At 37.9% G+C, this 62685-nt stretch overlaps 6 protein-coding genes across 10 annotated transcripts in view; 1 reads left to right on the top strand and 5 right to left on the bottom strand.

Moving 5' to 3' along the window:
* The first annotated feature begins 4498 nt into the window (after nucleotides 1–4498).
* Nucleotides 4499–8033, top strand: LOC111997195 (pentatricopeptide repeat-containing protein At4g18975, chloroplastic). Of its 4 annotated transcripts, XM_024029258.2 has the most exons (8): nucleotides 4503–4960; nucleotides 5039–5119; nucleotides 5232–5308; nucleotides 5675–5771; nucleotides 5964–6107; nucleotides 7128–7337; nucleotides 7427–7667; nucleotides 7735–8033. In XM_024029258.2, the coding sequence occupies exons 1-7, from the start codon at nucleotides 4901–4903 to the stop codon at nucleotides 7625–7627; spliced, it is 870 nt and encodes a 289-aa protein (XP_023885026.2). In that variant the 5' UTR covers nucleotides 4503–4900; the 3' UTR covers nucleotides 7628–7667; nucleotides 7735–8033. The 4 variants fall into 4 exon arrangements, with proteins under 4 accessions (XP_023885028.2, XP_023885026.2, XP_023885027.2 ...); XM_024029260.2 differs by lacking the exon at nucleotides 7735–8033 and having other exon boundaries at nucleotides 4499–4960; nucleotides 7437–7565; XM_024029259.2 differs by having other exon boundaries at nucleotides 5048–5119; nucleotides 7427–8033.
* A 933-nt stretch (nucleotides 8034–8966) lies between these two features.
* LOC111997197 (subtilisin-like protease SBT5.6) lies at nucleotides 8967–28083 on the bottom strand. Its single transcript, XM_024029261.2, has 9 exons — nucleotides 27739–28083; nucleotides 27449–27641; nucleotides 27174–27350; nucleotides 26859–26970; nucleotides 19427–19988; nucleotides 18966–19063; nucleotides 10365–10722; nucleotides 10028–10244; nucleotides 8967–9678 (listed from the first exon to the last, which is right to left on the bottom strand). The coding sequence occupies exons 1-9, from the start codon at nucleotides 27868–27870 to the stop codon at nucleotides 9143–9145; spliced, it is 2385 nt and encodes a 794-aa protein (XP_023885029.1). The 5' UTR covers nucleotides 27871–28083; the 3' UTR covers nucleotides 8967–9142.
* LOC136064730 (uncharacterized) lies at nucleotides 14750–16952 on the bottom strand. 2 transcript variants are annotated; one of them, XM_065766835.1, is made up of 3 exons: nucleotides 16823–16952; nucleotides 16320–16723; nucleotides 14750–16235 (listed from the first exon to the last, which is right to left on the bottom strand). In XM_065766835.1, exons 2-3 carry the CDS (start codon nucleotides 16647–16649, stop codon nucleotides 15834–15836), a joined length of 732 nt encoding a protein of 243 aa, XP_065622907.1. In that variant the 5' UTR covers nucleotides 16650–16723; nucleotides 16823–16952; the 3' UTR covers nucleotides 14750–15833. The 2 variants fall into 2 exon arrangements, with proteins under 2 accessions (XP_065622907.1, XP_065622909.1); XM_065766837.1 differs by lacking the exon at nucleotides 16823–16952 and having other exon boundaries at nucleotides 16320–16813.
* Nucleotides 28084–28502: 419 nt separating the features above from the next.
* LOC112037292 (uncharacterized) lies at nucleotides 28503–29089 on the bottom strand. Its single transcript, XM_024070102.1, has 2 exons — nucleotides 28911–29089; nucleotides 28503–28869 (listed from the first exon to the last, which is right to left on the bottom strand). Exons 1-2 carry the CDS (start codon nucleotides 29087–29089, stop codon nucleotides 28503–28505), a joined length of 546 nt encoding a protein of 181 aa, XP_023925870.1.
* A 10133-nt stretch (nucleotides 29090–39222) lies between these two features.
* On the bottom strand, nucleotides 39223–39906 carry LOC112037293 (uncharacterized). Its single transcript, XM_024070103.1, has one exon. It carries the CDS (start codon nucleotides 39904–39906, stop codon nucleotides 39223–39225), a length of 684 nt encoding a protein of 227 aa, XP_023925871.1.
* A 9059-nt stretch (nucleotides 39907–48965) lies between these two features.
* Nucleotides 48966–62685, bottom strand: part of LOC112037299 (alpha,alpha-trehalose-phosphate synthase [UDP-forming] 1) — a 16555-nt gene continuing 2835 nt past the window's right edge. Inside the window, 14 exon segments of the mRNA XM_024070110.2 lie at nucleotides 48966–49685; nucleotides 50667–50765; nucleotides 50888–51018; nucleotides 51147–51234; nucleotides 51341–51463; nucleotides 51543–51716; nucleotides 51845–51962; nucleotides 53248–53435; nucleotides 57419–57519; nucleotides 58276–58324; nucleotides 59014–59102; nucleotides 59774–59924; nucleotides 60492–60593; nucleotides 60764–60878. Of these exon segments, the coding sequence (XP_023925878.2) occupies nucleotides 49305–49685; nucleotides 50667–50765; nucleotides 50888–51018; nucleotides 51147–51234; nucleotides 51341–51463; nucleotides 51543–51716; nucleotides 51845–51962; nucleotides 53248–53435; nucleotides 57419–57519; nucleotides 58276–58324; nucleotides 59014–59102; nucleotides 59774–59924; nucleotides 60492–60593; nucleotides 60764–60878 (1909 nt within the window). The 3' untranslated portion in view covers nucleotides 48966–49304.

Genomic DNA, 62685 nt, shown 5'->3' with positions numbered 1-62685 from the left:
GCCACCAACAACGAAACCCAGAGAAACCCAGAGCTTGGATCAACAATGAAACCCACGAAATCTAGATAAACCCAGGCTTGTTGATGTTGGGTGAGCAGTAAGATGGAGGACTAGGCGGAGGCGTGGGTTAGAGGCATGGATCAGCGGCGTGGGTCGGAGACATGGATCGGCAGCTTGGGGATTAGGTCAGCTTGGGACTTCAACGGAATGGGTCAGCAATGGGCCAGTGACATTGAGGCCGGCAGTAGTGAGATAGAGAGGTGACTTTGAAGTTGACAGCAGTGAGACAAAGAGGTGAGAGTTCAGAGGGAGTTGAGACACGGGTTGGAGAGTTCAGAGGGAGTTGAGAGCGAGTCACGATTGGATAAAAACAAAAAAAAAAATAGTATTTTAATTGGATGGAGAATAAAAAAAAAAAAATTTAAGCTCTCAGCTACAATGCACGGCCATATATAATTGTGCACTGTAACAAGGTAGGTAAAAAAATACATATACCTTCACTGTTGCAACACTCTTTTTAATATGTAGTAGTGCTAAAAATAGTTTTTTTAACTTTTTAACACAATTATTGTGGATGCTTTAATATAAGGTGTGCCAAATGCCAAAACACCAAAAAAAATTTCTCGCATGAGATGTTCTAAGGATCCGTTTGGGAACAACTTATTTAGCTGAAATTGAAATCTTTTTTGCTGAAAATATACTAAAGTATGCTTTTACCTTAAAAAATTTTAAAATGTAAAAAAATGCAAAAAAAGTAAAATTTTAAAAAACTATACATAAAATTTTTAAAAAAAAATTAAAAAAAATAAGTTAAAAACTAAAAATTGAGCTTATAAGCATATGCCTAAATGCCAAAATATTTGGCATCAATCAACAGTACACTCAAATTTGAGACCACACTATTTGCTAATGTCAAGACTTATATTATTTTTTTATTCATGGTGGGCCTCTTTATTTATTTATTTATTTTTGGCGAAAAGCACATTTTAGTCCCTATATTTTCAGGCGATTCCATTTTAGTCCCTAAATTTTATTTTTACCGCTTTTAGTCCCTATTTTGAAAAACGCCATCTATTTTAGTCCTTTCCGTCAGTGCCCTAACGGCAAAATCCTAGGTGGCAGACGGAGCGCATCGCTGGCACACTAAATACTGACGTCAGCATTAAAATAATAATATAATATATTATTTAGCATTTTAAAAATGCCACGTCATTTTTTAAAAACAAAAAATAATTTATGAATTTTAACTAAATGAAAAAAAAATCAGTAGCTTATCATGTAGCCTAGAAACTTTCCCGAGCTAACTCCAAAAGAACACTTAGATGCATTCAAGCGTAGCTTATGTTCTCTTAACACTGAGAATACTTCTCCCAAATCTGCCAAATGCTCTTCTATCTACTTGCTCTTTATCACCATGTCATCAATGTAAGCCTCTATATTCCTCCCAATTTGTGACTCAAACATTCGTGTCACCATTCTCTGATACGTGGATCCTGCATTCTTAAGGCCAAAAGGCATCACCCGATAGTGGTAGTTCCCATTAGGAGCATGAAAAGCTGTCTTCTCCTGATCAAACAGTGATAAAGGTATCTGACGGACCCCTGGAAGGCATCCAAAAAACTCATCTGAGGATGCCCACTGTCGCATCCACCAACTGATCAATCCTAGGAAAGGGAAAGAGGTCTTTTGGGCAGACCTTATTTAGATTAGTGAAGTCTACACATACATGTCACTTCCCATTCTTCTTCTTTACTATCATAGTATTAGCTAACCACTCGGAGTAGAAGATCTTTTTAATTGCTCTAGCTTGTTTCAACTTGTTTACTTCCACCCTTACTGCTTCAGTATGCTCCTTAGATGAGCGCTGAGGAGGTTGCTTACGTGGTGTGGCCTCAAGATTCACATTTAATTGATGACATATAAACTCGGGATCAATCCCTGGTATATCGTAAGTGCTCCAAGCGAACACATCGATGTTGACTTCTAAAAACTTCACCAACTCTGCCTTTTCCAATGATGGTAATTGGGATCCCACTTGAAAATATTGCTCCTCATCCTACGCTATTAGCATCTGGTAATTAGAAAGTATCTCATTTTCATAAGGATTTAAAAAAAAAAATTTTTTTTAATGAGGAAAGAGGGCAAAAAGGTAGAGGAAAGAGAGAAGAGAGAGAAATTGAATATTTTATATTATTTATTGGTGTAGTTTATATTATTTTAATGAGTTTTATATAAAAATAGAAACTAAGATGTTGGATAAGTTGTGAAATGAGATGATAAAATAAATAAAGTAAGTTTTGAGAATGCAAAATAGACATTTTTATTTTCTATTCTCAAATGCTAGTGCTCTATGAGCACTTGAGCATTAGCATTTGGTATTTAGAAAGTATCTCATTTTCATAAGGATGTAAAACAAAAAAAAAAAAGTTATTTTAATGAGGAAAGTGGGACAAAAAGGTAGAGGAAAGAGAGAAGAGTGAGAAATTGAATATTTTATATTAGGGATAATTACATTTTATCCACTTGTAGTTTGCCTTTAATTCTATGTGCCACCCGTGGTTTAAATTTTGACACTTTACCCACCTATGATTCTGACCGTGAGTACTCACAACCCACCTCAATGTTTTCTATTACTCTAACACCAAATAAGTAAAAAACACATCCCAAACGAATCAAACAACCAAAAAAATAACAAGAACATGCCAAGACATAAAATCAACAAACATAAACCCAGGACAAACAATCTCAACAAGCACAAATAAATCAGATATCTCAAGTCTCAACTACTCTTAGCTTCAGCTAAGGACAATGACTTTTCAAGTTTTTCCCCGTGTGACTACCCCTCTTCTCTCTCTGATCTGTACAGTAAAATTGTATACATAGATGCATTTCATTTTGTGCAAAGTTCAAAGAACTTTTTTGACTTCACACAGAACTTCTAAGATATTGCCACGTGAAAAGCAGCAATCTATGGCGCTTGGAAAGCTCAAAGAATTATTTTTTGGTTGTTAAAGCTTCTAAGAAATTGCATTGTATATTCAAGTCAAAATGGTAGTGCTTAGAAAGTTGAGAGTAGTAGTTTATTTATGTATTTTTTTTTTTTAGAAAATAAAGCTTAGTGGTTGAAACTTGAACACACGAAAGCAAGTCTAGCTATTTCAAAAGACTCCTAGTATGTGTCTATCCTCTTCACTTTCCTCAACCAAACTGGGACCCTATTATCATCTATTTATTTCCCATTTCAATCACTTTTTTTTTTCTCCTAGTCCGTTTATATCTTCTATTTTTGTGTGCTCATAAATCTCGATGGCATGCACGATCAAAACCCAGGTTTAATACCCACAATCAAAACCCATGATCAAAACCCAGGAGCATGCACGAATCAATCCCATTATAAGATTTCCCATAGTTGAACAGAGGAGCAACTGTGTCTTTCTTCCTCGGCTCGAATCTGCCACAGTTGTCTCAAGTGAGTGGGAGTGAGTGAGTTTTGGGAGTGAGAGTGAGTTTTGATTCGTTTGGGATGTGTTTTTTACTTATTTGGTGTTAGAGTAATGGAAAATATTGAGGTGGGTTACAAAGCACTCACAGTCAGAATCATCAGGCGGGTAAAGTGTCAAAATTTAAATCAGGGTGGGCACATAGAATTAGAGACAAACCATAGGTAGGCAAAATGTAATTATTCCTTTATATTATTTGTTGGTGTAATTTATATTATTTTAATGAGTTTTTGTAAAAATAAAAACTGAGATGTTGGATAAGTTGTAAAATGATATGGTAAAATAAATAAAGTAAGTTTTGAAAATGCAAAATATACATTTTTTTTTCTATTCTTAAATGCTAGTGCCCTAAGAGCACTTGAGCATTAGCATTTGGTATTTAGAAAATGTCTCATTTTACCATCTTAAAAGTCATTTAATTTATTATACTATACTATTTTACAATAGAATAAGACTTAGGTACAATACTTAAGTTCTATTTTTTAGGTTCTCTTTTAAAATTCTCCATGTGAATTTTTTCTCATGAGATGGAAGTATATTTTTTAGTTAAGTAGCCACATGACTAAATCATAAGAGAGAATCTAGGAACTGCACTTAAGGTACTGTACTTAAGTTTTGTCCTTTACTTTACAATATACTCAACATTCCAACTTTTATTTTACCATATAATACATCAAAATTAAGTACAGTACCTTAGGTGCTATTCCTTAAGTTTTTCTCTTAGGATTCAGTCATGTGGCTATTTAATTAAAAAATATACTTTCATCTAATGAAAAAAATTCACATAATAGAATTTTAAGCGGAAACTAAAAATAGCACTTAAATACTATACATAAATCTTATACTTAAAATAATATATCTACACAATAAAATAATATAACCTAATAACAAATAAAACCTAAATATTCAAATAAAATCCAAACCCAATAAAATATTATTAAAAAAAAAAAAAAAAAAAACCATGGTGGCCCTCTTTCTTTTCTTCTTATTTTTTCTTTCTGCCTCACTCAGTTGCTTGCTCTTCCTCTCCTCTGCTCGACGTCTCTGCTTCACTCTCCGACGAAACCCAGGCTGGAGCATCAAGCCAGGCCGATCTCTCTCACCGTGAATCTTTTTTTTTTTTTTTGTTGCGGTGATTTGATGGTGGATTCGGCAGTGGTGGGTTCAGATGGTGATGGGCGGATTGGTGGCGGTGGCTTCCGATGGTCGGCCTGTGGGTAGCTTCCGATTGGTGGGTCGGCTCTTATCATCCTATTCATGCTTATCAATAAGTGCAAGCCTACAACAATCTAATGCCATAGGCCCAACCATAACAAGCCCACACCCCAAAGCCACTGGCAACACCCTCTGGGTCTGCCTCTCAAAAATACCGTCTGGGTTGAACTTGCTTGCTGTTGTTGATGATGATTTGCAGAAACTCATTTTGTTGCCAATTCTCCTTATCATTAGGAATGAGTCAGGTGATTTGTTGGGTCACTATAAATTCTTTCTTTTTCTTCTTCTTCTTCTTTGTGTTGCCTTTAATACTTATTGTACAGTCTCATCAGGTTAGGAAAACTGAGGTGGAGTTGTTGTTGTTGAGTTCCGAGCTCTCAAATTTCACTATCCTCACTACAAAGGCAAGCACCAAAATTTTTTTATATTTAAAAAACGAATATTTCAATTAGAGTTAGTTAGTTTGTTAAAATATTGATGTTTTATATCTTCGAATTTGTCCCCTGTAACATGTAGGCAACAATGAATTCCCAAGTCAAATGCTCCGTTAATCAAAGTGGACAACTGATAACTAATTCTAAAGCTGTTGAGAGGTACACCCCATTTCTATTCCTTCATGTTTATGAACAGTTTCTGTTTTTAAGCCAGTTTTACTTCCATCATCTTGATTCATTGTGTAAAAATGTTTGGTTGTGCTGTGCTTGTGCTTGACTTTAACTCTGAATGAAATGTTGGCATGATTATTTTCTTTGTCTAATGAGTTTTAGTTCTAATAGACTTCCTTCTCCCATAAGAAAGTGTGGAGGGTGATTTTGTCGGTTCAAAACTCACTGGGTGCCTGTGTAACTTACAAATGAAGAAAAATGTTAGCATTGTTGTTTGGAAAATATTTGTCGCAGGTATGATTAATTTTTAGATTTTCACAGTTGCTTCACCTAGATTTCTTCACTTGAATATAGGAAAATGATAAAGAAGGTCGGTAAGAGAGAACACCACTTGTGGAAGAGAAGAGACTCAGCTGGGTCTGGGCAAAAGGCACTTCATCTTGTCAGAATTGTATGTTGATTGATCGTTTCTTATATTTCCATTCTGTTTTTTCCTTTTGTCATGTTTTTATGTGATAATTAAGAGCACTTGCTATTGGGTGTTGATGGAAAATTACTAGTTTTAGAAATTGAACTAGATAGGTAAGTGTTAAATTTTTTCTATAACTTCTTTAATTGGTTGGATGTACATTTTGAAATACAGGTTTCTGGGCTTCCTAATGAGAAGGAAGCTGTTTATGGAGCATTAGATAAATGGACTGCTTGGGAGACAGAATTCCCATTGATCGCAGCAGCTAAGGCTTTAAGAATCTTAAGGAAGAGGAATCAATGGAAGCGAGTAATTCAAGTATGAAACACCTATTCCTTTACTGTCTGCTGTAGTTAATCTATAATGGCATGCTACAACCTCTATGAACTCGGTTACTATATAAGTATATTGCAATTGCAGATTATGATGTTCCATTTGAGGGATGCTCCAGTCACTGTAATTCATTTTGCAATATCTATATAGTTACATTTAGTAAGGTGTAAGGTTCAGACTGCTTAGAACGGAGACCTCAACCAGCCTGACTCCCTTGAGTCATTATTGTTTGCTTGTAAACATAATAACAGATATAATTGATGGCATGAACTAAGTTTGCTCGCTGTAGTAGCAAGTGCAGGATGGCCTGACCGCTATGTTAGGCAAAGCCATTAAAAGGTTCATTCCATTGGCTATGATAACTAAAGGTGCCCACTGCCCAAATTATTTGCTTGGCCCTTTCTTTTATAGTCTTTATCTTGGGATAAAGAATTTAGATAAATTTTGTAGACTATAATGGCCTTAATGGGATTATACCTAAATCAAGTGTCTATTATTTCTTTAGGTATTGAATTTAATTCACTAACTGAGACCTGATGAAGTAATGTCTTCTCAATCTGAGTTGGTTTGTGTTGCTTTAGCAATAGCTACGTAGTTCACAAGATTTTGACTTAGGCTAGGTTGGTTCTAGGTTGATGATGAACAGAACTGAGTTGTATCACTGATGATTTTGCCATTCAAATATTGTAACTGCACTATCAAGCTGCCAATCTCAAACATGGTGGAAGACAAGAGGACAGTAATAAAGAAAGGAAAAGGAAACACTGACAGTTATGCCGAGAGTCTTGTGGCTCTGTGGCATTACCCGGTTCTTCCTACTGGAGGAACCAAAGTTCGAATCCCCCTTCACCTATAGATGTAGTAATTTATACACCTGCATCAGAAGATAAATCAAATGATTGTATGCTCTTAAGGCTACTTTCTTGATAATCATCATATTAAATGAATATATATCAATTATGTGACTTTTTACAGCTCCTATAATACTTACTAATCTTCTGTAAGGTGGCCAAGTGGATGTTGAGCAAAGGTCAAGGGGCAACAATGGGAACGTATGACACCCTTCTACTGGCATTTGATATGGATCAGAGAGTAGATGAGGCTGAATCTTTGTGGAACATGATTTTGCACGTACATACTCGCTCTATCTCGAAGCGGTTGCTTTCTAGGATGATTTCTTTGTATGATCATCATAACATACATAAGATAATGGAGGTAAAAGGAATACCACGACACTTGCAATATCACACCTTGCACAGATTCTGTTCATGATGCTAAACTTCAATTCTTTTTTAAAAATTCAGGTTTTTGCAGACATGGAGGAGTTGGGTGTAAAACCAGATCAAGATACTGTCAGGAGAGTCGCACATGCCTTTCAGAAATTGGGACAAGAAGAGAAGCAGATGCTGGTTCTTAAAAGGTACCAGTCTAAATGGAAGTATGTCCACTTCAAAGGTGAGCGGGTGAGAGTGAGAGCAGATGTGTACAAAGAAGATAATGCCTGATCCAATTGAAGTTGGAGCTTTTGGCATCGAGACATGCCAGGTCTGTCTTCCCTCTTGGACCTTGCTAATTAGAGAAGACTACTATTGAAATTTTACAGTTTTTGCAGCTTGAGATCATTATTTCAAGGTAATGTTTTGGTTGAGACTGAGGCAAGCATGCCCGCCACTGATCATTAATCAATCAATACTTGTTCCTTTGGAACTTATGGTTCTACTACATATTACTTACCAACACAATCTGGACGGACCTGTTGATAGAGATATGTACAGAGGATTCTTATTCATCATTCAGGTCATGTTTTCTAACCCCCAATCAATTCTAAATGGTTTTGTTGTAATATAAATGTACAGATTAGGGGCAAGATTTCCCTTGACTACAAGCTAAAAGAGAGTTTTGTTTAAGATAGAGGATTTCTATTCATCATTTAGATCATGTTTTCTAACCTCTAATCATTTTTGAAGTACATAAGGCTCCGCTGTATTATTCTGAGGGAATCAAATGCTTTTCAATGGATGCATTGAAAATAATAAAATTGTGATGCTGAATATATAAAACTAGTTCCAGGGTGTGCTAACCACAAACGTGTTAATGTGAAAGTGGAGAGGGGAAAATAGCTTTAGAGCTTTAGATCATTTCTGCAAATAATGTAGCACAGTTTCTTTTGTAGAATCTTCTCCATTTCAGAGGGATGAAATTCATATGTGGCGTATGAGTTCTCTCCGGGTGATAGCCACATTCTTGGCCCAAAACATTGTAATCGTTTCTGTAACAGTATTACCTTTGCAGGAAGTGGACTTATCATGACATATTGGAAAATTATTAATACCATTTTGGAACTAATATTTTCTCCTCATTGTATGGCAGTTCCAGGAATGAATTTTACCTGTAGAATTCATCATTATGTGTGAAGAGAGTATTGCTTTCATAGTACTGGAATAATCACTTAATGCAATGAGACATAACGTGCAATTACCTCTCTCTCTCTCTCCCCCCTTAAGGGTTGACACCCATATTTCATGACAAACATCAACGTGCTAACGGAAAGAAAATCATCTACTCCTGCTAAAATGTTGCCAGAAAAGAATTTCCTGTTATGCTTCATTTATCCCTTTCAACAATAAGATTATGGTGTTAATTTGTGCTATTATCAGAAAATTTAGCTCAGAATATCTTGTGCTTGAAAGAATTCAAACTGAGCTTAAGAATTTCCCGAGCAGGATTAGAATATGTTTGAGAATCCTTGTACATTTGTTCATGTAAACGTATCACAAATTTCTGTTTGCTCAAAATAAGCTTTCGGGAAGCAAAGAGTAATTGCATATCTTAAAAAAAAGAAGCATACAGTAGTTATTGTTTACAATCCTGGAAAATGTAAAACGAGACCCTGTGACATTTCTTACCCTCTTTGCTTATAAATAATATCTTTTTTCTAATATATGCACCTATAAATTGGACAAGAACTATAAAACTATATAGAACACATTGGATGAGTCTTACTCACCAAGAAATTATAATTAAGCTAAAGACACTGCCATTGGGCTTCTTACAAAATGGACTCCATCAGTCCAAGTATACCCCCCAAAAGCATACTCATCCTTGTGAGGCTTGCTGAGCATGTCAGTTTGCACAGTGATTGTGAAGCTCTTCTTCTGTCCAACATGATTGAAGAACAAAATACTTGGGGAGGCCTTGATGGAGAATCCCAAGGGTGGTCTGACACTAAAGAAGTACACACTCTTGCTAGGACCAACGTTTGTGACTGTCCTATTAACGGTTACGGTGCCATTGAGTTTGTGGATTGCTAGGGATGGATAGTTGAGGTCGATTGCTGTTGGTAGTGCTTTTGGACACTTGAATGTTGGGTCAACTTTCTGGAGTGAACTATTTGTGCTGCAGAAGTAGAGAAGGTAGTCTGTATATGAAGCATCATACACTAGACCAGGGTCTGCTGCTTTTGTGGGGCGCAAGTGGCCAGACCCATATGCAAATGGTGTAGCTTCATTGCCAGATTCATCAGTCAATGGCAAACCCAAGTTGTTTCTTAACGTTGCTGCGAGACAGGAATGTGAAAGATTAGAAAATGTAGGCCATAGCAATCAAACTAAAGTACTAACAAGTAGAGCTTAAGACACAGAATATAGGGACGACAAACTATAACTGGGTGAAATTGAGTCCATTTCACAGTTAAGATTTTATTTTATTTTCTGAATAATTTATAGAGTGTCACACTATTTAAAATTTTAAATGTTACACCAATCTATTATCTTTAGATTGTAATATTTAGTCTGAATTATGAAATGGATCTATTTTAAATGGAGAATTTTTATCCTGAATAAATAAGACTACCATTTCCAATTACTCAATTCAGGAAATGTAGTCACATATTCACACATTTATACCTGTGGTCATGAGGGCAGATCTTATTGCTGCACCACTCCAAGTAGGGTGAATTGCTTTGAGAAGTGCAGCTACAGCAGACACATGAGGGCAAGACATTGAAGTTCCAGAGATTATATTGTACTGAACAATTCGGTTGTCTTGATATTGCAACTTTGTAGGAGGATCGGCCTCGCTCCATGCCGCCAGTATATTCAGTCCTGGAGCTGTGATGTCAGGCTGCAAACCACATCTATAATTAAAAATACTGTGGATATATTTATGTTAAATCTGTATGCTAGTAAAAAAACCAAGAGGAGCTTTGAGATCAAATAAAATAAAGGGTACAAATTTATTTACCTTGAGAATACTAGGGTCAATAACATTAGGACCTCTACTAGTGAATGCTGTCAAAATAGGTGCTGGCTTGATATGTACCAAGGTTTTCCCAGGTATGATAGTAGCCATTGGATTCTTGGTGGAGTTGATGTATTGATAAATTTTACTTGCATCGTCATAAGTCACAGCTGAGGCAGGAAGCAAATGAGCATCACATGCTATCTCTGCTCCATTTGCAACACTGTTTCCAAGTATAAAACCAGCACCACCAGCCCTTTTCACTTCTATACCTTTTCCAACATTTGTCCCCTTACCTGTCATGCACAACACTATCTTTCCCTTGGCTTTCTCGGGTGAAAGAGAGCCAGGAAGGCATTGTCTGCAACAATTAATTAGTCCAATTTCAAACAAAGTCATGATTAACTCAAAATGAAAAATCTATCTTTGTAATCAAATAAAATGGAAGGGAGAAAATACGCGCTAGGATGCCTATTATGATTGTACGGGCTGACTATAGCCCGCGGACATAAGAATAGACGAGCCCATTATTTACACGAGGCCTTAAGTGGACGGACCTTAAGTGGACAGACCTGATACGGACGGAGTGAAGAAAGATGGGCTAGTTGGCCATGGGCCTGTTGGACCCCTTAGTGGGAATACTTTAGCCCATTTTCGTAAGGCCCTAAACAGAGTCCTTGGGCTACTTAGACTCTAGAAATCTTATGTATTTGGTAAAGATCTTTCCTATAAGGAGAAAATCTGTCCACCACGTTTCGGACTCTAAAAAGGAGGACTCCTACAAGGAAAAAACTTGGATGCCAAGTCTAAGAGGAAAAACTTTCGACTACTATAAAAGCCCTAATACTCTCATCAATAAAGGTACGCATTTTTTACCCTCTCTAGCACTCTAGAATTGTGAGAATACTTTCTAACTTGACCTTCGGAGGGTATTTGGCCGGCACCACACCGGTGCCCTTTGATAGGTTTTCTCCTTTGTCTTGTGTAGGTTAGCATACCAGCGTGAAGGCATTGTGTGACTCACTGGTGAATTTCTCAGCTTCATCAGTTGGCGTCGTCTATGGGAACGTGAGAAGAAAGCAGTCAGACGTTGCTTCATCCTTGAGACAGAAGGGTTGCCTTGTGCTTACTCGCTCGATGGCAACAACCAACGACATCCAAGGAGAGGAACTACCCACGACCACACTCAAAAGACAGGTTCGGACCCTCACTGCGGCCATAGAGCACCTCACCAAGCAAAATCATGACCTAGAAGAACAGCTGCGTCAAAGAAACACTGCACCCAACAACCGGAGGGAGGACCAGGAAGGTACCAGCGCCATGCAAAGAGACCGAGAAGGGCCTGAAGGGAGCAACGCCCTAAGCAGGCCAGAACGACAGAACACGAGCCTCCCATCCCTCATGGATGCGACTCCTCCGCCTATGTTCGCGGAGATGCAGGCGATGAAAGAACATATGGAGGTCATGATAAACGCCCTAAAGGGACGAGTGTCTAGTGACCTGGACGACCTAGTGAACTGGATTGACTCTCCATTCACCGGCCCCGTCAATTCCTTTCCCCTACCACACAAGTTCCGAATGCCACAAATAAAGAGTTATGATAGGGTCAAGGATCCCCTAGACCACCTGGAGACATTCAAGACCTTGATGCATCTATAAGGGGTACCGGACGAAATCATGTGTAGGGCCTTCCCAACCACACTGAAGGGTCCCGCGAGAATTTGGTTCAGTCGGCTGACGCCAAACTCCATTAGCACTTTCAAAGAATTAAGCGCTCAGTTCACCTCGCACTTTATAGGGGGACACAGGTACAAGAAATCCACGACATGCTTAATGAGCATCAGGCAAAGAGAGGACGAGACACTAAGATCCTACATAACCCGCTTCAATAAGGAAACGCTCTCGATCGATGAAGCCGACGACAAAATACTGGTGGCGGCTTTCACGAATGGGTTGCGGAAGGGCAAGTTTTTGTTTTCACTATACAAAAACGACCCCAAAACCATGTCAGAGGTACTCTATAGGGCCACCAAGTACATGAACGCGGAAGACGCGCTACTTGCACAGGAGGAAAAGCCCAGGAAAAGGGAACGCCAGGTGGACGTGCGTCAGGATCAAGGGCAGAAAAGACCAAGGACAAGAGACAGAAGGGACGAAAGGCGCCTTAAGCCCCCGGGCGGAAGGTTCACAAGTTTCACCCCTCTGAACGCCCCGATTGACCAAGTTTTGATGCAAATCAAAGACGAGGAAACACTGACATTCCCGGGAAAACTAAAGAGTGACCCAAGCAAACGGCCGTGAGACAAATATTGTCGTTTCCACCGAGATCACGGCCACCACACAGCCGAATACGCGCAAACGGAGCAGCAGGAGCCACAAGCCCTCAGACAATGGAATATCCACACGGATGAATCATCAAACAAGCAAGCTGGAGGCACCGGGGTAGTAATTCAAACCCCTGACGGAGAGAAAATCGAGTGTATGATTCAGCTGGACTTCCCAACAACCAATAATGAGGCCGAATATGAGGCATTGGTGGCAGGATTAGACCTGGTGAAAGCAGCAGGCGCCGAGGCCATGGTTGTACATTGCGATTCGCAGGTAACAGTCAGTCAGATTAGCGGCACCTATGAGTGTAGAGGGGAAAAGATAAAGAAATACTTGGAAGAGGTCAGGAGACGGATCGACACCCTCCAAGTCACATTCGTCCAAATCCCAAGGGAGGAGAATGAATGTGCTGACCGGCTCGCAAAAGCCGCCTCCGCAGAGGTCATGATGGCCCCCAATCAGGTATTGTCGTTCATCCAGAATTCCTCAATCATTAACAGTAGGGTAGAAGTGCAGGAAGTAAACCCATAATACAAATGGACTACGCTGCTAACGGCCTACCTGAAGGAAGGCACGCTCCCAGACAACAAAGACGCAGCAAGAAAACTGAAAGTTCGAGCTTCGCAATTCATAATAATCAATGACGTCTTATACAAGAGGGGATTCTCACAACCATACCTAAGGTGTTTGGGCCACGAGGAAGGAGACTACGTAAGAGAGAGGTCCATGAGGGTACCTGCGGAAACCATTTGGGGGCGCGGTCTTTAGTACACAAACTGATCCGAGTAGGATACTATTGGCCTACAATGCAGAAGGACGCACAAGCCTACGTCAAGACTTGCGACAAATGTCAAAGGTTCGGTAACCTAATTAGGCAACCAACCGAAGAACTGACACCCATGACGGCCCCTTGGCCGTTCGCCCAATGAGGGCTAGACATCATGGGCCCTCTCCCAACGGCTGCACGACAGCTGAAATTTCTAGTGGTAGGGATCGACTACTTCACTAAGTGGGTGGAGGCAGAAGCTCTGGCTACTATCACGGAGAGAAACATCAGGAGTTTCGTATGGAGAAATATCATATGCAGATTCGGGATACCAAGGGTACTCATCTCTGATAACGGAAAACAGTTTGACAACAAGGCATTCCAAGATTTCTGCTCGGAATTAGGCATCAGAAATCACTACTCATCACCCGCACATCCGCAGGCTAATGGGCAAGTTGAAGTCACGAACCGGTCCCTGCTCAAAATCATCAAAACCCAGCTCAAAGGGGCAAAAGGCATCTGGCCCGATAAGTTACCAAGTATCTTGTGGGCATATCGCACAACGGCAAGAACACCCACGAGAGAAACACCATTCAAGCTAGCATACAGGAGCGAGGCTGTCATTCCAGCAGAGATAAGGCTTACAAGTTATCGAGTGGAGAGCTACAATGACGACAAGAACGAAGGGGCTTTGCGGTTACAGCTAGACCTAGTCGACGAAGTCCGGGCTACAGCAGAACAAAGGTTGGCCCGATACCAAAACCTCATGGCAAAATACTACAACTCCAAAGTCAGATACAGAGACTTTCAGATCGGGGACCTTGTGCTATGGAAGGTAATGGGAGCGGCTAAAGATCCTTCACAAGGAAAACTTGGCCCAAACTGGGAAGGACCTTACAAGATCTCGTCTTGGCAGAGGAAGGGGACCTACCACCTTGAAACCATGGACGGACGAAAATTGCAACACCCGTGGAACACAGAGCACCTACGGAGATACTACCAATAAAGACGACATAAAAGGGCATCAACCCCTCCCCCCCAACTTTCCAGTTTATTTCTAAAGTTTTCAGTAGTTTTGCTTCGAATAGCTATTTCCATTATTTTTCTTTATCTTTACTTTGAACAAATCTCTCTACCAGTGCTTTTTTAAAGCCCAAGGGGGCAGGCACCTTTTTTCCCTATAAAGATTTCTTTCAGACTCTATTAAATTTTTCCTGCTTAATCTAGTTAATTCAATATCAGACGGTTAAAAATATGGTCCACATGATGGACGGATCATCCCAAGATGATGGAAATCTTAAGTCCTAGGACGGACCAGTAATATTGTCCACATGATGGATGGATCATCCCAAGAGGATGAAAACCTTAAGTCCAGATAGTGAACGGACCAGTAATATTGTCCACATGATGGACGTATCATCCCAAGAGGATGAAAACCTTAAGTCCAGATAATGGACGAACTAGTAAGATTGTCCACATGATGGACAGATCATCCCAAGAGGATGAAAATCTTAAGTCCAAATAGTGGACGGACCAGTAATATTGTCCACATGATAGACGGATCATCCCAAAAGGATGGTAACTACTAAGTCCAGATAATGGACGGACAAGTAATAGCGTCCACAGGCTGGGCGGATCATCCTACGATGATGGTAAATACTAAGTCCAGATAATGGACGGACCTGAAATATCTTCCGCAAGCTGGACGGATCATCCTAAAAGGATGGTAACTACTAAGTCCACATGATGGACGGACCCAAAATAACGTCCGCAAGTTGGAGGGATCATCCTAAAAGGATGGTATGTGCTAAGTCTACATAATGGACGTGCTCAAAAATAACAACCACAAGATGAACGGGTCATCCCAAAGGGTGATAGCACTTAGAATTTAGGCTAAGCCCACGTACTAAACGGACCATTCTAAAACGAATGGTATTTCTAAAAATCCCACGAACGGACAAATCATCTTAAGGGATGACGACCCTTGGTTAAACGGTTAATGGACGGAAGAATCGCATAAGCAGAACGGAGCTCATTTTAACAAGAAATGTACTTTAAAATAAAACACATGCATTTCACACGGATAAAACAAAGGTCAACGGACCTTGCAGAATGTAAACATACTGAACGGTCAATGATCACATAAACCCCATAAATATGACGGGTATTAAAAATTGTTCTACACTTGATACCAAAAAAAAAAAAAAAAAAGATTAATTAGTAAAACTAAATTATTACAAATCTGCTATCTCTCTCTCTTCAGCTGGACAGTCCCCAATGTCCTTAGCCTGGCTGTCCGCAACGGTTTGATCTATAGGAGCTTCGCGGACAGGGACGTTCTCGTCGAAAAGAACATCAGTGTCTTCAGACTGAACGGGCTAGACGGTTGAAGGCTCGAGGGCAGCGACAGCGACGGTGGATAAGTCTATATCTGGGTATAACGCCCTCACCTGACGGAGTGCATCGTCGAACCCGTCGTTATAAACAAGACTCAGTTCCGAAATGAGGGTGTCAGAGTCGCGGTACTCGCGTATCACATCCTCCTTAGCCTGACGGACCTCATCGTCTTTCTCCACCAGGGCTTTCTTCAGACGATCCGTCAGCTGGATACACTCGTCCCGAGTCGTCTCGGCCATCTTCAGCTTCTTCTCCTGGACGACCTTCCAGGCCTTGAGATCGAGCAGCTCCTCCTCCATCACCTTGGCTTTCTCACGAATTCGGCCAATAGTCGTCTCATGATTGAGACACCGTCCCATCATGCCTTTCATCATGATCATAGCCTGAGGGACAACAAAAATGCATAAGTAAAATATTTAAGGGCAGAAAATGGTGAACGGGTGGACCAAAGACGACGGAGTAATTACCTGAGCAATGTTCAAGAGGCCCGTCTCCCCCATCGTCTCCGTTGAGTGATTCCCCAAATCCTCGTAGTCGTCGGTAGTAATAATCGACGACAGCTTCTCGAGGGCATACTTGGAGTCCTCACGAAGCAAGACGGGTGGCTTCTTCTGGCTGCCAATCGGACCCGTCATCAGACCCTTGCCCGCACCATGTTTAGCCGGAGTGACCGACTTATTCCCCCTAACCATCAAGCCGACGACCGGCTCCAAGGGGACCTTGGGCTGTTTTAGTGGACAATCACCCTTCACGGGCAATTTCCTCTTCAGACTCTGCTTGCTGGAGCCCGTCCCCATGGGGTCTGTTCCAGCTTCTTTGTTCTTCGCAGCCTAGAGTCTTATAGCTGCTCGCCTCTTTGCATCCTCCATCTCTAAAAAAGGTAGACGGATTAAGAAATAATAATGATAATGACGGTAAAAACAGGTAATAAGGGTCGACGGACTCATGTAGACAGGTCTGCTTCTCGTACTTTAGTGCCGCCGAGGTTGGTTCGGGCCCGTCACAATACCAATGGATGGTGTTGAGGTTGACGAGCTTGGCCTACGTCCGCTCCTCGGGATTTGTCTTTGCAAAAATTCTTTCAAGGAAACTGAATTCCTCAAGGGTAATCTGGGGACGCCGTCGAACTGCATCAAAGAGGACAGACGTTAGAAACATTATAAAAATTATTAAACTGCACAGAGTCATTTACAACGGGCCATACCGGATGGGTTTAAAATGCCCCAAACTGTGTCAACGGGCATGAAGTCCGTCTCCCCTGGATGACACATCCAATTATCTCCTTCGATGAAAAAGTAGCGGCTCTTCCAGTCTCTATTTGAGTCTGGGGTTTCAAAAATCACTTTCAGGACGGGGCTCCTAGGGACGAATCTATACATGCCCCTCGACTTGTCTATCTCATCCGGATGGTAGCAGTGGAGGAACTCTTTTATCATAAGCCTTCTCCCACCGTCCGACATGGCTTCGTATAGAACCTCCATCGCGATGAAAACTCTCCAGGCATTAGGTGACACCTAGCTAACGGATATACCTAGGTATTTTAAGAGTTCGCGGTGTAACGAACTTAACGGAAATCTCAGGCCGGCCTTAAGCACTTGTTCATACACACCTACTCCATCAACTCCTTCGTAATAACATTTTTCTGACATGTAGGGTAGACAGAGTGGGATGTGGTCTGGGATTTGGTAACGGGCCCTAAGGGTATTAAAATGGCCTTCCTTGATAGTGGATGTGAAGGCGTGTACCGTCCACTCTGGAAGTATGATGAACTCCCTAAGTCCATCAGCTCCCACGACGGATCTAACTATTGGCTCTTCGTCGCCAGCTAAACCCTCTTGTATTTCGATCATCTCCAAGCCCTCATTTGTTAAGGACGAGGAGGATGATGACGGACTACTCTCCTCGCTCGGGGCGTCGTGGTCTTTGGGACCTGACGGGTATACCTCTTCGTAGTCCGCCCCATCACGGACGACCGATTGATTACTCGACGCATTAGACATGGCCTACAGGTAATGACAAAACCTAAGACTCTGACGGGTTTGGAAAGAACGACGGGCACATAAAAGTGTAAAAAAGAGATAAATAAGAGCTAAAATTAAAAGAGGACGGATAGGAAACTACTCACCAGAAGATTGGAGTAAGCAAAATGTTGCAGGCGACGGGTATGTGAGTGAACGGACTGTGCTCTGATAAGTGTGATGGATTCGCTCTGACAATTTTTTCCAGCAACAAGTGGAAAAATGAGGGGCGGAGGGGTCGATATTTACAAAGGGTGTGCACGGAAGACAAAGCGACACCTCATTCCAAAATAATGGCCATTGACAGGATGACACTTGGCACGGCTCATTAATGTGTTAACTCCTGATCTAACAATGCACGGAGGTAAGTTCACGGATCTAGGTATCATGAAAACATGATCGAGATTTAAAACCATCACCCCATGGGTCCATTCTCTTATCCATGACGGACCCATCGTGTGAGGGGGCAACTGAAAGGGAGAAAATACGCGCTAGGATGCCTATTATGATTGTACAGGCTTACTATAGCCCGCGGACATAAGAATAGACGAGCCCATTATTTACACGAGGCCTTAAGTGGACGGACCTGATACGGACGGAGCGAAGAAAGATGGGCTGGTCGGCCATGGGCCTGTTGGACCCCTTAGTGGGAATACTTTAGCCCATTTTCGTAAGGCCCTAAACAGAGTCCTTGCGCTACTTGGACTCTAGAAATCTTATGTATTTGGTAAAGATCTTCCCTATAAGGAGAAGATCTATCCACCACGTTTCGGACTCTAAAAAGGAGGACTCCTATAAGGAAAAGACTTGGATGCCAAGTCTAAGAGGAAAAACTTTCGACTACTATAAAAGCCCCAATACTCTCATCAATAAAGATACGCATTTTTTACCCTCTCTAGCACTCTAGAGTTGTGAGAATACTTTCTGACTTGACCTTCGGAGGGTATTTGGCTGGCACCATACCGGTGCCCTTTGATAGGTTTTCTCCTTTGTCTTGTGTAGGTTAGCATACGAGCGTGAAGGCATTGTGTAACTCACTGGTGAATTTCTCAGTTTCATCATAAAATAAGAGCCAAAGCTAGAGAGAAAAATTACCCCAAGTCGACTTTGGTCACGTTTGGGTTAACTATGTCTCCTCCGTATGCTAATGGGTACAACTTTGTTTCCAGCTTGTATGGAGTCACAGTTTGGCCCTAGTAATAATAGTTAAAAACAAAAGTGTGAATTGTGAAACCAACCCAAGGTATATAAAAAAGTAATTTAAGAGACTGAAAAACAAAAAAAGAACGAATTTGTATATAGTACATGTTTGATTAATTGATTACTGAGCATTTTAGTACATAATAGATACTACATACCCTTCATTTTTATTACTCTTTTTCTATAGAAAAGCCTTCCATAAATGATATAATAAATTACTAATGAAAACATAAAATTGGTGTCTATAATTTTGGTCAAATTATATTTCATTAATTCCTGAAATTTAGGGACTAAAATAGTATGTCAATAATATATATTTGCTTAAATTGTTCATAATTTGTCCAAGTACTCCTTACCTCAAATTTCATACCATTTCCAAGCAGAACAGGAGAGACAAACTCACGGTCAATACTACTAGCACCAACAGTGATAATCCATGGAGCCGGGTTGGATAAAGTTGAAGGTGCAGGGCCAGAGTTACCTGCACTACATGACACTACGATGTTTTTCTTGGCAGCATGGAGTGATCCAATTGCAATACCATCCTTAGCATAAGGATTAGGTTGATTAGTTCCAATGGAAATGCTTAACACATCAACACCATCAGCAATGGCATTATCAATGGCTTCCAACATGTCTTCGTCAAAGCAGGTGTTCCCCTCTGCTTTTGAACGGCCCGGTATTGGCCAGCAAACTTTGTATATGGCAAGGCGGACAAGTGGTGCCCCACCTGAGGCAGTGCCATGAGCAAAGCCACCAATGGCTGAGGTGCTATGAACCCTTCGACCTCCAACTGTTGAGGTAGTGTGTGTACCATGCCCATCTTTGTCACGGGGTGATCGATAATCCTCACTAGTGTTTAAAGAGCCATAGTATTTCTCGTAACCCTTAAGGTAGTATCGAGCTCCAATGAGCTTCCTGAAAAAATGTCAAATGTGAAATGAATTATGATTAGTTTTATAGATAGATTATATGAAATTAGTATTAATCTCAAATATATTCGGACGTTGAAAATGAATACATAGAATTTGGCTTACCTTCAATACTTTTTTAATCGGACATGTCTTTTTGTTTTAAATATACAATAGTAAATGGTAGTGGGTTTTAATTCCCACCTTTTATTTAGTTAGTGAATAATATGATAATCTCTCATTAAAACAAAATGATATTTCTTTTTAAAAAATATTAGAAGTAAGCCAAACTTAGATACAAAATAGTGATGATTTGGTAAGTTACAAATTATAAAATAGACTAATTCAAAGTTTTGGACTCCCTCAAAGTAACACATCTTATCAAATTTGGAAGTTCCAGTTTCCTTAAAGCAATAAAATGTTCCACAAATGTAGAGTGTGTAACGCGTTTTTGAATTTTGTCTTTAAATTTATTGTACTTAATATGAAACATGAAATCAATCCATTTCAATGACAAAAAATTATTTTTCAAGTTCAAAGTAAGTATAGAAGGAAGTTAACTAGTGAAATAAAAGGCAAACTTCACTCAAAATTATACGAGAGATACTTTACTATATATAATTGTGTAATAAAGCGGAAAGAAAACCAAGGTTTGATAACTTTTTCTAAAATTATCAAATGTGCCTCAAAGCAATACCCTACTCTATGGGGTTTAGCTAGGTAATGGATGCATAGTGCAACCTAGTATATAGCTAAGAAAAGTATGATTCAACCAATAACTTTGTTGTACTTTTTCTTGTGAAGATGGAGGAGTTCTAAATTCTAATTTCTTTTTATTGTGCTTCTTATCATTCATTGACACTTTTTTTTTCCTAGTGAAATTCTGAAATTATACACAATAGCAATTCATTCCTTTTTTTTCTTTTTCAGAGATCCTTCTTTCTATTCCAAATAGTGGATTCCTTAATTTATCAGAATCCCTACAAGCTCACTATATGAATATAATTAATAAACCTAAGTACTGGTAACATACTTTCATACATCAATGACAATTACTTCTATAATTTTCCCATTCCCCCTGAGACATGACATCTCACTGGCAAGCATATTAACCCCGCTAATGTCAGGTTCAAAAGGACGGGTCAGTTCAATCACAATCAATCACTAGCTCATTCTATGAAATGACCAAGAAATGTCTATCCATTGATTGAGGGCATCAATGTTGTTTTTTCCCTCTATAATTGGAAGTGGTCCACAATTGTGGCCCATTTCCCAAACCCTATATGACCTTAGGCATTGAAAAATGAGAAGAAGCCAAATAAATCTTCTTTAAACCCATTGGCCCATGGAGCACTGATAAAAGCTCACAAGATGGGAGGGAATGAGAAGAAGCTGAAACCAATTAAATCACATATTTGTTTGATTCAAAGGGAAATGGTGTAGGGATCTTCTTCTTCTTTTTTGGTGTAGGGATCTTCAACACAAAGCAATAAATACTTTTTATACAATTTAACCACAGAAAAATCTAACATAACAATCTATAAACGACACCAGTAGGACAAAATGCAAGCCCATTGGATAGTGCCACTCAGAATTGACTTTTGTGATGTCTTTGAAAATGTCCAAAGAGGCACAGGCTAATAAGTCTAATGTCCTTGAGTGTAAATCTAAATACAATGAAACAAGGTGTCTGTTATAAACTTATAATTAAATATCCTATGCATAGTATTGGATCTTTAGTACAATAGATTATAGTAATTTTCAGCAAAAGAAGGAGAAAAGAAAGAAAGGTGTCTGAAGAGGAAAAATTATGCATGACGGAGCTATCTGGACGGAGGTGGCACAGACAGATGTGGCATGTATGGACCGAACGGCCACATGGCATCCAGCCTATTGTTATGTGATCTCCAAGGAACCTTAAATAGAAAATACTTGCCGATTAGCCCTAGTTTATAGAGTCCCAACATGAGTAAAATTCTAGAAAATACACGCATTAATGAGTATCTTCCCCCTAAGAAAAAGACTTGTTGCGCAAGCAAAGGAGTCTGGCCCTACGCAACTATAAAAACCTAAAGACCCTCAAGAAAAAGGTACGCACAATTTCTATAAGACTCATACTCTCTAACATTGTTGGGACTCTCTTCTAACTTAACCTTCGGAGGGTCTTTGGCCAGTATCACACCGGTACTCTCGACAAGGTTTTCTTCTTTTTCTATGTTGGGCAGATCTGGTATCGAGTGTGTTGGAACCATGCAGCTCATTGGTGATTTTTTTCGGCATCATCAGTTGGCACCGTCTGTGGGAAATATGAGTAATCAATCATTGCTTTATCCCTGAGACAAAAGGTCGTACGGTCCAAACTCAATCGATGGCATCAGCCAACCAAGAAACTGGAAATCCCCCCACTGTTGTAAAATGGCAATTGCAGACACTCTCGGCTACAATCGAGCGACTTACTCAACAAAATAAAGCTCTTATGCAACAAAATAAAGCTCTTATGCTACAAAACCAAGCATTAGAAGTGCAAATTATGCAGCCACAAGAACATCAAGTCTTATCGCATGATCAACGTAGAAGTGGTCATAATCACTATCCACCCCTTCGAAATATTAAAGAAGGGAAGAGCAAATAGAAGAAGAAGGACGGATGCATGTCCATGAACAAAAGTGCACGGCCACTAAAAAAAAAGAAGATGGATGCATGTCCATGAACAAAAGTGGACGAACACAAACAAAAAAAGACGGATGCATGTCCATGAACAAAGGTGGGTGGACAAAAAAAAAAAAAAAAAAAAAAATGCATGTCCATGAACAAAAGTGGGCGGACACAAACAAAAAAAGACAGATGCATGTCCATGAACAAAGGTGGATAGACACACACACACACACACACACACACACACAAAAATTGATGACAAAGTAACACTCAGTCACGTCAGGAAGTCCATGACCCAAAGTAGACAGACAAAATACCATAAGAATAGGACGCTAATAAAGGACTACAACACGTCCCAAAGATTGAAAGTTCAGGCATCACGCGTCCCGGGGGCAGTGCATCAATGGCAAACCGTGCAAAAGGATGTCCAACCTTACGTATAAGCATACAACAAATGCCAACGCTTCAGCAAGACCTCAAGACTAAACACTACAAAAGGAAGTCGACAGACACCTAATCATCATCCCAATGGGATGGATCGACAAACAAGGATACCCACGATCAAGGATGCCAACAGCACTTGATTCTCATTCAAAATTTAAGTCCTACTACCTACGGGTGGAAGGACTAACCAAGTCACTCACAAGTGCCTTGGTACAAAATTTAAGTCTTCTTACCTACGGGTGGAAGGACGAACTAAGCCACCAATAAGTGTTTTGGTAAAAAAATTTAAGTCCTACTACCTACGGATGGAAGGACGAACCAAGTCACTTACAAGTGTCTTGGTACAAAATTTAAGTCTTTCTATCTACGGGTGGAAGGACGAACCAAGTCACTCATAGATGTCTTGGTCGAAATTTAAGTCCTACTACCTATGGGTGGAAGGACGAACCAAGTTACTCACAAGTGCCTTGGTACAAAATTTAAGTCTTTCTACTTACGGGTGGAAGGACGAATCAAGTCACTCACAGGTGTCTTGGTCAAAATTTAAGTCCTACTACCTATGTGTGGAAGGTCAAACCAAGTCACTCACAAGTGCCTTGGTACAAAATTTAAGTCTTTCTACCTATAGGTGGAAGGACGAACCAAGTCACTCACAAGTGCCTTGGTACAAAATTTAAGTCTTTCTACCTACGGATGGAAGGACAAACCAAGTCATTTACATGTGCTTTGGTTGAAATTTAAGTCCTACTACCTACGGGTGGAAGGACGAACCAAGTTACTCACAAGTGCCTTGGTACAAAATTTAAGTCTTCCTACTTACAGGTGGAAGGACGAACGAAGCCACCAACGAGTGTCTTGGTAAAAAAATTTAAGTCCTATTACCTACGGGTGGAAGGACGAACCAAGTCACTCACAAGTGCCTTGGTACAAAATTTAAGTCTTTCTACCTACGGGTGGATGGACGAACCAAGTTGCCTTGGTTGAAATTTAATGTCCTACTACGTACGGGTGGAAGGACTAACCAAGCCACCAACGAGTGCCTTGGTAAAAAATTTAAGTCTTACTACCTACTGGTGGAATGACGAACCAAGTCACTCACAAGTGCCTTGGTACAAAATTTAAGTCTTTCTACCTATGGGTGGAAGGACGAACTAAGTCACTTACGGGTGCCTTAGTCGAAATTTAAGTCCTACTATCTACGAGTGGAAGGACGAACTAAGTCACTCACAAGTGCCTTGGTACAAAATTTAAGTCTTCCTACCTACGAGTGGAAAGATGAACCAAGTCACCAACGAGTGCCTTGGTAAAAAATTTAAGTCCTACTACCTACAGGTAGAAGGATGAACCAAGTCACTCACAAGTGCCTTGGTACAAAATTTAAGTCCTTCTACCGACAGGTGGAAGGAAAAACCAAGTCACTCACGAGTGTTTTAGTCAAAATTTAAGTCCTTCTACCTACAGGTGGAAGGACGAACCAAGTTACTCACAAGTGCCTTGGTCGAAATTTAAGTCCTTCTACCTAGAGGTGGAAGGACGAACCAAGTCATTCATGGGTGCCTTGGTCGAAATTTAAAATCCTACTACCTACAGGTGGAAGGACTAACCAAGTCACCAACGAGTGCCTTGGTAAAAAATTTAAGTCCTGCTACTTACGGGTGGAATGACGAACCAAGTTACTCACAAGTGCTTTGGTACAAAATTTAAGTCTTTCTACCTATAAGTGGAAGGACGAACCAAGTCACTCACGGGTGCCTTGATCGAAATTTAAAGTCCTATTACCTATGGGTGGAAGTACTAACCAAGCCACCAACAATTGCCTGATACAAAATTTAAGTCCTACTAACTATAGGTGGAAGGATGAACCAAGTCACCCACAAATACCTTGGTACAAAATTTAAGTCCTACTACCTACGAGTGGAAGGACAAACCAAGTCACCTACGAGTGCCTTGGTGAAAATTTTAAGTCTTACTACCTGCGGGTGGAAGGACAAACCAAGTCGCCCACGAGTGCCTTAATGAAAATTCGAAGTCTTCCTACCTACGGGAGGACAGACAAACCATGTCACCCAAAAATGCCTTGGTCAAAATTTAAGTCCCCTGCGCCATAAATAATTTCATGCCAGCCTGTCAAAGACTAATAAGTCTCTCAGGATCCAAATCGAATCGTTACCCCATGGGTCCTTCGACTCCGAGATCACGGACCCATAGGGTGAAAGGGGCAACTGAAGAGAAAAAAGTATGCATGACAAAGCTATCTGGACGGAGGTGGCATGGACAGATGTGGCATGTACGGACCGAATGGCCACATAGCATCCAGCCTATTATTATGTGGTCTCCAAGGAACCTTAAATGGAAAATACTTGCGATACACGATTAGTCCTGGTTTATAGAGTTCCAACATGAGTAGAATTCTAGAAGATACATGCATTAATGAGTATCTTCCCCATAATGAAAAGACTTGTTCTGCAAGTAAAGGAGTCTAGCCCTATGCAACTATAAAAACCTAAAGACACTCAAGAAAAAGGTACGCACAATTTCTATAAAGCTCATCCTATCTAGCATTGTTGGGGCTCTCTTCTGACTTAACCTTCAGAGGGTCTTTGGCCGGTACCACACCGGTATACTCTCTACAAGATTTTCTTCTTTTTCTATGTTGGGCAGGTCTATCAAATGTGTTGGAACCGTGCGGCTCACTGGTGATTTTTTTCGGCATCAACAGTATCGTATAAAATTAATTTAATTATGAACCTTTATCTTTCTTTTTCTTTTTTCTTCAATAGGAGCTTCCTTAGTATATAAGCTTAGTACTAATTTTCTTTTCTTTCATACCTTAGTAAAAGGAACTTATTCTAATTTCAGTCAAAATGTGCCTGGGTGCTAGGGATGAAGAATGTTTGGCCATCTGAAAATGACATGAATTTTAGAAAAAGCAACCGATCAGGTTGAAAATTCAAATTCAAAACAACTTTGATTCAGAAAACTACAAATGCATGGGCCATTCACGAGAAAGGAGCTCCATTCAAAGATTCCCCAGTGTGGGACAACGCAAAAATTATTTTTTCACAAGGCAACATTTGCCTAGCTTTCACCATTAGTTATAGCTTGGGAAAAGCCAAACTGGGTCGAATACAAAATCACAAAAGCGACAAAATATTTATAAATGCTGATTGCAAAAGCTCCTATGCATGCCGTACTGGATAGGATTTCCAGGAGCACTTCTAAGAGATGCATGCTGAGTGGCAGTTCAAACTTCAAATTAGTATTGCAATTTCTAAAGTTCCCAAGTGTTATTAGTGAGATTGTGGAACAAAGATATATATATGTATATATCACTCCTCATAGTCATTTAAGAGACATGTTTGTCCATAAAAGAAAATTCAAAGTCTATTGGCTTTAATTCTAAACGTGCCCATGCATATATAATCATCGTTGAACACCCAAAAAAAGCAAATTCCTCAACACTGACAACACAGGCTGTCTAAGCATGAAAGATGATATTGATTTGGTAAATTGCTCATTTTTATTAGTTTATTTAGTTAAAACTTAAGTTACAGACTTACAGCTAGAAAAAAGAGAATTTTTAAGAAATTGTACCTAAATAAAAATAATAATAATAATAATAGATACTATTAGATAGGTAGAGGTAGATGATTAAAATAAGCTTGAAGAAAGGAAGAAAAAAAAAAAAAAACAAAGCATCAATGGTCATATCAAGAAGAAATCAAATTAATCTGCATGTTCCAAACCTAAAGAATTTAAAGAAGCTCTACTCACTCACCTATTACAATTGGATGAGTTAAAAGCAACTCCTGTTTGGCATATTCCTTTCCATGATTTTGGGACAGGTCCCATCCCTTCATCACTGAAGCTCTTTGATTCTGGCCACACACCTAATCAAAACCACACTCATCACATTCTATCATATATATTGCCCTCATCCACTTGATGACGGTGTGTGTCTATATATATATATATATATCTTACGCACATATGGGTTACTAAACTACAAAGATGATGGTAGTATCTTCACATGTCAAACAGTAACGTGGCCAAAAGTACATGAATTCTAGCTTGAATTGAAACTGGTACGTACCACTATCCAAGACCCCCACTATTACTTCTTCGCCATATTTAGCTTTGGACAGTAAGTCTCCTCCGCTCCAGGGATACTTTGGTTTTGTATCTAAGCCTAAAAACTCCCATGACCTTGTGGTATGTAAAGAATACTTTCTTGGGTTGCTCTGATACACCGATACTACTTCCTCCAATTCTGTTCAAAACCATTGTTTCAATATTAGATATATATATATATATATCAAAAAGAGAGATTAATGATTGGAAACAAACTCATGTGGTGTTTTTGTTTACCAGATAATTGGGAGGCTTCTTCGGGTGTGAGCAATGCTGCGAAGCCATTGATGCTATGCTTGTAGCTGTAAATAAGGGAGGCTCTAGCTTCTTCCTCATTCTTTTTTACAGAGAGCAAATATGAATGATGGGTTTCTTTTATCTCATTCAATGTATTTTCTCCACTATGCTCTCCAAAGTACACTATGTAAACCTGTGGTGGCCAAAAACATTGTGTAAAAACAAAACTTTTTGTAGAATAATGAAGCTTAGAAACAAACAAAACAAAGCGATTTGTTTAAGAAAAAAACCTGTTGTTCTACGCATGAGGCTAAGAGTGGAAGCAGAAGGAGGATGAAGATTATGGGGATTCTCTTCATTGTTGCTAAAATGCTAATAATATGGGGGTAGTATAGCATCTTAAACTCATGTATAACTAGCATTTATATATGTTGAGAGAATCTTATCTTTCTAAAGAGCAAATCATTCTCTCTAAAAATTAATCAGTCCCACTACTAAAGTTTTTAGTAGAGTAGGGACCTGGATATTTGCTGTCTGATGAATATTGTGGACTACATATAATTAAGCTTCCCTTTCATATGGAATCATGGAGTTCTCTTTTCGGTAGGATGTAGACGGATTTACAGTCTCTCTCAATAATTAGAAGATTAAAACTGTATGGACTTCTTCACTCTGCCACACAAGCTATTAACCTCCCTACAGATCCTACCCATATATTTTTAGAGGGCTCGGATTAAATTTACTGGGTCATAAACATTTAAAATTAGTTTGACCAATAAAAGTCGTGCATTAACGGACATAATACTAGAAGAAGCATCCTATAATTGGTGAGCCTAAAGTGAATTTGTGTAAAGCAATAAATTTAAGTACACACCAATAATTGATTCTCAAAAATTTTAAATAAAAAAAAAATACATACCAATAATTCAAAAAACATACTTTTTTTTTTTTTTTGGAGAAAACAACTTGGTACTTTATTAAAATTGGTTTGCCATATTGGCTACATCTTGTTCAACAACTGTAAATAATAGAGTAGGGTCTTCCTCCATCCAAACTACATAGTTAGAGACATTAATGAGTATCTTGCTAAACTATGTGCTAATCTATTGTCTTTTCTTCTACAATGAGTGTATAGCAATTTTGAATAACAATTTGAAAAAACAATGTTGTCCTGAAGTAGTGGCTCCACTGAAGCTATTGATTGACCCCCTGCTTTGAGTGAGTTAATTATAAGTTCAGAATCGCCTTCAAGTACTGCTTCTGTGATGCCTATTTCCTGTCCAAACTCCAGAGCCTGTGCAGCTGCTATTGCTTCTTTCTCAATTGGTTGAAATGCTGGTGCAGTGAGTTGAGCTAAAGATGCAATAACAGCTCCTGAGTGATCCCGGATTTCCACCCCTATCCCGCTCTTGTTTTCCTGTCTGAAGATCGCGCCGTCAAAATTTATTTTGAAATCGCTTACATTACATCAGGTGGCTTCCACTTCATCCTTGGTCGTGGCAACGCTAAGGGTTGAGGAGGAATTTTGGCAATAAACTCATCAAGCCTCTCCTTCGCCTGGGCTGCAATCAGGTCTAAAGGACAAAACGGTCTGTGAAGCCGAGCCTGGTTTCGCTGGTGCCATATGGCCCACGTCGTCATCGCAAAAAGCTCCGAATTGCCATGATTATTGAGTATCCAGGATAAAAGCTCCTTGAAGTTTGTGGGACTTATATTCTGGCAAGCACTCCACTTTGAAGTTGTCCATGCTGAACTGAGCTTGCTGCATGACCATAGTGCGTGTAACGTAGTCTCCTCTTCCATCATGCACCGTTCGCATAGTGCATTTTCAGTAATATGCCGCCGACTCAAGTTTGCTTTTGTGGGGATAGCTTCATGGCAAGCTCGCCACACAAAATTTTTTTATCTTATTTGGAACTCTCAAAACCTAGATTCTATGCAAAAATTCCTTTCCTCCACCTGTGTTTCCAACACCCCTGATTCTTCAACCTCGCACTTCAAAAAACGGTACCCAGATTTACAGGTGTATTTCCCAATTTGTGTCCATGGCCAAAACAATTTATCTTTGGTTGGATATCTTGACGGCAGAATTGATTTTATGGGGGTAGCTTCCTCAGGTACAAATATGCCATCAATAACATCTTCATCCCAAGTCCTTGTGTCTTCTTTAATGACTTTGTCAACCGTGGCTTCCTCCCACCCCTCCAAAACAGGTGATAGTATTCTGGTAATGGGCTTAGTTGGTAGCCATGAATGATGCCACACCTTGACTTTTTGCCCATTACCTATTCTCCAACATGCTCCTCATTTAATCACATCACGACCTTGGAGTATGCTTTTCCAAGCATATGAACCTCGACTTGACTCCACCGCCTCCATAATCATGTAATTTGGAAAGAAGCGTGGTTTGAAAACCTTATAGAATAGTGAATTTTTATCCTCCATCAATCTCCAAGCTTGTTTGGCCAAGAGGGAATCATTGTGCAAGACTAAATCACGGAAACCCATACCCCCTCTGTTTTGGTTTTTGTCATCTCACCCCATTTTAGCCAATGAATCTTCCACTTCTCCCCTCTTTGTTCCCACCAAAACTTTCTTACCATCACCTCAATTTCATTGCACAACCCCATTACATACGTTGGGATTGCTTGAATGACCGCCTTAATGAGCACCTCTCTACCAACTTGGGAAAGGAGTTTACCTTCTCATCCTTACAACTTCCTCCACACTCTTTCTTTAAGATAATTGAAACTTGCTTTTTTACCCCTTCCGGTCAAAGATGGTAGCCCCAAGTATTTTTCATAGTGGTGGATTTCACGAACCCCCAACATCCCTTTGATGATTTGGTGGTTTGCCTTAGTAACTGCTTTGCTGAAAAATAAGGTTGTCTTCTCTCTATTTATTTTTTGACCTGAGACTTCTTCATACAATGATAGAAGTTCCAACACCTTGCTGCATTCTTCGGAATTGGCCCTACAAAACAGAAGGCTATCATCTGCAAAAAAACAAATGGGTTAGTTTAGGTCCTCTTTTGCACAAACTGAATCCATGGATATCACTATTGCTTGCTACCTTAATGATTAGGCCACGAAGGCCCTCAGTGCATAGGAGGAAGAGAAAATGGGAGAGAGGATCTCCTTGTCTAAGACCTCTTAAGGGATGAATCAGACCCTTTGGTTCTCCATTCACTAGTACAGAGTATGTGACTGTTTTCACACACACCACAATAAGCCCAATCCACTTTTCAGAAAAACCCATCTTCCTCATCACATTTTCTAAAAACACTCATTCAACCCTATCATAAGCTTTACTAATGTCAAGCTTCAGTGCCATAAAACCCATTGTACCTGAATTATAATTTTTCATGCAATTTAGAGTTTCGAAGGCAATAAGGATATTATCTGAAATGAGGTAGCCTTTAGCAAAAACTAATTGGTTTTCATTTATGACAGAATTGAGGAATTTTTTATCCTATTAGCGAGGACTTTTGCAAAGATTTTGTATAGTACATTGCATAAACTAATAGGGCGATATTCTAGCACTAAGGTTGGGTTTTTCTTCTTTGGAATTAGAGTAATAAATGTATGATTCAGCAGGTTTGGGAGAGTACCTGAATTTAGCCAAGTTAGCACCGAGTGAGTAACATCACCTTTAATCATTGGCCAAAAATTCTGAAAAAACAAAGGGGGCATTCCATCTAGTCCAAGAGCCTTCATTGGTGCCATTTGTTTCAAAGCTTGCTTTACTTCCCATTCCTCAAATCAGCTTGTCAATTCTTTGTTCATGTCTTCGGTGATCACTTGAGGGATATGGTGTAGAGCTTCTTGGTGAATGGTCGGACTTAAGGTAGTGAAGAGTTCACTATAGTATCTGTTATATCATTCGGCCCTTCCTTCCATACTCCTTGGATGTCATTTGTTCCCATAATCACATTTTTCCTATACCAGTGGGATGCACAACCATGGAAAAATTTTGTATTTCCATCTCCATTTTTCAGCCAAAGAATATGGGAGTGTTGATTCCACATCCTTGTTTCTCAGTCCAACAACTCATTTATTTCTCTTTGCAATTCTTTGATCCGTACATTGCTACCAGTTCTTAATGCCCAGGCTTCCTCTTTAGCTAGCATGTCCCTCTTCTTTTTTAACTCCCTCATTACGTTGCCAAAGACATTGTAATTCCACCATGATAAATCTTTGCCACACTTTTCTATTTTTCCAAGGATTTCCTTATTCAGATCTAGTGATACACATGATTTCCATGTTGCTTCAACCACCTCTCCACACCTACTATCAGACAGCCATATCTCCTCAAATCTAAAGGATTTTTTATAGGAGGGAATTTCTATTCCTATTGGGTTTATAAGCAACGGGCAATGATCCGAAGAAAGACAAGGTAAGTGGTGAATTTGAGTGCTAGGGAACCTCAAGAACCATGGGTTGGTTGCTAATCTACAGTCTAGTCTTACCCAAAACGAGTGTCCATCATTATAATGTCTTCTCCATGTGAATTTTGGGCCAATAAAACTCGAATCCATAAAACCGCACTCATCTATAACATCCCAAAAGGCTTGCATTTGACTATTTTCACGATGCACTCCTCCCATCTTTTCTTCCTGTCTTGTGATTTCGTAAAAATCCCCAACACATAGCCAGGAAATGTATGGCTTATCATTTAGGGTTCAAAGCTTTGTCCACGCCTCATGCCTTCTATTTGTCATTGGTTCACCATAGAAACTTGTGAAGCGCCATTCTTGAGGTGTATTCTTCTCAATAAGTGCATCAATACAATACTTTGATGAATCTTCCACTGTGACTTGAATATCTTCCTTCCACCACAAAACCAAACCACCGCTTCTATGGCCCCTGGGTACTAATCATTTATTTCTGAAATCAAAATTGCGTAACACTTCATCTAGCCTTGCATCGTCTGTCCATGTCTCGGCTAAAAACACAATAGCAGGATCTTTTGCCCGAATATAATCTCCAAGCTCCCTCACTGTACATGAGTTCTCATGCCTACGACAGTTCCAAACTAAGAAACTCATTGTGTTGGGAGGCGCTGAACATTAGCCTCAGCCAAAGTAGAAGAATTAATCTCAACAAAAACCGCACGTTTTTTGCTTGGTAAACCATTGGGATGGGAGAGTTCCTCATAAATTCTGTTGGTCGATAGTACAGACTCAACCGTGCTTGTGATTCTGTCCGTCTTACTAGGTGCATCTGCCTTGTTCAAATGTTTCCATGATCCTTGTTGCTGTGGATGTAGTGTTTTCTGAGTTTCAGTTATGGTTGCACGTGTGCTTGCATAGGTTACAGCCCATTGGACATGAGAAACCCTAGCCGCCTCATTTGCTTCTTCAGTGATCACGTGCTCATTGATTGAGATATCAGCATTCAATGAGTCATTAATTGTGCTTGGCCCGGCCTTTAAGTTTGACAAACACGCATCAATTTCAGCGAGCTTAGAAGGGAAAGTATTATTGTGCAACGGTTCTTTTGGGTCAATAATAGACTTTGCTACCTTTTTGGGAGAGTTTAAAACCAGATTTATTGCTGGTGGGTTGGCAGATCGTGTCTCTTCAAATGACAATTCAATATTCTTTAATTCACAAAAGGATAATATACGTTTTCTCTCTAGGTCTTCTACGAAGCCCTAGAGGTGAAAAAATAGGCTTGCCGCACGGCAAAGATTTCCTCTCCGTTTCTAACGGTGGAAACTGGTTTTCTCAGTATTAATCGGGCCGTTATGGAGGACATCACGAAGAAGTGCGCAGGGTTACGACTATCAGGAAGAGAAGGGAGTGAGGTGGACCTTAGTCCACCAGAGAATGGAGCGGGTTTTGTCCTCGCAGGAAAGTTTTGCACGAAGAGGAGGGTGAATTTAGAATCAATGGGGAAGGTTTTGCGAACAGTATGGACGACAGAGAAGAATTTCGAAGTTAGCGATGTGGGTGAAAATAAGGTCTTGTTCCTTTTTCAGCAGGAGGAGGACTTGGACAGAGTTCTCATGCTTAGTCCATGGTCTTTTGACAAATACCTCCTAGTACTACACAAACTAGAAGTTGGGGAAGTGGTGAGCCAACTGAAATTTAACAGAGCGTCCTTCTGGATCCAAATCCATGGCCTACCCACCATGAGTCAAACGAAAGAGGTCGGTCTACACATCGGTGAGTCTTTGGGAAGAGTGGAGAAGGTGGACGTGGAAAACAAAGGTTTTTGTCTGGGGAATTGTCCCCGGATTCGAGTGTCGATAGATATATCCATGCCGCTTTGCAGGGGTCGACTGGTTCGAATGGGAGGTCCATCACCGTCGTGGGTGGATTTTAGATATGAACGATTACCCATCTTTTGTTATTGGTGCGGGATGATTGATCACGATGAAAAAGATTGCATGCAGTGGATGCGTAGTAAAGAATCGCTCAAGGCAGAAGACAAGCAATATGGACCATGGCTACGAGCAACGCCGGAGCGGGTTCAACGGCCTCAACTGGTGGTTGCATCAAAGAATGAGGGGAGGAAGGAATATAAGGCAGCGGCAGATGGGGTGTCCACGACGATGGGGCAGTTGGTTAACACGGGGAGGGAGTTAACGGCGGCTACCATACAGAATGCACATGAGGATGATGAAGTGGCAACAAGTAGGGCAAAGGTGGCTTCATCCTATGAGCCAGAAGGGCACGAGATAATGAGGATTCCGTGCAATCCGCAATGTCCAGGATTTGAGGAGCAGTTAAAGGAGATTGATGATGCAATATTTGGAGAAGTTTTAGAAAAGGGTGGCGGGAGAGAAGGAAGCATTGAAGGAGATAAGCCACCTGGAAGGTACAAACACCAGCTATAACATGGATAAGGCAAATGGTAGTGGGTTGGTTTTGAAGCCCATTTGTGATAAGGGCCAATGTGAGGGGTCTTCGGACCAAACAAACCAAGTGCCTAAGAAGGGAGGATCGGACTGGGGTTCCATTAAGTCTGGTGATATATTCACTATGGGCTTGTGTACGCAAAGGCCCAAAAGAGGAGTTAAAACAAGAAAAAGCAAAGTTTTGGCTTAAAAACAAATTACACGGGACAAGGAAAATAATAAGGAGGAGGGTGGCAACAACATACAGGGAGAGGCAACGGAAATGGAGGTCGTGATGGGGATTGAAGATGATGGAGTGAGAATGAAAAGAAGGGTAAGGACACCATTGAACGAAATACTAGACAATGGGATGACAAGGAAACGGTCAAAGGTAGAAGGAGAGGTTTTGACTCTCAGCAAGCTAATGGCACAGCAACTTGGAGGAGCGGCGGCTGTTGGACAGCCCCGCCGGGAGCCATGAGTTCGATATGTTGGAACTGTCGGGGGCTTGGGAACCCCTGCACAGTTAACACTCTCCAGAAAAGAGTTTTGGAGGAAGATCCCATTTTGGTCTTTTTAATTGAGACCAAGTTTGAAGTATCAGAGATGGCAAGTATCAAAAAGAAATTGGAGCGGCAACAGGGATTGGTGGTGCCGAGTGTTCGACGTGGGGGTGGCTTGGCACTTTTATGGAAAAGTTCTACGAGAGTGGATGTTCAGACATACTCTCCACGCCATATTGATGCCATTGTAACTGAAGAACAAGGAAATAAGAAGTTGCGGTTCACAGGGTTCTATGGCAATCCAGAAACGAGCAAAAGAGAGGAGTCGTGGAAACTGCTGGAACAACTGAGCAGGTCTTGTGATCTTCCATGGGTATGTATGGGGGACTTCAATGAAATTATGCACTCCGGTGAAAAAGAAGTTGGCGGTGCACGTCCAGATGGACAGACGAGAAACTTTCGTGAGGCGGTAAACAGGTGTAACCTGAGGGATATGGGATACATAGGCCCAAATTTTACGTGGAGTAGGCAGTTGGGATCGCGAGGTTGGGTTCAGGAGAGGCTTGACAGAGTTTTTGTGTCCACAAACTGGGCTTCGTGTTTTCCACAAACAAGGCTTCTCCACGTGGCAACGTCGGCATCAAACCATTGCATGCTAGTCCTCAAGACAGGCAATACCGGTCAACGCAATGTTCGGCGACCAAAACTCTTCAGGTTTGAATCTATGTGGCTGAGGGATGATAGGTGTGATGAGATAGTATCAATGGCTTGGGAGAGAGGGATACATGAAGGGTCGGAATGGCCATTTTCAAACTGCAAAGAGGAGTGCCGCACTTCCTTAGTGGCTTGGAACAAAAACACGTTTGGGCATTTAGGGAGGCAAATATCTTCTTTACAGAAAAAGTTTCAATACCTGGAGGAGAGAAGAAGCAACAATACAGTCATGGAGGAAATCCAAGGAACAAAGGTGGAGTTGAACAAAATGCTAATGGCAGAGGAGGACATGTGGCACCAAAGGTCGAGGAATTGCTGGCTGAAGTCAGGGGACTGTAATACATCCTTTTTTCACACCAAAGCATCGAATAGAAATCAAAGAAACATGATCTCAAAAATCATGGACTCTAATGGTGCTTGGCAAGATGAAGAGGTGAGGATAGGCAGTATTTTTGTGGAGTATTTTGAGAAGCTCTTCACGTCATCGCAACAGGTGGTGAGCAATGAGATGCTTGATGCTCTACATACTAAGGTGACAGATAGAATGAACTCCATACTCATCCAAGACTTTCAAGCCCACGAAGTAGAGAAAGCATTAAAACAGATGCATCCAATGAAGGTGCCGGGACCTGACGGTATGCCCCCATTATTTTATCAACATTTTTGGCCTACTGTAAACTCTATTGTTATTCAAACTGTTCTTGGTTTCCTTAACCATGGAATAGCACCTCCTAAATTTCATGAAACGCATATTATGCTCATACCAAAGATCAAGGACCCAGCACGTGTTACTGACTACAGACCAATAAGTTTGTGTAATGTGGTTTATAAGTTAGCATCCAAGGCAGTGGCCAATAGGTTAAAGGTGGTCTTATAGGACATTGTAGGTGAGAACCAGAGTGCTTTCATTGCGGAGAGACTTATCACGGACAATGTGTTGGTAGCTCATGAACTAATGAACCATGTCAACAGGAAAAGGAAGGGGAAGATAGGTGAAATGGCGCTGAAACTAGACATGAATAAAGCATATGACCGGGTGGAGTGGGAATGCCTACAGGAGATAATAAGGAAGCTTGGTTTTCATGATAAATGGATTCGGTTGGTCATGAGCTGTGTGTCCTCGGTAACATATGCGGTACGGGTCAACGGAGTTCCATATGGACAGATTTCACCTACACGTGGACTGCGTCAAGGGGATCCACTGTCACCCTACTTGTTTCTTATTGTTGCCGAAGGTCTATCTGCATTACTACACAAAGCCGTCCGAGAAAAGAAGCTAAGGGGTGTTGCAGCTTCAGCAAGGGGCCCAAGAATATCACACTTATTCTTCGCTGATGATAGCCTCATTTTTGGAAGAGCCACTAAAATGGAGTGTAATGAGATACAGAGGATACTGCAAGTCTACGAGACATCATCTGGCCAGCAACTGAATCGGAGTAAGACATCATTGTTCTTCAGCCCCAACACGGAAATGAGCACAAAGGAATCAATTAAAGCCATGTTTGGCGCACAGGTTATTCGAGCACATGAAGCCTACCTAGGCCTACCGTCATTGGTAGGCAAGTTGAAAAGAAATACATTTGCTCAGTTGAAACAAAGGGTAGCAAATAAGGTCTCGGGCTGGAAAGAAAAACTTCTATCTAGCGCCGGGAAGGAAGTACTGATCAAGACAGTGGCTCAAGCAGTGCCATCATACACCATGAGTTGTTTTAAGCTCCCAAATAAGCTGTGTGATGAACTGACAGGTCTGGTGAGACAATTCTGGTGGGGAAAGGTGAGGGATGAAAAGAAGCTAGCTTGGATGAGCTGGGAAAAGATGTGCTTACCTAAGGAGAGAGGCGGGCTGGGGTTTAGAGATCTAAAAACGTTTAATCTTGCTCTCTTAGCAAAGCAAGGGTGGCGGTTACAGACAAACTTATCTTCACTGTTTTACCGGGTGTATAAAGCCAAGTATTTTCCTAGTTGTGATTTTGTGGATGCAGAGTTGGGTGGACAGCCATCTTATGCCTAGAGGAGTATTCATGCAGCCCAAGCACTGGTGCGAAGGGATCTGAGGTGGCAGGTGGGTAATAGGGAAGATATTAGAATCTGGAGGGATAAATGGCTTCCTACTCCAAAAACGTACAAAGTTGTAACACCCGAGAGAGGCAACACACAGTTAGAAATGGTCTGTGATCTCATAGACAAGGAAAGCAATGAGTGGAAGGTTGACGTGGTGCACCAGAATTTCTTGGTTCAGGATGTTGAGGCAATTTTAAGCATTCCGTTAAGTGTTAATGGTGCTCGTGATAAAATAGTGTGGGCCGAGAATAGGAATGGGAGGTTCTCAGTAAGGAGCGCATACAAGGTGGCCAAGGAGGACGGTTTGGATGGTGAGGTAGCGAGTTTCTCTAATCCATCCAAGTTGAGAAGAGTGTGGAAAGGTTTATGGGGAATGAATATACCAAACAAAGTAAAACACTTTGCATGGAAAGCATGCAAAAACATTTTGGCTACTAAAGAAAATTTACGTAAGAGAAATATCATAAAAGATGGTCTTTGTGACTACTGTGGGGTCCATGCTGAGACAGTCAGCCACCTTTTCTGGCACTGTGAACATGCCAAAGATATTTGTTCTTCAAGTAAAATGTCCTTACCTTTTAAGGTGCTGCCATCTTGGGATTTCATGGAGTTAATGTGTCAGGCGCAAAAGTGGAGTGACTTTATGCCGGGTTTGGTGGAGTGGACTGTAATGATTTGCTAGGGTATATGGAAAGATCGGAATGAGATATGTCATGGAGGAAAGGGTAGGCCTGGGAGAGTTGTGGTACGGAGTGCTTTAATGCTCCTAGATGAATATCAGAGTGTAAATGAAAGTCCCAAAGCTGCTCAGGAGAGTACACTTATGACAGTCAAGTGGAGCCCACCGCCGCAGGGATGGTACAAGGTCAACATTGATGGCGTCGTGTTCACCAAACGAAAGCTAACGGGGATCGGAGTTATTATTAGAGATGACACAGGGGTGATGGTCGCGGCAATGAGCAAGAAGATGGCAGTCCCGCTAGGAGCGCTGGAGACGGAGGCGAAAGCGATCTTTGAAGGAGATTCACTCTCGATGTACAATGCAGTGCTCGGTTCAGACTCGGCGTCTACGGCGATTCAGAATATCGTCACTGGTATACTCCGTCAAGTTCAAGGTTTTAGAACGTTCGCCTTCTCGCACGTTAAACGGCAGGGGAATGTCCCAGCCCATGTACTGGCCCAGTATGCAAGCAAAATTGAAGACTATATCACTTGGCTAGAGGAATGTCCTAGCCATATTGAATCAGTGCGTGCCCAGGATGCATGTGGTTTATAAATTTCTGGAATAAAAGTATTCATTTTCCTATCAAAAAAAAAATATATTCTTTAATTCACAATCCACATTCTCTAATTTATTCCCCAATAACTCCACCTCATCATTATTTTGCGCCAAAACCGTGGGAGAATTATTCTGTGAAGCTGTAACCGACCCCATTAATTGATCCATTGACTGCTCCCCTCTATTCTGTTCCTCATCAGCAGGTACCGTTGGAGATGGAGGGACCATTGTGGAGTTTGCTTAAGCTCGCCTTGGAGGAAACAGAGCCCTTTTGGTGGCCGAGCTTCCATTCTTTTTTTTTAAAACTTAGCATTGAAATGACATTTTTTTTGCATACAACTCGCAGGTGGTGCGCATAGCCAAGGTCCAAATTGCTATTCTTCAACTTTGAGTGAGCCTTCACTATCCAACCTTACCTCAGAGTCCCTATCGCCATCGTTAAGGCAGCCGCACCAGTAGCAAATATTGGGTAGGCGCTCATATTTGGAAGAGACCCACTTTTCTTTGCCTTGTCCAACCAACACCATTCTTCCTTGACTCAGTGGACGAGTGACATCCACACTGACTTTTGCTCTCATGAAACTCCCCCCATTCATCTCTGTTTTAGTCTTCGGAATGATCGTGCCAACAGTACTACAAATCCCTTCTGCCACCTTTGGATTCATGAATCTCACTGGGATGTCACGTACCTGCACCCAAAATGATGTATTACTGAATTTCAAATCCTCAATTTGCGTATCCTTATCATACCGTTGCAACAGCAGAAGGTGTTTGTCGAAGCTCCAAGGTTCATTTGAGAGAATGGAGTCCACTTCTTGTTCATTATCAAACGTAAAGAGGACTATGTGATTGCCCATATTTTTGACTTTGAAACCATTCTTTGATCTCCACAATGGCATGAAAGTCAAACCAATAGCTTCCATATTCAAAGCCCTTCTTGTGTAGAATTTGCCAGCAATGATAAATTCTGGCGTAGCCATTTCCTCCTCAAGATTGAATGTTGGCCCTTCTCTATCAGAAATTGACAAACCTTTACAATGGTTTGTGAGCTCATCCATGATTACACTATTTCCCAAACCCCCAAAGAAAAAACCACTAACCTTATGGATAAACTTGTTATCCTAAGGGACAAAAGCACCTACAAGTAGGGACACAAATTCTACAGCCTAGTGGAAGTCGGGACACAAGTAGGGACAAGGTTTCAAATCTTGGGCTCCAACCTATAATAGAAAAATATTATATTCCATCATCTGCAATGTACAAACACACTTAGTTGGTTGGGTTATCTTCCTATTAGTAGTTGGAGTCAAACTTTGTCTTTTTACTCCACATTAGCTCTAATTATGAGATATCTAAAAATAACTTTTATTAGTTTACAACTTTACATTGTACTAGCAATGTAAACTTATATTGTGTTAAGAGTATATTTATAAAAAGTTTTATGTTTTATTCTTTTTTTTTTTTTTTTTGGAGAATAATCAAAATATTGAATATATGATCAACAGGTTACCTATATGATGTTATCTATATGTTGAATAATGTCATTTTGTAATATCCACATTAATTTACATTATTTGTGAATGAAAAACGTATATTGGTGCCAAATAGCAATTCTTACCAATATTAACTATATTAATGAAGTATTAAATATATATGATTTTTTTTTATACAAGATAGAAATTCTACTCTAACCTAATTTAAGTGTATATATGTATGAAACTCCTTTCTAAAGACTTGAACCCCGTCCCTTACCCCTCACACCCCACAAACACTTATACAATTGTGGAATAACCATCGCACCAAAAGTATGCGGTGATATATATGAATAACTTGTATTTGACTTTCTCATATATATTTTCCTTAAAACAAAAAAAAAAAAAAAAAAAAAAAAAAAAAAAAAAAGAAGGGACTTTCTCATAAAAGTTGGCAGGCTTAGCTAAATATTTTTCTTAAAAAGCTAGTGAACGTTATTGATGCGTTTCTATTGTTCAATCTTAATTCGTTGCTTTTAAGTTTTAACCATTACCTTAATTGGCTGAAGTTATTTTCATTAATACATAAATGTTTGAGTAAAATATTTGCATATGTACCTCTACCTAAAAACTCATGAAATTACTACCGTACGCTCTTGGTGCGATGGTCACTCCACAAGTATAAGTGCTTGTGAGGTGTGGGGGTTTAAGTCTCCAAAATGAAGTTTCACACACATATATAATTAGATTAGGCTAGAGTAGAATTTTTATCTTGTATCTAAAAAAAAAAACTCATGAAATTGACTATAATTTATTTATCATATTATGAGATAATTTTAAAGTACCATCAAAGTAATATCTCTCAACTTATTCTCTAATTTTATGGTTAATACAAATTTAGTGAAATATCATTATTTAAATTTTATTCTTAAAATTACGAATTGTAATTTATTTATTAATATATGTTATCAAGAACAACTCATTGTAGACACACAAAAATATAAAATGGAAACCCCCAACAGCTACAATGTTGAAGATAAACTTTGATGGGGCAATGTGTGCAGATTCTGATCAAGCCAGAATTAATGTTGTAATTCAAAATGGTTTGATATAGGTCATGGCGGCATTGTCTAAAAAAATTGCAAAACCCCCGTCGAGTGAGATTTTGGAGATGTTGACAACATGCAAGGCATTTCAATTTGCCTTAGAACTTGGTTTTGAGCACTCTATATTTGAAGCCGATTCCAAGGTCATTATCAAGGCTTTGGTAGATGGAAATTTCTCCCTTGCTAGAATAGGACACCTTGTAAAAGACATTATGTCTATTTCAATTTTGTTACAAACCTATTCCTTCTCTCATGTAAGGAGGCAGGGCAATGGTGTGGCCTATGCCTTAGCTCAGAGAGCCAGACTTTCTTTCCTTTATTGGTCTAGATGGAGGATGTTCCAACAGACGTTTCTCATTTTGTACTTGTTGATTTACCAGTTGATTAATAAAATTGCCACTAAGTTTGGCGTCTAAAAAAAAAAAAAACATTCCTAGAACGATCTATATTAAGAATTCTCCATCTAAACAAATTCTATGCTCTTGTTTGTGGCCTTCCTTTGCTTCGGGGTAGGTACATTTTAAATAGGATAGAGGGATTTGAATTGTAGTTGTCCTCATGAGTGAGACTAGATAATATCATTGAACTATAAAAACTCTTGACAACTATCTTTAAGTTAATTGAAATTTTTATTTTTGAAATTATGGTTTGAAAGTATCCATCTCTCTTAAAATAAATAAATTCACTTTTGAAATTTTCATGGGAATGGTCTTTCATATCTTTTAAAATAAATGAACAAATTTAGTTTTGAAACTTCCATTTAAAAAATCTCCAAATGCCTCTATAAACACAAATTTTAAGTTTGGAAATCAAACAATCGAAATAGTTTTACAAATGTATTTTTGTATTGATGAATTTATGAGTTCAATTCTGTAATTAAATTCTATTACAACAGATTAATATTCTGATTTGATCTCCTTGAAAAGGTGTTTGATTTAAGAATTGTGTTAATTCGAACACAGATTACTGTCCACTTTGATTGGAAGATGGATTGAAAGTTTTTGCAACAAAATTATGATGAATATCCAGTTGTGTACTTGTTAGAGACTTATCAATCAAAGTCTATGAAGTTTCAAATCCTCCAAGTGCAAATTAAGCTAGCAACATAGATTGTGGTTCCATACGCAGATTTAGATTTGTTAGGAAATTTAGATCTCAGTTGATAGAATTAACAACTTTTAAAACCAAGTTGTTAGCTAGATCTATTATGAATAGTCCTTGGTTAAACAAACAAATATCAATACCATGCATAACGGAATAGTAAATAACACAAGATACAATGAATTAGGAAAACCAATAAAACAAACTAGTTTCATAGTAAAAAAAAAAAAAAACTTAGGGGAAACCTTCCAAAAATGCGATCCACTATAGTAAAGAAAATTTTAAGATCTAGTACAAAATATTTGTTTCTAAACTCTACAATCTCAGTAAATGAATTTACAGTAGAAACTTTCTACTATATCAGAATTTCTAAACTCTTCAATATATGAATGCTCCACAGATGACACACCCACAATCACAATTGAAACCTCCAATTGACTCAAAGAATTTCTTGAAGGTTTTCTTTACATCAACAAGTCTATGGTGGTTGTTATGGCTTTAGCTTCTTCACTAAACGAACTTCAAATTTACTTTGAAACTATTTGATATGGTGAAATTGATAGAATTTAGTTACAAAATCCCTCGCCACACAAACAGAGTGTTTCTCTATCTAAAAAGCCTTCTAATAGATGGCATATAAAGTCCTTTAAATACAGGTTCAAAAACACTGGTTCAAAACAATCTCAATTCGAGTTTCAAACGAATAAGTTATGGGCTTTTTCGCAATGCTATTTTAATAACACTATTTAAAAAATTGAAAGAAATATAAAAAGTAAATTGTAAACTTAAATTATCTTCTTTTTTTGAAATAGTTTCAACCTATGACTTTTGCTCTTGATAATAACTTTTTATCATCAAACTCAGACATCAATCAGTTTTTGGTGTAGGCAGTTTATAAATTCAATTAAGTAATATGTTCTTATTTTTAATTATGTTATTCTTAACAATGTACATTTTCTAATTTTGTGGGTTTCAATTAGCTCAACTGATAAAGTCTCTAATGGTTAAATAAGAGATATAGGATTCAATCCCCGCCTACACCAAAAACCGATTAGTGTTTTAGTCTAATAGTAAAGAACTATCATCAAGAGCGAACGTCATAGGTTGAAACTCTCTAAAAAAAAAATTCCTAATTCCTTTTAGTGACATGTAATATAAAACCAGCATTGCAGTATTCTAAATTTGTCCTATGTAATTAAACTGAGTATTAATTTGATAATTTTATTTTATTTTCAAGTATTAATTATTCGTAGGTTGTGCATAAGTATTTATGAATATAAATTTTTATGATTATTTTTATAAGATTTATATAATACCAGTTGATTTGGAATATAACATTATTGCTCAAATTAATTGAATTACTTTGGCAACAATTAAAACAAAGTATAGAAAAAGATAAAAGCTAATTTAACTATAATCAATTGTAAAAAAATAGTTGTATGCTTATATTAGTGGAAATAATTGAAAATTTGTCAATTCACTGAAGTAATTGGTTCATATTCTTAACTATCATCTCCTTCTAATGACAAAATAATATAAGTCAAGTTTTTTTAAAAAAAAGAATTTCAACCTATAACGTCTACTCCTGATAATAGCTATTTATCATCAGACCAAGACATCAATAAGTTTTTAGTCTAGGCGGAGATTGAATCTCAAATCTCTTATTCAACCATCAGAGATTTTACTAGTTTAGCTAACTGGAACTCACAAGTCATCTAATATTATTATACACATTAAGAATTATACAAGAGACATAATATAATTTCTTATAAATGTTTTAAAATGCCCCATGCATTGCATGGAACATCAAATAATAAGTATGAAGGGGTGCTTGCAGTGGTGAAGCCCGAATTTCGGTTTTGGGGAGCAAGATTAAAATAAAATAATTGAAAAAAATTAATTCAAATTGTTTTTTTATTAATATAGGAAATATTAATTAATTTATTAAACAAAAGATTTGACTAACATTTCGATAGGGGAATTTGGCTTATTACTTATTAGCCCTCTTTCGCAAAAAATTTTACCTGTTAGTCCTCTTTTAAAAATTTTTAGGACAGTAGCTCTGTTTTGGAACTCGATTATACTGAAATCAAGTTCTATTTAAATTTAGCTAAGGTAGTAGTGGTTGATGTGGCTATTTCAAAAATAACATGGAACTCGCTTTCTTAAAAATTGAGTTCCTCTTAGAATATCTTTCCATGGAACTCGATTTTACTATTATCAAGTTCCACTTGACAATTTTTTATAGAAGTAACCATATTAGTCATTGCCACCTCAACCGAATCTAGTTAGAACTCGATTTGTGTGAAATTAAGGGCTCGTTTGGTTTAGGGCTCACTCAGTTTTCATAATTCAGTACTCAGTTTTCATAAATCAAACTCAAAACCCATAACTCATAACGCAAACTCCACTATCACTCAAAAAATCCAACACTTTTGTTTGGTCACAAAACTCAGTCATATATCTCAGTTTTTAACTCCACTTTTTGCCAAAATGATGGACCCACCCACTGACACTACACAAAAAATTATGGTTGCTACCTAAGTCCCTTTTCTTTTCTGCTCTTCAAACCTTGCTACACCGAAACCCAACTCCATCACTACCAACAGCAAACCCAAAATCCACCACCATCAACCAAGCTCCACCACCACCAACGGCAAACCCAAAAATCCACAATCACAACCTCCACCACCAACAGCCCTTAACACAACCACAACATCCACCAAAAAATCCAAATGAATCAAAAATCCAAACCCACCAACAGCCCTTAACCAAAACCACAACCTCCACCAAAAAATCCAAGCAAACAAACTCCAACACAGCCCAAGCCTCAAACCACCACAACCACAACAAAAAACCCAAACTCAAATCCTTAGATCAGAGCCCAAGCTTCAATTCATAACCAATAAACCACAAACACAGAAAACCCAAACCCACCAACATAAAATCTTTAGATTGGTGATCCAAATTTCCAAATCCAAACCCACAAACACAGAAAACCCAAACCCAAACCCAAGAATCCTTAGATCGAAAACCAAAATCATGAAATGTGGTGTGTGTTTCTGTTTCTGGGTATAAATTTATGCATGTATCAAAATGGTGGAGTGGGTCAAAAGAAGAAGACGAAGAAGAAGAAGAAAAAAAAAAGTGGGTCTAAAGAGGGAAAAAAAAAAAAAACAAAAAACAAAACATTGGAATGGGTCTGAAGAAGAAAGAAAGAAAGAAGAAAAATGTCGTTGGTGATGAGTGGGTTTGACTTGACAACACACAAGTTATGGCCCCACAAAGTCCTTTTATTTACGTTGGTGCCACTGAAAATCAATTCTTGGTTTTTAAAAACACCCAATTGCTGTGTCCTGTTTTCATCACTCTTAACTTAAATTTTTGAGTTTTGAGTGATGGAAACAAGTGTTGAAAACCAAGCCAAACAAAAAAAAAAATTTGTAAGACCCACATGTTTTGAGAATTTAGTTATGAAAACTAAGTGATATGATCCAAAAACCCACTAATCCAAACAGGCTCTGAGTTTCATGGGTTCCAAAACATGGCTACCGCCTTAAAATATTCAAAGGGATTTGACTAAAAATTTTGCCGAAGATAGCTAATCAGCCAAAATGCCCATTACAATATAATATAAATTTAAGTTATAATTTTTTTTTTTTTTTTGAGAATCATTTAAGTTATAATTAGTTTTTTGGCGGTTGGATTTCAATTTATTTTTTCGAGACTAGTGTTTATATATTTCAAACAAGTATAAAATAAAAATAAAAACAATCAATATATAGTCATTAATATTTTAATTTAAAAACTTGATCTAAATTCAAGATATTCAACGGATAATTTGAATACCTAAAAGTAAAAGGAAAAAAATAAATTAAGTTATTAATAGTAACAGTATGATTATATACTTAAAAAAATTTAAATGTTCATTTTAAAGAGGTTGTACAATGGTTTTATTATTAAAATTACTAAAAAGTATCTTATATTTTATTTTCAACTATCAAAAGATTCGTTGATTGCAAGAGCACTTAAAAAGTATATTACATTGTATAAGATTTTTTCTTTTTTTTTAATTTCATTTATATAGAAAAAGAAATGTAAAATTCAGCACATTTAGTTAGGAATCATCGCAATAATGTACTAGTTTTAAGCCCACATATTAGATTTTATTTATTTATTTGACTACATTAGGAGAGTCAAAAGTTATTTTCATATATTATTAAACAATTAGAATCTTAATTTTCAATGGGTTTGGCTTATCTCCAGTACTTTTTTAACTGGAGATCTCCTTTTATTTTAAATATACAATGGCAAGTGGTAGTGAGTTTTAATCTTCACTTTTTATTTAATTAGTAGGTGATGTGACAATATCTCATTAAAAAAAAATTCAGTTAAAAAAATACTAAAAATAAGCCAAACTCATTTTCAATAACCCTTGGCTCCACCCTTGCGCTCAAAAGGACCACCAAATCCACGGCATGCAAAAGAGAATTGGCCCAACGATTGTCGATTTTGAAAGGTCTAACTTATCTACGTAATTATTTGTTTTGCATAGTTGCTTTACGATCACAACAAAACGTTATATCATTTTTACAACAGTTGAAGTGTCAGTCCATCATAAATATAAATAAAAATATATAAAATAATAAAATGTTATACCAATACTTACCACATCTTAAAACATAAATATTGTAAAATATTTGACCTTTTGTTGTATCCCTAAACTTTCTCGTTATTCATTATGAACAATGCTTATGAGTATATTTAAATTGCGTATTCTATGTTCCAATTATCCCATACTTATTAGTTGATATTTGCATGTCACATATAATGTAATGTGACCCCAAACCATATCTCTCGGCTCATGCAGTCAACTTTCAAGTTTAACAAACCCCAAACCATCTCTGTCGGCGTGTTTTCGGGCAAGCACAATGTCAACTTCTGGACCGTTCTGGTACCAATGCCAGTTGCCTTTTCCCCAAGGCATTAGATTAGCTATTGTCTAGTTGAGGAGAGAGTTCTTATAAAATTGAATATACATAAGTATTCTTGTTTTCTAAACAAGAGCAATAACAAGCTACTCAATCAGAAATCCTCCTGCCGCGCTTAGAAACTTGAGTTTGTAACTAAATGGGGCATTAAGGTAGTTGAAAATATGGTGAAATTGGCTTAGTTGGGATTGTGTGATTTGCTGGTCTGGAGTCTACCTTAATATGCTCTCTTGTCCTTGGGTTAATGCGCACAAAAAAATAAATAAATAAAAGATCGACCTCTTTCCACAAACTTTTATCTCTTCTTGGTTAAAGACGAGCTTTTTAATGTTGCATGATTATGCTGCACTCCGTATTCCCTTATTGTATTCTTTTTTTTTTTTTAATAGATTATTCTTACTCAAAATGATTTATTAAGGAATTCATCACCGAGAGTGATTTGCTTGGATATCATGTAGAAAGTTGAATTACAATTGTATAGAGAGTACTGGTAGGATCACAATACATATGTACAACATACTTGTCCCCTATCTTTTAGATGAAATGCAGAGATTTAGGGATGGTCTGCTTACTCGAAGATTCATAAACAGTGTTTAAGTGAAGAATTTGCAACTTTACATAAGATGAATGAAATTGTTATATTACAAATAATGCTAAACAAGATGAATTTCATGAACGGTTTTCCCCAGATTCTCTCTCTCACTGTCTCACATACAATTTTCTTTTTCATTAGAGGAAAAGGAAAGTGGACCATGGAGCCGCAAAGGCAATTGCAACTTCAATGCATACCAAAAATTTATAAGTCACTACATCACAAGTTACCCGATGCCTCACGACACCTCTTAAGGTTCTTAGAATTACTTGCTTGTATAGAATCTCCTTTTCCAATTTTCAAAAATTAGGCCACCTTTCCCATTATAGCTCTCGTCAGCATTGACATTCAGTAAGATCTCTCTTTTTGGATGCTCGAATCTTTTGATGCACGGCCATATATGATAAGGGAAAAGGGAGAGAATGTGTTAGTGCATGAGAACGACAACATAAACAGTCTGGTTAAGAATAGTAAACATGGTGGAGGTGGACTACCCCACTTTGGATAGTTGATTGAATCCTTCCGGAAGATATTACAGTTCTTCTAAGACCATAACTTTTGTGCCACAATTCTAATTTAGTGAATTATATAAATGGTTGTCTGCCACTTTCACATAAATTGATCATTTTTTCTCCACCAATCACACTCAAAGTTGTGCCACAAAAGTTGTCCACAGACTTTCTGCATCCCAAAAGCTAAAAATTGGCTTGTGTCTAGCTCTAGGCACAAAGTAAATGAACCATTCACTTGGCATGGAAAGATCTGACCAGGCCTGGCTTGCAGACACGCACAGAACATGAGCATCTATCATGAACAAATTATGTTAGAAGTATTTTGAATGAATAAAATGGCAGATCAGAATCTAAGGTCATCAGAATCAAAGTCAAAATGGGGTGAAAAGTATTGATAAGATTTATCTCTAGCCTTTCCTTTCTTTGTATCATGTGTTTTATGAAAAATATGATTTGAACATTTCATGTGCTAATGTAATTTGTTCAAGCTAAAATTGATGCCGCTACTCAGTAAAAATTAAATTTCTATGGACATTTAAAAAGAAAAAGGGGGGCCGGGGATGATCTAGCTATTCAAACTCTAAGATCATATGTACAACGAAATCTGGCAACCGTCACAAAATAACCATGCTATGCCTCTACCTTCAGAGTGGCAGGAACATTTGCAGTAGGCATAATGTAATCAACTACATGATGAACACTGCGCCAGTTCCTCAAGGAGGGTGACAACATCATCTGATGATCCAAGAAGATATCGTGCATTTGATCGCTTTCGTCCAACAGCACAAGAGAAATAATTGTCACCTTTGAGATCAAGTACTGAAGAACCCTCATATAGTGATGTTTTATCTTGCAATATAGGTTCTGGTGCAGTCCCACTTCCATGATTGGCTGCTTTCTTTTCTAAAGCAGACAAGGAACGTTGTTTCCTTAGGCGAGTTGCTTTAGACCCACTTTTACTGGCTGAAGTTTTTGGCATGACAAGATTGGCTGCCATGGCTCTCGATGCAGGTGGTGATTCAGAAGGAAGCTCTGGCTCAAAAAATGTATAGACATCTTCATCCTGAAGCATCAAAAGCAGATGCAATACTTAGTATTTCCATCATTTGCATCTGATTACAAAGAAACATGTTTCAGTGCATCAGGTTCCTTATCCTAGAATTATCTTGAAAAACTATGGAAGCTTTAAAAATAAATCTAGCATGGTGAGAAAGGTTCAATATCTGAGGATTAGCCACCAGTGTTTTTAAAAGAGAACGGTGTACAAAATAAGAAATGCTCGAAATTAATAATTATGTTTTTTAGAATGTAGAATAGTAGAAACAACGATTAAACCTTACAAATATAGTCTCCTCAACAAGTTATGAGAGATAAAGCTACTGGTATAATAGGACGTCTCAATCTTTTTTCTTTTTCTTTTTTCATTGTAAGACAGATGTCTCAAGTTACCATACACCAATCCATTCTGCATAAACATCTTGCACAAACTGTATACTTTAAGGCACTTCCACCCAACAAGAAATTTGCTTACATTTTCCTCGTTGTCAGAGGAAGAGAATCCAGCTCCATCAGTTGACAAGATTATGAATAATGGCACAACAATCCATATCACTTAAAATTTGATCAAGGACTCTATTGTTCATAAATCATGGTTTTTGGTTTAAGAGGTATATGCAACTCCAGCACCCATGCAGGATTGAACTCATGACCTCACTCTAACCCATGCTTCATTTTTTTATGGTAAGTTCACACTCGAAGCCAGGCTTATGACAAGAATAAGCCATTTAGTTCAAAAACCATTGGCTCCTCTAGAATACACTCCATAACCCATATGTTTTACTTCATATTTTAAATCAGTATTCTATGTGAAAACATAGCCATGGAGTGTATGTTGGGACGACAAAAATAATTGCTTTGTCTGCTTACTACCAGTTTGTAACTGCTTCTTATAAATAAAGGTCGAAGTAGAAATAAATATTGTGAATTAAAATTCAGCAAAGATACAACTGTTCCTCTTAAAATTAAAAAATTAATGAAAACACACCTTTGCTATAAAGTGCCCAATACACAGGACATAATCAATAGGTGACTTCAAGCCTTTGTAATGAACTATCTCTCCCAAGATACGATCAATAGCTGCACCCTGTATACACATAAAATCATTGAAAATGAAATATTGACATGTGATTTTTTTTTCCTGGTTGCAATTGGAATAACATGTGATATGAAAAGGCACAAAACAGTTATGAAAAGACTCCCAGCTACCTTCGTAACACCAACTGCTCGGACCTCAACAGATCGGCCACCTTGGATGACATCAACATATGCATTGGAAATTGGACCTGTCCACAGATGCTGCAACATATCCCTTGCTTGAAGCCTTCCAAATTCAATATCTAATGTGGTAGTTACATTTTTACAAAGATTAATCAGCAAATGAACAAAATAATAAACACAGCACAGTCAAAATATCTTAACCAAAAGAAAATATGGGCATATATATATATATATAAATTTTTGGTACCTGCGTACTTGTAGTTCCATACAAGAGAAGTTTCACGAACCTCGAAATGGGATCGAGGTGTTCTTTCAGTAAAATACTCAAAAACATGCTGAAATCATAAACAAAGCATCAGAAGTCATAGAAGTCAATAAACCTTCATGTAAATAGTACTACAAGTAATTTTCTATTAAAAAAGCATGTAATTAATAACAAACCTTAACACTGTCAACCCAATCCATGTGTAAATTTTCTGGCATTGTTGTCATCCATTTGCCTTTGGTAAGACGTAAAAACATCCCATTTTCTGCTGCCAACCACATGTTGTATTCACCAAAGTTCTGAAAAAGAAGTTTTTAGTCCTAAAGCATAATTTACATGTGACAGTATTGTTAGAGAATTCAAGAAAAATGAATGTACATTGTCCAAGACAGTTCTGTCACAGCCACTGAGGACAACAATTGTTGTCTTTGGGTCATCACAAAGCTTCTTTAAAGGTTCCTTTATATCTGGGTGCAGTTTAAACTCCAGTTCTTTTATTTGACAATTTCTTCCTAGGGCATCCACTGGTTCAGTTAAAGTAGAATTGAAACCCTGTGATGTGAAAGCACAATGATAAGGAATTTATTATATGTGGTATTGAATAATAAATTACGTAATTGAGTGAAATATGAAGTGAACTGTTAAAACACAGACAGATTGTCTAGTGAAAAAATAATTACCAGAATGAGCAATCGATTATTTGATTTCAAATAACGATCAACGGCAACGTTCGTTGGAAGTAAAGGTGGAACTTGTCTTGTCCTAAGTTGAGCTTCTACAATGGTATCATTGAGTTCACTAAATAAAAAGACAACTACAGAATTAGAAGAAAGCATGAGAAAGATTTAAGTTGAAAGAAAGAAAAGAAAAGAAAGGTGAAAATGCAACAAAAGAAAAATGGTAGAAAATTTTTTTCTAGTGAACGAGAAAACAAAACAAACAGTCACTTGTAACCATAAACAGCTTTTTGGAACTTTAAGCAAATTCAACATAGGAAGTGAACAATAAAACTATTTCAGTATCAATGCCAATAGAACCATTACAAACAATGCAATTGCCAATATCTTCTTTGGGAAAGAAGTTTGTTTCAATCATTTCTGTTAAACTTATGATTAAGTGATTAAATTCATCATTTTTTAATAGCTAAAGCTTTAGGGACAATCGGTAATTTAACATGGTATAAGAGCAGGAGATCTTGAGTTTGATCCCTGTCTTCGCTCTACGTCTCATTTAAAATGTTAAATTCCCACTTATTGGGCCCCCACTTATTAAACGGAAGTTTAAGTCCACAAGTGAGGGGGAGTGTTAAACTTACGGTTAAGTGATTAAATTCATCATTTTCTAATAGCTTAAGCTTTTGGAACAATCGATAATTTAACAATTTCCATTTTTCTATTTATATGCCCCCCACCCCCCCACCCCCTCCCCCCCCACTCTCTCTCTTTGGCTGCCATTTACATGGGTTGTTGTAGCAAAAGGTCATTGTTGTCACTTCATCTATATTTTAATTCCTTCAATGAAAACAAATGAGGCTATGCAGGAGACATTGATATAACTTTATTCTCTATATCCATGTATCCACTCCCTACAAACCTAGATTCGGGACTAGAAAACGTAAATGACAACGCCCTGCAGTTAAACTATTTTATTTTATTTTATTTATTATAATATCTTATGCAACAGATATATACTTAAGCATAACCTATATCCCTTTAGAAATTAGAATTAACTCTTTTCCTATACAGAGGTCTGATAAGATCATGTAGGTGACATAGAATCCTCCAAGATTGCATGAGATAGGTGAAAAAACGTTGAGAAATTAACATCTTGAAAACAATAGTGCACATTTTTCTCATTAGAGGAACATATATGGGGGGGGTAAAGAAAACTGCTCAGGACCTTTTTTATTCCATCAGTAACCGTGTAAGAGCTCATCTGTTGCAAATTGAACTTAATTCCTTCCTTCTATGTGTATTACGGAGAGGGTGTAAATGCCAAACAAATAGACAAATACATAAACAGGACTGCAGTTCAAACTCCATGCATAATGAGCAATTTGCAGAACCAAGAATATGATCAACACCTTACAAAGGTTGCAGCCCATTCTTGAGATGTGTGAGTTGTCACATGCTTGAAATTATGCTGGTGCCTTTTTTCTCTTTCATCAGCTGGCATGTCCAACGCGTATTTAATGGAAGCAGCAACGTCAGTGATGTTCCAAGGGTTTACCAAAATAGCTCCAGCGCCAAGAGACTGTGCTGCACCTGCAAACTAGAAACAAAAAGGAAGATTTGACAAAAGTCCAACTTGATAATATCTCTTACCCAGACTATTAGCAGACTTAAATTGCATTTGCTGAAACAAATCACTAAACTTTTTTTTTAAAGAAATTCCAAAATTCCTTAAATAACTAAAAAGTCGTTCTCCTACTCACATCCTGCATAAAATTCAAAACAATGAAGCAGTACAGCAAATCAGCTGCAACCACTTAACCATAAAACAGTCTTATAGAAAGCTGCTTGCCTTTGGGGGATTAAAATCTCTCATTCACCATGTTTCTCAATTACTACTATTTCTTCCAAAAAAGTATATAGCAAATTACTCATTGTAATGTATTCGGATGATAAGAATACCAGAAACAGGTTTCCAAAAGATTATATCCTTGAAAAATGTCCACTAACGTACTCAAGGAAAGTTCATCAAGTCTCAGGATTCCACTGAACAGATCAAAGTCCATTGATATTCTGGGATAGAAAATTTTGAATTTGTCTTCATTCCTATATTAATTGATATTTCAAATCAATTGGAAGTCAATTAGAGGATATTTTATGTTACACCATTTCAATGATACAAGTTTCATAGGATTAAGTTAACATTTTAAGTACCCATTTATTTGAGTTGGAAAATCTCAAATTCCAGAGTAAAATTTGAGGATGAGTATCATTCACGAGGGGTTTGTTGTTGGGAAAAATATAGGGTTCTTTTTTTTTTTTTGGGCAGCTTCCCAAATTTTATGATTTAGAGTTTTATTTCCTTGATTTTAGGTTTTTTTAATAAAAAAAATCCAAATCAAATCAAAATCCTATTATTATAATGTATCAACTCAAAATCTATTTAGGAACATTTTCACTATGAAAATAAGTTTCTTGGACCCATTGAATAAGCCTAAAACCTCTAAATTGGAAAATAACGATTCATATTTCAATAAAGTTGATTTTCCCTCATTTGGTGGATTCCAAAGTTTTACTCGTGGAGTCCAAAGTTTATTTTACATATCAAAAAAATAAGTTTTTACTTGTGGATTCAATGAGTCCCTAAAGTATTTAAGGGTTTGCACCTAGCTAGAAAGAAAATCTAACCCTATCACATTTCCATTCTCCATCAATTTCTAATTAAAATTCAAACATAATTTAAAAATTAAAAAAAAAAAAAAATTGGATCCTAACAGTGATTACAATAAGCTTTAAGCCTCAAATACATCTTTAAGCTTACAACAAATGTAGTCAAAGGAAAAGGTAACCTTAAGGCACCCCAAGTCATTGTATTTGCCCGAGTGAAGCCAGACACCAAGTTCTAAATATAGTTATTATGCATATAATGAATCTAAATCATATGTATTTTTGATAAGTAAATCTAAATCAGACGTATTTAATGCTGATGCCTAATGCTTATTAGAAAAATTCAAACTGATAGGAGGCTGTATTAATTAATCTAATAATAAACTTTACAACAAGCTTATATAAACAACTTTAGAAAAAAATTCGAATCTATAAGATTATAAGTTGAATTTTTTTATTAAAAAAAAAAAAATCAATTTCTAAATTGATGAAGAAAGAGAGTGAGATGGAGGGAAAGAGCATAAAGCAAGAAAAAGAGACATCTACTAACTTGAATTGAAGTACAAAACTACTCTTTTTTTTCAAATCACAAAATCACCCTCAGTTTTTTTATATTAAATTTCATTAAAGCTCTTGCCTCAAATGCCTTAAAATTTGTTTGAGGCACTCAAGCACTTGCCTAGGCTCCAAAGGCAAGTGCTTGCCCTAGAAAACTATCCTTTATCTCAAGGCTTCAGAGGCACTATGGTGGAGACTCACCATGCCCAAGTGCATAGATGAGTACCCAGCTTGCCTTTGACTACACCACTTACAACCAGTTCATCAACAACTAAAAGAAACCTTTCATAGATGTCAACTTCCTTCATCATCCTCATTCTATTATGTTTTATCATGGTCTCTAGCCAAAGTGCTACTTTTTTTTTTTTTTTTTACTAAGGACAAAGTTTAGCTCCAAACTGGTTTGGGGCTATCTTTCCCAACCCACTAGGCGACAATTATAAGACCATCCATGTGTATTATTTAAACAAGTCACATGATTCATTAAAAAAGTCATATGACTAAAACTATACATTAATGGTCTCTTCAATTGCCACATTATGGGATGGAGGAAGATAGCTCCAAAAAAGTTTCGAGCTAGAGTTTTTCCTTTTACTTATAGCCAAAATGTCTATGCTTGCAGCATATCACTTGATAATAGCCACACTTTGGTACCAACGTAACCAACCAACCAATAATCATACATAAAACCAAGTAATTGGAAAGCTTACCTCACTTAGAATTAGAACACCTTTCTTGGAAGCTTGGCAGGCAACAAACTCATAGCTGACAAGATTCATCCCATCCCTTAAAGATGTAACAAGTGCTACATCTACACAAAAAGAAGTGAAGAAACAACGTTTTAAGTGCAAACTTCCAACTAAACACAACCTTTCATTCATACAACAGTGAAGAGGATTGGTTGATTTCATCTCCCTATTGATGGCTACCCTGTTGGATTTTGGTTAACCATAATGGCTGAATGCATCCCAACATGTAACAAATGTTGCTAAAATTTGGGGAGGGCAATAAGCATGTCGTGCATTTACCATTTTAGAAAGCTGATACCAACACTTTATTCAGTAAATGAAAACAATTTTAAACATTGTTCATAGTGACAGTAACATCTCCTTTACAATTATCATTTGGTTAATGTGCTCACAGTACTCCATTGGTATGCCAGAAAAAAGAAAAAAAAAAAAAAAAAAATTGGATCCTAACAGTGATTACAATAAGCTTTAAGCCTCAAATACATCTTTAAGCTTACAACAAATGTAGTCAAAGGAAAAGGTAACCTTAAGGCACCCCAAGTCATTGTATTTGCCCAAGTGAAGCCAGACACCAAGTTCTAAATATAGTTATTATGCATATAATGAATCTAAATCATATGTATTTTTGATAAGTAAATCTAAATCAGACGTATTTAATGCTGATGCCTAATGCTTATTAGAAAAATTCAAACTGATAGGAGGCTGTATTAATTAATCTAATAATAAACTTTACAACAAGCTTATATAAACAACTTTAGAAAAAAATTCGAATCTATAAGATTATAAGTTGAATTTTTTTATTAAAAAAAAAAATCAATTTCTAAATTGATGAAGAAAGAGAGTGAGATGGAGGGAAAGAGCATAAAGCAAGAAAAAGAGACATCTACTAACTTGAATTGAAGTACAAAACTACTCTTTTTTTTCAAATCACAAAATCACCCTCAGTTTTTTTATATTAAATTTCATTAAAGCTCTTGCCTCAAATGCCTTAAAATTTGTTTGAGGCACTCAAGCACTTGCCTAGGCTCTAAAGGCAAGTGCTTGCCCTAGAAAACTATCCTTTATCTCAAGGCTTCAGAGGCACTATGGTGGAGACTCACCATGCCCAAGTGCATAGATGAGTACCCAGCTTGCCTTTGACTACACCACTTACAACCAGTTCATCAACAACTAAAAGAAACCTTTCATAGATGTTAACTTCCTTCATCATCCTCATTCTATTATGTTTTATCATGGTCTCTAGCCAAAGTGCTACTTTTTTTTTTTTTTTTTACTAAGGACAAAGTTTAGCTCCAAACTGGTTTGGGGCTATCTTTCCCAACCCACTAGGCGACAATTATAAGACCATCCATGTGTATTATTTAAACAAGTCACATGATTCATTAAAAAAGTCATATGACTAAAACTATACATTGATGGTCTCTTCAATTGCCACATTATGGGATGGAGGAAGATAGCTCCAAAAAAGTTTCGAGCTAGAGTTTTTCCTTTTACTTATAGCCAAAATGTCTATGCTTGCAGCATATCACTTGATAATAGCCACACTTTGGTACCAACGTAACCAACCAACCAATAATCATACATAAAACCAAGTAATTGGAAAGCTTACCTCACTTAGAATTAGAACACCTTTCTTGGAAGCTTGGCAGGCAACAAACTCATAGCTGACAAGATTCATCCCATCCCTTAAAGATGTAACAAGTGCTACATCTACACAAAAAGAAGTGAAGAAACAACGTTTTAAGTGCAAACTTCCAACTAAACACAACCTTTCATTCATACAACAGTGAAGAGGATTGGTTGATTTCATCTCCCTATTGATGGCTACCCTGTTGGATTTTGGTTAACCATAATGGCTGAATGCATCCCAACATGTAACAAATGTTGCTAAAATTTGGGGAGGGCAATAAGCATGTCGTGCATTTACCATTTTAGAAAGCTGATACCAACACTTTATTCAGTAAATGAAAACAATTTTAAACATTGTTCATAGTGACAGTAACATCTCCTTTACAATTATCATTTGGTTAATGTGCTCACAGTACTCCATTGGTATGCCAGAAAAAAAAAAAAAAAAAAAAAAAAAATCTATATTACCATTTTCCAGAAAATTGTCTTAATTTATTTTTTATTTAGGACAAGCAAAGGAACATGCTACTCAAAATAAGGAGAGCAGAATACACGTAAAGGAATTAAGCAACAAGAACCAAAAGAATAATAAAAAAGAACACAGGCTTGCCAGAAGATTTTATTGCAAAGTTAACTGGCACAAGAACACCAGAAACAATATGGATTAGGAATTTTAGTGGTCTAATTTGTGTCCTCTTACTATTTCAACACCTCAGCCATGTTAATTTGGGGATACAAGAGGTCAACTAATTGTCACCAAAGTTGAACTTAAGGCAAATGATTAAGAAATAAAGACAATAGAATTATGACTAATTGTTACGGCACAAAAATGAGTACCAGTAACAGCATATAGTGCACATAACGCGTGAAAGTCAAGAGATCGATCCTGTAAATAAAGAAGAGAATGCTTTAGATATCTTCACATTATCAGTCAACAAGAATAGCTGCAAGGGAAAACTTTTAGAAAAAATGTACCTAAAAGACTTATTGAGGTATAGTAAGAATAAAAAATTGAAGCAGGAAAGACCATCAATGTGATGATATTCACCTAATTTTCAGTTTCTGCATCATCCATATGTGCCAATTTCACACAACTAAGAATAATAATAGCTACAATTCTCAAAAGTGGTTCATTTTTGTTTTGGTAAGTATCAAAAGTGGTCTCATATTACATGAAATTTATATATAACTTTCTTTCTAAAACAAAGCAGTGCAACTGTGCCTTTCACCCAATCCCAGAAAAAAAAAAAAACAAAAAAACAAAACAAAAGACAGAAATGAGCCCTACCAAAATAATTTTAAAATTCTGAGGTGATTACCAATGTCTAAGCATTCAAATAAATATTAATGTTGCAATAACAGCACATTCTGACTGCTGATTAGTATAAATATTTTATTATATCTTAAACTAGTAATTTTCCATCTAAAAGGCCTTAATAAATTATAGACAATAACAAAAATTGTATATATGATGCAAACCCTTGCTAACCATTCAAGGAAGTTATTGTTTAATTCTATGTATATCATTTTATAATTAACTGGATTGAAATAAAAGTTGATAAGGTAAAGACAAACCAGATGATGTATTGGAACTGCAGTCAGAGTTCCAAATCTTCCATTAATGCGTCCAACAATCTCATGAACCTGGCTTGTAAGCTTTTGATCTATCAAAGAAACAAGTACACTGTATTGATAGTGGTTTCTCTAAGATTAAAATAAGATTTTGGAAGTTTTGAATTGTATATCCAGGCCAGCAGAGCAAGTACTTCCAATTAAAACCCTCAGAATGATACTTCCATAAATTAACTTTATTAAAATAACCACAAACAAAGGCATGCATGACACTGTTGTAGCGCAAGGCGAACCAAGAAAAAATGAACATTGATGATGATAACATAATCAACCAGCCACCCAAAACACTCTCATGTAACTACAATATAATTGTCAACAATAAATCTTAATTGATCAATTTAAAGCATATAGGTAGCACTAAAAAGTGTCAGATGAAAAGAAGGGGGAAGGGGGACTGGGGAACAAAAAATAAAAAGTCGTAGATTCTTAATCAAGATATTTTTATATAAGTAATAAAGATCTTTTCTTTTGCTACACAAGAGTCGCAATTCAGCTAGTTTGCTATAAAGCTGGATGGTTTTAGAAATCTTTGGATGTGGTTACAGAGTGGAGGCATAGATAGGGTTAAATGGTAAGATAGGATTCATGCATAGCAAAACTCAAGTAATTAATTTTAGGGCCTTCTTAAGTTGACTAGTAACCAACCCCAAGTATCTTTCCAATGATGCAAATGTAAATGGAGCAAATATAAGAAGGAACATACACTCAGGAACATCTGTCCTTGTTGGCACAGCAATCTGTAGCAAGACTACTTTATCACGCCACTGTGGATTTTCTTCAAGGAACTTTTCAAATGCCAATATCTTTTGTGGAATTCCCTTTATCATATCAAGACGATCAACCCCCAACATTACCTGCCCATAGAAGAACAATAACAAAAGGAAATTTAAAACAAAACAAACAGATAGTAGCAAGTCTATCAAACAAGACTAAGAATTCCAGAATGAAGACATTGACTTATATATAAGCAAGAACATATTCACTAGGACCATGTGTGGACAGCCAGCACATAACACCACCACCCACCCCAATAGTCAAACAGAAACATCTTGATACATCTTGATAATAAAACCTATTGAGGAAGACAATGATTTCAGAATTGGAATCATTCATTTAAATATAAGAGACAGAAAGAATTACTCAAAAGAAGAGATCTAAAAAATTCAACAGATATCTTATGATGAGGACTTCTTGTTTGTTATAATAAAGAACAAGAGGCTAAATTTTGGAAGAATAGCCAAAAATCCAAATTGTATCCAATGCCTACAGTTTTATATAGTGACAATATATGCATAATTTGACCATCTTTTCACAAACTATAATACTCAGTTTTATATTTTAATGAGCAATTTTAGAAGAACCTTTTCAAATTCAAGACCTACAAATATGGTGGTGCTTCAAATGGAACAAGTAGCTCTTACCTTTCGGCCAGCAAATCTTTGTTTCAGTTCTTTCATGTGTTCCTGAACTGGAGGGAGGTCAATAGCTCGAACAAATCGTTCAGAATCTATCCCAATAGGAAACTGTTGTTCCAAGCTCCCAAGAAAACAAAATATAGGCATCATGAGGAAGAATTTAGGTTGGATTCCATATTGATATATATAATCACTGCTGACAACCCATGAAATACAAAAAATAAAACTGCAGATTCAAATAAAACAATGAAAGAAAGAGAAAATCAGCTAATTTGTACCGCAGCTACACGAGTAAGCTTTCCTTGATCCTCTACTCCTTCAGGTGTACCCTCAAGCCCAAGAATACGAGTACATGCACTTACAAAATGCCTTGCATAATCATATGTGTGGAAACTGGAAAGTAAAAGATCCACAAATTGATATGTTAGTGGTGTTGAACTATAGATAAAGCTGATTTAGACAGACAACATGAAAGTTGTTCAATGAATTGTAATTGAAATTACTAGATAAGCATCAGAAAAGAGGCCTGATGATGGATTTATTCATTCTTTTTGGTTACAGGCTGCTAATGGCAGGATTAAAGCACCAAAAGGGGGTATGTGGAAATGGCCCCAAAATACTCTAATCTCTAGGGAGAAACAGGAAATTTACTTTACAAATTGAGGACAGATATTAAATTCTTTTCAACAAGAGTGTATTTGATATAACTGGGTGACATTGTCAGCCTCATTTTGTTTGACAATGTTGGACCATGAGTTGTGCCACTTCACCTCAAAACCAATTGGTAATGAGGAAGACACACTCAAATTTTTTATAAAATTCAACATCACGGCCCGCAGACCCATTTTTAGAGTGGTTGTAAGAAGTCAAATTGTGGTCCCCCCCAACAGTCCCTCCCTCATAATGACACTCTCGCAACTCGAACCATGACCTTAGCTCTAATACCATTTGTCAGACCGTGAGCTGTGTTACTCTACCTCAATACCAATTGGTGATAAGCAAGACATACTCAAATCTTTTATAGAATTTGACACGCGCCCTATGGACCTATTTATTTTAGAGCTGTTATAAGGAGTTGAATTGTGGTCCCCCCAACAAACAAAAACTCTTTCTTTTGCCTCTCACTTTTAATTTTCCAAAAATCCTAGATTTTCCAATGGTATAAACTTTAGAGTAAACTCCATCTTATCGAATGCTTCCTAAGGGAAGATCTAATAATTCCATATTCCACAGAACTAGAATATTCTGTTAACATGATGCAACTACGTTTTATTATGGAGGACATTAATAAGGAAAATGAGGCTAGGTGTGGAGGTTCCCAAAAAAAGAAATCCTTTAATTAGGATCAGGGCATGTAGTCAACTCCTTGGAGTACATTTCCTTGCTTCTTTTTAAGTTAATTTTCCTAAAGTCCTGACCAAAGCTCCCAAGAGCAGGCTACTGTATTTCAGTTGCAGTTGCAGAGTGTTCAGAAAGTTTCCCATTGATTTAATTAACATGGTCTACATCATTGTTGTGAAGCAGACAAATAGAGTCAATATTCTCATTTAATTACACAGTTCCTTTCCTAGGAGCAACACTCATCAATCAGCCTGTTTTACATGTAGAGGCTTGCCTTCTGTGCAGCCAGTCCCAAGCCCAAAAGAGGAGTTGTAAGAGATACAAATTCACAGTAAAACCCTCAGTCAAACATTGTGCACGAATTACATAATGAAAGGGGAAAATTTTGAGCAGCTGAACCCTAAAAAGCAACATATAGTTACTAATGTGTATCAGTTTTATTCCGTCAAAAAGAAAATGAAAAAAATGTATCAATTTTAACAGGACATCTCACATATATATGTTTAGACAAGTTCAAAACATGACACTTTGCACCCTACCCCAACAAGGTGCTGATGATGAACCAGCTACTATTAGCACAACTAGATAGAAATCAGTCTGTCTATACAAGTTCTTACAGATTATAACCAAAGAATGCCTGCTCTACCCTGTGATTACTATGAAAATCCAGTTGCAGGCATCTATTTTCTTTGCTGCTTACATTCATGTAAGTTATAGCACTTATTTCCAATTTCATTTGTTTTAGAAATACCTGAAGCTTTGCTTCTTGGCAGGCTAGACTTCTTTCAGACCAATATGTTTTCCCAGGTATGCTTGCCCTGTTCTGAAACTGAAGCTACTTTTTTCTTTTTCACTAAAC

The sequence above is a fragment of the Quercus suber genome, unplaced genomic scaffold (assembly GCF_002906115.3).
Source record: "Quercus suber isolate HL8 unplaced genomic scaffold, Cork oak 2.0 scaffold_750, whole genome shotgun sequence".
NCBI lineage: Eukaryota > Viridiplantae > Streptophyta > Magnoliopsida > Fagales > Fagaceae > Quercus > Quercus suber.
The sequence above is the reverse complement of the archived record's forward strand: the minus strand, read 5'-3'. Positions and strand labels throughout refer to the sequence as shown.

What these genes read in the sequence shown, in the direction of transcription:
- LOC111997195 (XM_024029258.2), top strand. Translation starts at nt 4,901, where the DNA reads ATGATGATTTGCAGAAACTCATTTTGTTGCCAATTCTCCTTATCATTA. An exon ending in TATCATTAGGAATGAGTCAG is followed by an intron (nt 4,961 to 5,038) that starts GTGATTTGTTGG and finishes CTTATTGTACAG; the next exon opens with TCTCATCAGGTTAGGAAAAC. An exon ending in TCACTATCCTCACTACAAAG is followed by an intron (nt 5,120 to 5,231) that starts GCAAGCACCAAA and finishes TGTAACATGTAG; the next exon opens with GCAACAATGAATTCCCAAGT.
- LOC136064730 (XM_065766835.1), bottom strand. Translation starts at nt 16,649, where the DNA reads ATGGGGACGGGCTCCAGCAAGCAGAGTCTGAAGAGGAAATTGCCCGTG. An exon ending in GCCTCTTGAACATTGCTCAG is followed by an intron (nt 16,236 to 16,319) that starts GTAATTACTCCG and finishes GTTGTCCCTCAG; the next exon opens with GCTATGATCATGATGAAAGG.
- LOC111997197 (XM_024029261.2), bottom strand. Translation starts at nt 27,870, where the DNA reads ATGCTAGTTATACATGAGTTTAAGATGCTATACTACCCCCATATTATT. An exon ending in AACTCATCCAATTGTAATAG is followed by an intron (nt 19,989 to 26,858) that starts GTGAGTGAGTAG and finishes ACATTTTTTCAG; the next exon opens with GAAGCTCATTGGAGCTCGAT. An exon ending in GAAATGGTATGAAATTTGAG is followed by an intron (nt 19,064 to 19,426) that starts GTAAGGAGTACT and finishes TATTATTACTAG; the next exon opens with GGCCAAACTGTGACTCCATA.
- LOC112037292 (XM_024070102.1), bottom strand. Translation starts at nt 29,089, where the DNA reads ATGACGACGTGGGCCATATGGCACCAGCGAAACCAGGCTCGGCTTCAC. An exon ending in TGGAAGCCACCTGATGTAAT is followed by an intron (nt 28,870 to 28,910) that starts GTAAGCGATTTC and finishes CGCGATCTTCAG; the next exon opens with ACAGGAAAACAAGAGCGGGA.
- LOC112037293 (XM_024070103.1), bottom strand. Translation starts at nt 39,906, where the DNA reads ATGGATGAGCTCACAAACCATTGTAAAGGTTTGTCAATTTCTGATAGA.